This window comes from Oncorhynchus masou, chromosome 3, assembly GCF_036934945.1.
Source record: "Oncorhynchus masou masou isolate Uvic2021 chromosome 3, UVic_Omas_1.1, whole genome shotgun sequence".
NCBI classification, from domain to species: domain Eukaryota; kingdom Metazoa; phylum Chordata; class Actinopteri; order Salmoniformes; family Salmonidae; genus Oncorhynchus; species Oncorhynchus masou.
In genome coordinates this window covers 5,271,722-5,343,810 of record NC_088214.1, presented here as the reverse complement: position 1 = coordinate 5,343,810, position 72,089 = coordinate 5,271,722, and the positions used below count along the sequence as shown (strand labels likewise).

The 72,089-nt window shown below is 42.6% G+C and overlaps 2 protein-coding genes across 2 annotated transcripts in view; one reads left to right on the top strand and one right to left on the bottom strand.

The window, feature by feature from the left end:
* LOC135509103 (crystallin J1A-like) overlaps positions 1 to 6,942 on the top strand; it is a 9,387-nt gene extending 2,445 nt beyond the window's left edge. The window contains exons 7-10 of the mRNA XM_064929451.1: positions 5,027 to 5,142; positions 5,344 to 5,421; positions 5,554 to 5,693; positions 6,585 to 6,942. Of these exons, the coding sequence (XP_064785523.1) occupies positions 5,027 to 5,142; positions 5,344 to 5,421; positions 5,554 to 5,693; positions 6,585 to 6,689 (439 nt within the window). The 3' untranslated portion in view covers positions 6,690 to 6,942. The remainder of the gene's footprint in view (positions 1 to 5,026; positions 5,143 to 5,343; positions 5,422 to 5,553; positions 5,694 to 6,584) is intronic.
* A 17,606-nt stretch (positions 6,943 to 24,548) lies between these two features.
* On the bottom strand, positions 24,549 to 48,684 carry LOC135509099 (myosin heavy chain, fast skeletal muscle-like). The gene is made up of 41 exons (XM_064929437.1): positions 48,625 to 48,684; positions 48,104 to 48,149; positions 47,744 to 47,971; positions 47,272 to 47,418; positions 46,004 to 46,160; positions 43,879 to 43,906; positions 43,564 to 43,672; positions 43,346 to 43,438; positions 43,023 to 43,083; positions 42,820 to 42,918; positions 42,067 to 42,170; positions 41,558 to 41,696; positions 39,641 to 39,759; positions 39,325 to 39,474; positions 39,060 to 39,230; positions 38,555 to 38,858; positions 37,484 to 37,548; positions 37,303 to 37,390; positions 37,074 to 37,191; positions 36,629 to 36,752; positions 36,243 to 36,379; positions 35,283 to 35,538; positions 34,838 to 35,080; positions 33,844 to 34,020; positions 33,604 to 33,749; positions 33,338 to 33,428; positions 32,634 to 33,023; positions 32,386 to 32,512; positions 32,058 to 32,176; positions 31,717 to 31,913; positions 31,437 to 31,620; positions 31,147 to 31,312; positions 30,717 to 30,841; positions 30,237 to 30,545; positions 29,811 to 30,014; positions 29,576 to 29,701; positions 29,257 to 29,427; positions 28,883 to 28,987; positions 28,584 to 28,679; positions 25,261 to 25,392; positions 24,549 to 24,660 (listed from the first exon to the last, which is right to left on the bottom strand). The coding sequence occupies exons 3-41, from the start codon at positions 47,957 to 47,959 to the stop codon at positions 24,640 to 24,642; spliced, it is 5,814 nt and encodes a 1,937-aa protein (XP_064785509.1). The 5' UTR covers positions 47,960 to 47,971; positions 48,104 to 48,149; positions 48,625 to 48,684; the 3' UTR covers positions 24,549 to 24,639.
* Between the last annotated feature and the right edge of the window lie 23,405 nt (positions 48,685 to 72,089).

Here is a 72,089-nt window from a genome sequence, read left to right as displayed (position 1 = left end):
GACTAGGTAGAGGTAGAAAGGAGTTGGGGGTACTCCACACAAACAGCCAAACAGACTAGGTAGAAAGGAGTTGGGAGCACTCCACACAAACAGCCAAACAGACTAGGTAGAGGTAGAAAGGAGTTGGAGCACTCCACACAAACAGCCAAACAGACTAGGTAGAGGTTGAAAGGAGTTGGAGCACTCCACACAAACAGCCAAACAGACTAGGTAGAGGTAGAAAGGAGTTGGGAGCACTCCACACAAACAGCCAAACAGACTAGGTAGAGGTAGAAAGGAGTTGGGAGCACTCCACACAAACAGCCAAACAGACTAGGTAGAAAGGAGTTGGGAGCACTCCACACAAACAGCCAAACAGACTAGGTAGAAAGGAGTTGGGAGTACTCCACACAAACAGCCAAACAGACTAGGTAGAGGTAGAAAGGAGTTGGAGCACTCCACACAAACAGCCAAAAAGACTAGGTAGAAAGGAGTTGGAGCACTCCACACAAACAGCCAAAAAGACTAGGTAGAAAGGAGTTGGAGCACTCCACACAAACAGCCAAACAGACTAGGTAGAGGTAGAAAGGAGTTGGGAGCACTCCACACAAACAGCCAAACAGACTAGGTAGAGGTTGAAAGGAGTTGGGAGCACTCCACACAAACAGCCAAACAGACTAGGTAGAGGTAAAAGGAGTTGGGAGCACTTGCAGCCAAACAGACTAGGTAGATCCAAAGGAGTTGGGAGTACTCCACACAAACAGCCAAACAGACTAGGTAGAAAGGAGTTGGGAGTACTCCACACAAACAGCCAAACAGACTAGGTAGAGGTAGAAAGGAGTTGGAGCACTCCACACAAACAGCCAAACAGACTAGGTAGAGGTAGAAAGGAGTTGGAGCACTCCACACAAACAGCCAAACAGACTAGGTAGAGGTAGAAAGGAGTTGGTTATACACAAACAGCCAAACAGACTAGGTCATTAGCACTAGAAACAGACTAATAACTGGTTATACACAAACAGCCAAACAGACATATCAAAGGAGTTATAGACAAACAGCCAAACAGACTAAGTTATAGCACTCCACACAAACAGCCAAACAGACTAGGTAGAGGTAAAAGGAGTTGGGAGCACTCATAGGTAGAAAGGAGTAGACTCCACACAAACAGCCAAACAGACTAGGTAACTGAAAGGAGTTGGGATACACAAACAGCCAAACAGACTAGGTAGAGGTAGAAAGGAGTTGGGATACTCCACACAAACAGCCAAACAGACTAGGTAGAAAGGAGTTGGGAGTACTCCACACAAACAGCCAAACAGACTAGGTATCATTATAGCCAAACAGACTAGGTAGAGGTAGAAAGGAGTTGGGAGTACTCCACAGAAACAGCCAAACAGACTAGGTATCAAAGGAGTTATAGCCAAACAGACTAACATTTACATTTAAGTCATTTAGCAGACGCTGAGTTACATCCAGTAACACAGAGTGCAAAACATATCATTATAGGTATTCCTAATAACTGGAGCACTACACAAACAGCAAACAGACTAGGTAGTGGTCAAAGGAGTTATAGACAAACAGCCAAACAGACTAGGTAGAGGTAGAAAGGAGTTGGACACACACAAACAGCCAAACAGACTAGGTAGAATTAGTTGGACCTAACAAACAGCCAAACAGACTAGGTAGAAAGGAGTTGGAGCACTCCACACAAACAGCCAAACAGACTAGGTAGAGGTCAAAGGAGTTGGAGCACTCCACACAAACAGCCAAACAGACTAAGTAAGGTGAAAGGAGTTGGGAGCACTCCACACAAACAGCCAAACAGACTAGGTAGAGGTCAAAGGAGTTATAGACAAACAGCCAAACAGACTAGGTAGAAAGGAGTTGGATACACAGAGCCAAACAGACTATATCAAAGGAGTTATAGAAACAGACTAGGTAAGGTAGAAAGGAGTTATACACAAACAGCCAAACAGACTAGGTAGAAAGGAGTTATAAACAAACAGCCAAACAGACTAGGTAGAGGTAGAAAGGAGTTGGAGCACTCCACACAAACAGCCAAACAGACTAGGTAGAGGTCAAAGGAGTTATACTCCACACAAACAGAAACAGACTAATAACTGGTTATACACAAACAGCAAAACAGACTAGGTACATTTAAGTCATTTAGACGCTATCCAGAGCGACTTACAAATTGGTGAATTCACCTTCTGACATCCAGTGGAACAGCCAAAATAGTGCATCTAAATCATTATAGACCTAATAACTGGTTATACACAGAACAGCCAAACATATCATTATAGACCTAAAAACTTGGTTATACACAAACAAAACATATCATTATAGACCTAAACAACTAGGTTATACACAAACAGCAAAACATATCATTATAGACAAACAGCTAAACAACTGGTTATACACAAAGCAAACAGACATATCATTATAGAGTTGGAGCCTAATAACAGCCAAACAGACTGGTAGAAAGGAGTATACACAAACAGCCAAACAAACTATAGAAAGAGTTGACCTACACAAACAGCCAAACAGACTAGGTTATACACAAACAGCAAAACATATCATTATAGACCTAATAACTGGTTATACACAAACAGCAAAAGACTATATCATTATAGACCTAATAACAAACAGCCAAACAGACTGGTTATACACAGAGCCAAACATATCATTATAGAAACAGACTAATAACTCCACACAAACAGCCAAACAGACTAGGTAGAAAGGAGTTGGGAGCACTCCACACAAACAGCAAACAGACTATAGAAAGGAGTTGGGAGCACTATAAACAGCCAAACAGACTAGGTAGAAAGGAGTTGGAGCAAAAAACAGCCAAACATTATAGACCTAATAAACAGCCAAACAGACTAGGTAGAAAGGAGTACTACACAGAGCCAAACATATCATTATAGACCAGCCAATAACTGGTTATACACAAACAGCAAAACATATCATTATAGACAAACTAAACAGACTGGTTATACACAAACAGCAAACAACATATCATTATAGACCTAAAACTGGTAGAGGTAGAAAGGAGTTATACACAAACAGCAAAAGACATATCATTATAGACACACAGCCAAACAGACTAGGTAGAGGTAGAAAGGAGTTGGGAGCACTCCACACAAACAGCCAAACAGACTAGGTAGAAAGGAGTTGGAGCACTCCACACAAACAGCCAAACAGACTAGGTAGAAAGGAGTTGGAGCACTCCACACAAACAGCCAAACAGACTAGGTAGAAAGGAGTTATACACAAACAGCCAAACAGACTAGGTAGAAAGGAGTTGGAGCACTACACAGAGCAAACATATCATTATAGACCTAAACAACTGGTAGAAAGGAGTTGGACACAGAGCAAAACAAAGGATCATTATAGACCTAAACAGCCAAACAACTGGTTATACACTCCAGACAAAAGCCAAACAGACTAGGTAGACCTAAAACTGGTTATACACAAACAGCCAAAAGACATATCATTATAGACCCAATAAACAGCCAAACAGACTAGGTAGAAAGAGTTGGGAGCACTCCACACAAACAAAACAGACTATCATTATAGAGTTGGGAGCTAATAACTCCAAACAGACTAGGTAGAGGTATAGCACACACAAAGCAAAACACAGGTACATTATAGACCAAACAATAAACAGACTGGTTATACACAGAGCAAAAAACACAAACAGACTATAGACCTAATAACTCTGCCAAACAGACTTATACACAGAGCAAAAACACAAACAGACTTAGAGACACTCCACAAAAAAAGGCAGATAAAAACATTTGCTGACTTTAATCTATTGTACAGGATGCGAACAGATGACTGACGCTTCGACATATAACTGGTTATACACAGAGCAAAACATATCATTATAGACCTAATAACTGGTTATACACAGAGCAAAACATATCATTATAGACCTAATAACTGGTTATACACAGAGCAAAACATATCATTATAGACCTAATAACTGGTTATACACAGAGCAAAACATATCATTATAGACCTAATAACTGGTTATACACAGAGCAAAACATATCATTATAGACCTAATAACTGGTTATACACAGAGCAAAACATATCATTATAGACCTAATAACTGGTTATACACAGAGCAAAACATATCATTATAGACCTAATAACTGGTTATACACAGAGCAAAACACAACAATATAGACCTAATAACTGGTTATACACAGAGCAAAACATATCATTATAGACCTAATAACTGGTTATACACAGAGCAAAACATATCATTATAGACCCAATAACTCTGGTTATACACAGAGCAAAACACAACATTACAGACCTAATAACTCTGGTTATACAAAGAGCAAAACACAACAATACAGACCTAATAACTGGTTATACACAGAGCAAAACATCATTATAGACCCAATAACTCTGGTTATACACAGAGCAAAACACAACAATATAGACCTAATAACTCTGGTTATACACAGAGCAAAACACAACAATATAGACCTAATAACTCTGGTTATACACAGAGCAAAACATATCATTATAGACCTAATAACTGGTTATACACAGAGCAAAACATCATTATAGACCCAATAACTCTGGTTATACACAGAGCAAAACACAACAATATAGACCTAATAACTCTGGTTATACACAGAGCAAAACACAACAATATAGACCTAATAACTCTGGTTATACACAGAGCAAAACACAACAATATAGACCTAATAACTCTGGTTATACACAGAGCAAAACACAACAATATAGACCCAATAACTCTGGTTATACACAGAGCAAAACACAACAATATAGACCTAATAACTCTGGTTATACACAGAGCAAAACACAACAATATAGACCTAATAACTGGTTATACACAGAGCAAAACACAACATTACAGACCTAATAACTCTGGTTAGACACAGAGCAAAACACAACAATATAGACCTAATAACTGGTTATACACAGAGCAAAACATCATTATAGACCCAATAACTCTGGTTATTCATTTAAAACCCAAATGGCTTTTTCCTTCTTTCTGTTCCAGGATCCTAGAGCATTTCATCCTGAATGGTCCTGATGAGAAGGTCCTGGATTCTGTGCTTGATCAGCTCACTGACCCGAACAGGAAACAGCCACAGGACTTGGACAAAGCTGTGGTTGGTATGTGACTCACTGACTGGGAGGCCCACCCTGGTCTGTGTCCCAATAATCTGTCCTTTTCTCTTTAAAATGTTGCAGTCGTCCACTACTAACTATTCATGCATCCTGTATGAATAGTTACCATGGAGAAAAAAAAGCAATTATATTAGAATAAATATGTAATGATCTAACACATTTCTTATCAATTCTACTCTGTTTTAGGCCACATTTACCAGGTGAGGGAGAATCTGTCCAAGGCTCACCAGGATCTGATCCCCAGTGTGTTCCCCAACAGCTGTGGTCAGCTATTTCGTTTACTTTTTTGTGGGGATATGAAATATAAACTGAATTAAATTATGGTTGTCCATCCTCGTCTTGGTCTGTCTGTCAGTTGTGTTTGAGTGGGTTTTAAGTATGGTCTCGATCTCTTAGGTTTGCCTGGTTCGTTCCAAGCGGCGCTGCATGGGGTCCTGACGGCTAAGGAGTTTGATCAAGCTATCAGGGACACCATGGTCTGCGGAGGATGCACCTGCAGCAGGAGCTCATTCATCGGTGCCTGTCTAGGGGCTCAGGTACCATGGACACTTAACACTAGTCTTGTCTTATTTACCACTGACTTTGCTAATAGTTACTTACCGAAGAAAATGCTTAGTTTCCCTTTTAAGATGAATGCCCAATGTGTATGTTGCTCTGGGCAACAGCATCTGCTAAATGACTGCAATGTAAAAATGTATCAGGGCTCTGGGATTGAACACTGTATAACTAGGACCTAACTAGGACCTAACTAACTGTGGATCTCTTCTGGATGTTCTGGTGACTTACTGATATGACTCAGGTAACTATGGATACTATCAAACAGGGCTTTACTTGGTCAGGTAACTATGGACACTATCAAACAGGGCTTTACTTGGTCAGGTAACTATGGACACTATCAAACAGGGCTTTACTTGGTCAGGTAACTATGGACACTATCAAACAGGGCTTTAGCTGGTCAGATAAGTATGGACACTATCAAACAGGGCTTTACTTGGTCAGGTAACTATGGACACTATCAAACAGGGCTTTACTTGGTCAGGTAACTATGGACACTATCAAACAGGGCTTTACTTGGTCAGATAAGTATGGACACTATCAAACAGGGCTTTACTTGGTCAGGTAACTATGGACACTATCAAACAGGGCTTTAGCTGGTCAGATAAGTATGGACACTATCAAACAGGGCTTTAGCTGGTCAGGTAACTATGGACACTTTCAAACAGGGCTGTACCTGGTCAACTCGGGGACATACCTGTAATGGATCTCTACTCTACTACTAAGGCTGTTCAAGTCAACGTATGGTCATGAAAAACTCGGGACTCCATATTCAATATACATTTCATTATGGTTAGATGTTTTTTTGTTTTTTTTATGAACTCAAAAAAGAATATTACTAACGTTTTTATTAAATGTTTTTATCCGTACAGATTGGGCTTCAAGGCATCCCTAACTCATGGAAGACCAAGACACTACGGTACAACTCTCTCCTGGAACTCGGCAAAAAAGTGACTGAACGTTATCACCAAATGTAATCCAACTACTTCTGACCGTTTATATTCACATTCTAGATGACCACGTATGTAATGTAACCTTATTACCACCCGTTCCCACTATTTTCACTGACTGGTGCACTTTGACAGAACATTAAATGAAGGTCCCAGCCTAAACTAGTGGGTTGAAACTGGATGCTCTTTATTCTGTTGTCTCGCAGCATGTTGTATGAAGATGTTTCTACTTGTTATTTTCAAAGAAGGCATTTCTATAATAAAGCCATCCTTATAAACACTTCCTCTGTGACTTGATGTTTGTAAAGGCCACCATGGCTAGGAGATATGCTCCTGGAGTAATGTGAAGATGACACAGATGCCTAAAGAAAGATCTGGTGAAAGTGGGTTTAACGTGAGGTGAAATGTAGGTTAAAATGCTCCCTCCATTAGATATGCGCTGGCCTAAAGCCCAGTCTGTTCAGTCAGTCTATGACCACAACTCCTTACCAAAGGATTACACTGTAGTCTGTCTGAGATTAAACCATGTACTTTTTCCTAGAACATTCCCAGAACATTCCTACATTTCTTGAACAAGAACATATTGGCCAGAACCACCCTTCCTGGACACTGTCCATTCCAATCTCTGAACTCATACACACAAGTTGAACTTGCGAGCACGCGTGGTTGCACGCACGCACGCTCACACACACACACACACACACACTCACAGCCAAAGGTTAAATTAAAAAAATATTTAAAATAAAAACACCATTGCAATGACATGAGTTCCCCAATGAACTGCAGAAAGAGTATGGTATGTTCTCATGTCATTTAATGTATTTTATTCAACGTGGGATTATTTTTATCCCGCCTAAGACCCTCTCTCACCACATCTGACACGGAAAAGCTTTTTCATTCATTCATTTTCTCCTGAATCGATTATGGAAATGCAGTATTTGGGGGTCAAATTATAGCTCATCTAAAACCGTGTTCAACAATTCTCCTTGTCTACGAATCCCTAAATGGAATTGAACCTGCCTATCTGTCAGACCTACTGAACCCAACCCCACAACAGCACTGACTTGACTCTGTGGTTCTGAACCCAACCCCACAGCAGCACTGACTTGACTCAGTGGTTCTGAACCCAACCCCACAGCAGCACTGACTTGACTCTGTGGTTCTGAACCCAAAACAACAACAGCACTGACTTGACTCTGTGGTTCTGAACCCAACCCCACAACAGCACTGACTTGACTCTGTGGTTCTGAACCCAACCCCACAACAGCACTGACTTGACTCTGTGGTTCTGAACCCAAAACAACAACAGCACTGACTTGACTCTGTGGTTCTGAACCCAACCCCACAGCAGCACTGACTTGACTCTGTGGTTCTGTACCCAACCCCACAACAGCACTGACTTGACTCTGTGGTTCTGAACCCAACCCCACAACAGCACTGACTTGACTCTGTGGTTCTGAACCCAACCCCACAGCAGCACTGACTTGACTCTGTGGTTCTGAACCCAACCCCACAACAGCACTGACTTGACTCTGTGGTTCTGAACCCAACCCCACAACAGCACTGACTTGACTCTGTGGTTCTGAACCCAACCCCACAGCAGCACTGACTTGACTCTGTGGTTCTGAACCCAACCCCACAACAGCACTGACTTGACTCTGTGGTTCTGAACCCAACCCCACAACAGCACTGACTTGACTCTGTGGTTCTGAACCCAACCCCCACAGCCAACCCCACAGCAGCACTGACTTGACTCTGTGGTTCTGAACCCAACCCCACAACAGCACTGACTTGACTCTGTGGTTCTGAACCCAACCCCACAACAGCACTGACTTGACTCTGTGGTTCTGAACCCAACCCCACAACAGCACTGACTTGACTCTGTGGTTCTGAACCCAACCCCCACAACAGCACTGACTTGACTCTGTGGTTCTGAACCCAACCCCACAACAGCACTGACTTGACTCTGTGGTTCTGAACCCAACCCCACAACAGCACTGACTTGACTCTGTGGTTCTGAACCCAACCCCCACAGCAGCACTGACTTGACTCTGTGGTTCTGAACCCAACCCCCACAACAGCACTGACTTGACTCTGTGGTTCTGAACCCAACCCCACAACAGCACTGACTTGACTCTGTGGTTCTGAACCCAACCCCACAACAGCACTGACTTGACTCTGTGGTTCTGAACCCAACCCCCACAACAGCACTGACTTGACTCTGTGGTTCTGAACCCAACCCCCACAACAGCACTGACTTGACTCTGTGGTTCTGAACCCAAAACAACAACAGCACTGACTCCTTTCAGAGCCCATTTCACACTGCCGGATCCACAGCTGGTCTCAGGATTGTGAAATACAGCGAGTCATTTTACTTACCTTGATGAACAATTTCCTTTATTTATCTATTTAACACAACAGTTGGGGCGGCAGCGTAGCCTAGTGGTAAGAGTGTTAGACTAATAACCACAAGGTTGCAAGAATGAATCCCCGAGCTGACAAGGTACAAATCAGTCGTTCTGCCCCTGAACAGGCAGTTAACCCACTGTTCCTTGGCCGTCATTGAAAAATAAGAATTTGTTCTTAACTGACTTGCCTAGTTAAATAAAAAAATAAAAACAAACAAAATATGTTGCTGTAAAAACATGTATTTTTATAGATCAACAATATGTATATTGTTTAAAAACATTAAAGTTTTGTTGTTGTTTTGTTTTCCTTCTCTCCTGGTCAGTTCTGATGTCATGACCAGTTCTAATCTCTAGTTCTGTCTGTTCAGGACCTGTGATTCTGGACCCAAACAAAGTCAACCCACATCTCATCCTGTCTGACCCAGTGTGGAAGATCTGACCAGCATGCAGTGAAGAGAGACAGCAGCTTCCTGACAACCCAGAGGTTTGATACCTGGGGATTGGTCCTGGGCTCTGAGGGCTTTAACACAGGGACAGACAGCCGGGACGTTGAGGTTGGAGACCTGGGGATTGGTCCTGGGCTCTGAGGGCTTTAACTCAGGGACAGACAGCCGGGACGTTGAGGTTTGATACCTGGGGATTGGTCCTGGGCTCTGAGGGCTTTAACACAGGGACAGACAGCCGGGACGTTGAGGTTTGATACCTGGGGATTGGTCCTGGGCTCTGAGGGCTTTAACTCAGGGACAGACAGCCGGGACGTTGAGGTTTGATACCTGGGGATTGGTCCTGGGCTCTGAGGGCTTTAACTCAGGGACAGACAGCCGGGACGTTGAGGTTGGAGACCTGGGGATTGGTCCTGGGCTCTGAGGGCTTTAACTCAGGGACAGACAGCCGGGACGTTGAGGTTGGAGACCTGGGGATTGGTCCTGGGCTCTGAGGGCTTTAACTCAGGGACAGACAGCCGGGACGTTGAGGTTTGATACCTGGGGATTGGTCCTGGGCTCTGAGGGCTTTAACTCAGGGACAGACAGCCGGGACGTTGAGGTTGGAGACCTGGGGATTGGTCCTGGGCTCTGAGGGCTTTAACTCAGGGACAGACAGCCGGGACGTTGAGGTTGGAGACCTGGGGATTGGTCCTGGGCTCTGAGGGCTTTAACTCAGGGACAGACAGCCGGGACGTTGAGGTTTGATACCTGGGGATTGGTCCTGGGCTCTGAGGGCTTTAACTCAGGGACAGACAGCCGGGACGTTGAGGTTGGAGACCTGGGGATTGGTCCTGGGCTCTGAGGGCTTTAACTCAGGGACAGACAGCCGGGACGTTGAGGTTTGATACCTGGGGATTGGTCCTGGGCTCTGAGGGCTTTAACTCAGGGACAGACAGCCGGGACGTTGAGGTTTGATACCTGGGGATTGGTCCTGGGCTCTGAGGGCTTTAACTCAGGGACAGACAGCCGGGACGTTGAGGTTGGAGACCTGGGGATTGGTCCTGGGCTCTGAGGGCTTTAACTCAGGGACAGACAGCCGGGACGTTGAGGTTGGAGACCTGGGGATTGGTCCTGGGCTCTGAGGGCTTTAACTCAGGGACAGACAGCCGGGACGTTGAGGTTTGATACCTGGGGATTGGTCCTGGGCTCTGAGGGCTTTAACTCAGGGACAGACAGCCGGGATGTTGAGGTTTGATACCTGGGGATTGGTCCTGGGCTCTGAGGGCTTTAACTCAGGGACAGACAGCCGGGACGTTGAGGTTTGATACCTGGGGATTGGTCCTGGGCTCTGAGGGCTTTAACTCAGGGACAGACAGCCGGGACGTTGAGGTTTGATACCTGGGGATTGGTCCTGGGCTCTGAGGGCTTTAACTCAGGGACAGACAGCCGGGACGTTGAGGTTTGATACCTGGGGATTGGTCCTGGGCTCTGAGGGCTTTAACTCAGGGACAGACAGCCGGGACGTTGAGGTTTGATACCTGGGGATTGGTCCTGGGCTCTGAGGGCTTTAACTCAGGGACAGACAGCCGGGACGTTGAGGTTTGATACCTGGGGATTGGTCCTGGGCTCTGAGGGCTTTAACTCAGGGACAGACAGCCGGGACGTTGAGGTTTGATACCTGGGGATTGGTCCTGGGCTCTGAGGGCTTTAACTCAGGGACAGACAGCCGGGACGTTGAGGTTTGATACCTGGGGATTGGTCCTGGGCTCTGAGGGCTTTAACTCAGGGACAGACAGCCGGGACGTTGAGGTTTGATACCTGGGGATTGGTCCTGGGCTCTGAGGGCTTTAACTCAGGGACAGAAAGCCGGGACGTTGAGGTTGGGGACATAATGGTTCATGGGTGTCTGACCAGTCTAGTCAGAGGACGGGAAGGAGGAGCATTAAAAGGTGGAGGGTATATTACAATGAAGGTAAACACAGAGCAATCTCCCCATTAGTGCCAGACTTTCCCATCAGAGTGGACTGGAATAAAGTAAAACTATCATTCTCTGACTCTGATAATAACACATTCCTACACACCCTCTGTCAGGACCCGGTTACAAACCCGGGTCTCCGGAGTGAAACAGTCACTTAACCAACTGAGCCACGAATAGTCAGCAGAACCCAGAAGATGAGGCAGACACAGCAGTACTTGAGACGGTGTATTTAATAAAGTAAAAAGTGAAGTCCTTCAGGAAAACATGTAACTCCACAACCTCAAAAGGAATTCCACAAGAACAAAGGTAATCCTCCAAGACAAAAAGGTAAATCCACAAGGTGGTAGGTATAGCATAAAAAGCCTCAAAAGATACTCAAAAATAAATAAACAAGAACAAAAAACAGAATTCCACAAGAGCGTCCACCGGGATCAACAAGAGTTCACAGAATACTAGGGCTGGGTGCTAACATACAAACACAGAGCAAAGAACTGAGGAAAACTAAGGGCTTAAATACAATCAGGGAAACGAGGCACAGGTGCAAATAATAATGGGGATCAAGGGAAAACAAAAGGTCAAAAAGCACAATGGGGGCATCTAGTGACCAAAAACCGGAACAACCCTGGCCAAATCCTGACACCCTCTCCTCGTCAAATGTCTGCCCTGCTGGAGCAATTGTAAGAGGTGTTATTGTCAAATGGAATTATCTAAGAGCAACAACGGCTCAACTTCAGTAGGCCACAGAAGCTCGCAAAATAGGACCACAGAGAGCTGAAGCGCATAAAAATTGTATCTCCTCGGTTGCAACACTCATTACAGAGTTCCAAACTGCCTCTGGAAGCAACATCAGCACAAGAGTTGTTCATCAGGAGCTTCATGAAATGGGTTTCCATGGCTGAGCAGATGCACAAGAGCCTAAGATCACAACGTTGCAACGCCAAGCATCAGCGGGAGTGGTGTAAAGCTCGCTGCCATTGGACTCTGGAGCAGTGGAAACGTGTTCTCTGGAGTGTTGGACCACCATCTGGTAGTCCGACGGACTAATCTGGGTTTGATGGATGCCAGGAGAACGCTACCTGCCTGAATCCATAGTGCCAACTGTCAAGTTTGGTGGAGGAGGAATAATGGTCTGAGGCTGTTTTTCATGTTCCAGTGAAGGGAAATCTTAACACTACAGCATACAATGAAATTCTAGATGATTCTGTGCTTCCAGATTTTTTGGGCAACAGTTTGGGGAAGACTCTTTTCTGTTTCAGCATGACAATGCCCTGTGCACAAAGCCAGGTCCATAAAGAATGACCACCCAGAAACGTGTGTTGCATATTTTTTGGGCATTCTATTCATGTAAGGAAACTGTGGCAAGACATCGGTAAATGTATAATTAAACACGTTTATGAGGATTTTACACTATTGTGGAGAGATGTACTGCTTGGATTCTTTACCTATGATAGAAATAAGTTGAACATGTTTTATTTACTTAATTTCATTATTATTTTTCATTATTCTTATTCTTCCCTAGACTTTCTAAGCAAACAGCTGGAGGCAGCGCTTTCTCCTATCGAGCTCCGTTTTTATGAAATGGTCTGCCTACCCATGTGAGAAACGCAAACTCGGTCTGAACCTTTAAGTCTTTATTGAAGACTAATCTCTTCAGTAGGTCCTATGATTGAGTGTAGTCTGGCCCAGAAGTGTGAAGGTGAATGGAAAGGCTCTAGAGCAACGAACCGCCCTTGCTGTCTCTGCCTGGCCAGTTCCCCTCTCTCCACTGGGATTCTCTGTCTCTAACCCTATTACGGGGGCTGAGTCACTGGCTTACTGGTGCTCTTCCATGCCGTCCCTAGGAGGGGTGCGTCACTTGAGTGGGTTGAGTCACTGACGTGATCTTCCTGTCCAGGTTGGCGCCCCCCCCTTGGGTTGTGCCGTGGCGGAGATCTTTGTGGGCTATACTCGGCCTTGTCTCAGGATAGTAAGTTGGTGGTTGAAGATATCCCTCTAGTGGTGTGGGGGCTGTGCTTTGGCAAAGTGGGTGGAGTTATATCCTGCCTGTTTGGTCCTGTCCGGGGGTATTGTCGGATGGGTCCACAGTGTCTCCTGACCCTTCCTGCCTCCAGTATTTATGCTGCAGTAGTTTATGTTTCGGGGGGCTAGGGTCAGTCTGTTATTTCTGGAGTATTTCTCCTGTCTTATCCGGTGTCCTGAGTGAATTTAAGTGTGCTCTCTCTCTTTTTCTTTCTTTCTCTCTCTTGGAGGACCTGAGCCCTAGGACCATGCCTCAGGACTACCTGGCCTGATGACTCCTTGCTGTCCCCAGTCCACCTGGCCGTGCTGCTGCTCCAGTTTCAACTGTTCTGCCTGCGGCTATGGAACTCTGACGTGCTACCTGTTCCAGACCTGCAAATTTACCAACAAAACACCACATTTTCTTACCTTACAGCAAGAAATGTAATTATATATATTTTACTCTAACAAAAAAGCTGTTGGAATTATAAGTGTCTGTATGTCCCTTAAGGTCCTTGTTTAATGTGATATTTTACCCCCTAGCCTCGCCCCCAGCTGCCCCGCCCCTAGCCCCGCCCCAAGCCTAATTGTCCTTTGTGTATTATTTATATATACTTGTGTTCCCCCATGTACCTTCTGTATTGATTTGTTGTTAATACAAATTAAAAATAAAATAGATAAAGCACACATAGAACAGTTAGGGTTCATAAGTACCATCTTTATTATGAACAAAACTTTTATATGAGAAATTTATGTGATTCAGTTTAATAAGACATCCTTGACCATTAATGCCATATGTGCAATGATTGATTTGTAAAGTTAAGTTAAGGGATAGTTACGGGGGTGGTGAACTTGACAACATCGCGACAACTTGTTGGGTTCAGAACAACAACGACAACAACTGTCACTGGGCAAAGAAAGGGTGAATATCAGGGGATATCTTTATCTATATATTTCCGGATATCTGACATTTTATTAGATACAAGGAGTAGACATACTCCAGATACGCATGTCCTTAATTTCATATATGGAGCTAGGATATTCTCCGTTTTGAGACAGTTTCTAGAGCCCAGAAATCTCCCTGCTCCCATATGAGACCAGGGAGATATCTGGGGTGAGATACAGTATGTTCAAAACTGTGATGTAGAAGTCCGTCACTGGCCGCGGGCAGCATTTGGTTCTTTAACGCACACACATATTCATCACTCCTCCCTGCGCCATTATAAGATAAGTTAACAATGTGGGTCGACACACAAATTAACTTCTGTCTTGGTGCATACATTTCACACTTGTCAATGTTCATATTTGAGAGATACAATAATTATTATACTTATCAATGTTGTGGATGAGCGCATTGTTTGTTTGTTCTGTTCCTCTCTCTCCATCTCTGTAGCTTCCGGGTATGCTGGAAAAGGACCCGAGCTAAGGGAATTGGGTTGGCTTTATAGTGCCTGTCCCAAATGGCTCATTAATGCATATGGGCATATTGAAAGATATTGTCAGTAGTGATGTAATGTTGTAAATGTTATGTTGTGATATTGTTTAAAACCGTGTTGCAATGTATATCCTTTAGTATGTTTAGTTCATGGAAAATGTAGGTTTGTATTGTTAATTGATTAATTAATTAGGGTTAATTGTTCTGAGGGGAGGGGCTAGCCCTACAAAAGGAGCCTCTCTTTCAGTCATGAAGAGGCAGTTTTGGATTGAGCTGTGGATGGGGCAGCATTGTTTTTAAGCTGTCCCATAAGGTAGACGTTGATGGCAGTACTGTTGTTTTTGTTCTGGAATCACTTGTAAATAAACACCTTTGCACAGAAGAACTTTTGCGGTTCCGCCATCTTTTTATTTTGATAGAGGTTAGGTTATCCAGTTTAGCCTTCTGGCCTACTCTACGTGACAAAAACACACACCTGAAGCGCGTGCACCCATTTACATATATCTAGAATAATCTAATTCCGGAAAAGGTATCTAAACCTTTATACTTCAGAAATGTATCATATCTGCACTAATTACCAAATCATTTATGTATCCATATATAAAACTAAAAATAATTTAAATATGTATTATTGATATGTAATATTCATCCTCATATGTCTGATCGAAAATGGGCTAAATTTGTCCAGCGCCCAAATTATTTGACCTGTACAAGGCTGAAAATCATCTTGCTTCTTCCCAAGAAGGTGACGTATCTGAGTACACATTCACATCATATTCAGTAGTAGGCTACAATGCACAGAAAGGCAAACATTGCCATATTTAATCCAAGTTGCTATTTACAAAGCATAACTCTGCTATTGTTGTTAAAAACAAATACGGCATAGTAAATCTAGAGCTTCAATCACTACACGTTTTTCTCTAAAAATGCAAACACTGGCCAATCTTTGCTAAAAATGTATTTATATTTATTTAACAGAAAATAAAAGTTGCACAGCCTTCATGCCCCTCCGGCCCTGTTTGTTATGGACGATGTTTGCGATGGGCAGATTAGGTCTTCAGAGGAAGTCCCTCGCAGTCCAGACCCAACGTGGTGGCAGTGTTGGTATGTGATCCACTCCAAACTGGCAATGCATAAATCATTAATCAAAATTGTGTCTATTGCAAGAAAATATTGGCCTTTCACATAACCATACCACAAGGTAGCTACTCTAACTGCTTCATTTATGACGAGAAAACTAACTTGAATAAGCTAGCTAGATAACTTAGGTAGCCAAGTTGCTAGTCAGCTAGCTAATTTAGTTAGCTAGCCAGTTTATATTAACCAGTAATACAAAATACGCTTCAACGTTTTAAAACGTTAACTTAGCTGTCACCTTAAGGCGCCGACTTCCGGTGCCGACAGAGATGGCCGCCTCGCTTCGCGTTCCTAGGAAACTATGCAGATTTTTTTTTTTTTTACGTGTTATTTCTTACATTAGTACCCCAGGTCATCTTAGGTTTCATTACATACAGTCGAGAAGAACTACTGAATATAAGATCAGTGTCAACTCACCATCAGTACGACCAAGAATATGACTTTCGCGAAGCGGATCCTGTGTTCTGCCTTTCAACCAGGACAACGGAATGGATCCCAGCCGGCGACCCAAAAAAACGACTTCGTAAAAGAGGGAAACGAGGCGGTCTTCTGGTCAGACTACAGAGACGGGCACATCGTGCCCCACTTCCTAGCATTCTTCTCGCCAATGTCCAGTCTCTTGACAACAAGGTTGATGAAATCCGAGCAAGGGTAGCATTCCAGAGGGACATCAGAGACTGTAACGTTCTTTGCTTCACGGAAACATGGCTCACTGGAGAGACGCTCTCGGATGCGGTTCAGCCAGCGGGTTTCTCCACACATCGCACTGACAGAAAAAAAAACCTTTCTGGTAAGAAGAGTGGCGGGGGCGTATGCCTTATGGCTAACGAGACGTGGTGTGATCACAGAAACATACAGGAACTCAAATCCTTCTGTTCAACTGATTTAGAATTCCTCACAATCAAATGTAGACCGCATTATCTACCAAGAGAATTCTCTTCGATTATAATCACAGCCGTATATATTCCCCCCCAAGCAGACACATCGATGGCTCTGAACGAACTTTATTTGACTCTTTGCAAACTGGAATCCATACATCCTGAGGCTGCATTCATTGTTGCTGGGGATTTTAACAAGGCTAATCTGAAAACAGGACTCCCTAAAATGTATCAGCATATCGATTGCGCCACCAGGGCTGGCAAAACCTTGGATCACTGTTATTCTAACTTCCGCGACGCATATAAGGCCCTGCCCCGCCCCCCTTTCGGAAAAGCTGACCACGACTCCATTTTGCTGATCCCTGCCTACAGACAGAAACTAAAACAAGAAGCTCCCACGCCGACCAAGCTGATTCCACACTCCAAGACTGCTTCCATCACGTGGACTGGGACATGTTTCGTATTGCGTCAGGCAACAACATTGACGAATACGCTGATTCGGTGTGCGAGTTCATTAGAACAGGTCGTTGAAAATGTTGTTCCCATAGCAACGATTAAAACATTCCCTAACCAGAAACCGTGGATTGATGGCAGCATTCGCGTGAAACTGAAAGCGCGAACCACTACTTTTAATCAGAGCAAGGTGACTGGTAACATGACCGAATACAAACAGTGCAGCTATTCCCTCCGTAAGGCTATCAAACAAGCTAAGCGTCAGTATAGAGACAAAGTAGAATCTCAATTCAACGGCTCAGACACAAGAGGTATGTGGCAGGGTCTACAGTCAATCACGGACTACAAGATGAAATCCAGCTCAGTCATGGACCAGGATGTCTTGCTCCCAGGCAGACTAAATAACTTTTTTGCCCGCTTTGAGGACAATACAGTGCCACTGACACGGCCTGCAACGGAAACATGCGGTCTCTCCTTCACTGCAGCCGAGGTGAGTAAAACATTTAAACGTGTTAACCCTCGCAAGGCTGCAGGCCCAGACGGCATCCCCAGCCGCGCCCTCAGAGCATGCGCAGACCAGCTGGCTGGTGTGTTTTCGGACATATTCAATCAATCCCTATACCAGTCTGCTGTTCCCACATGCTTCAAGAGGGCCACCATTGTTCCTGTTCCCAAGAAAGCTAAGGTAACTGAGCTAAACGACTACCGCCCCGTAGCACTCACTTCCGTCATCATGAAGTGCTTTGAGGGACTAGTCAAGGACCATATCACCTCCACCCTACCTGACACCCTAGACCCACTCCAATTTGCTTACCGCCCAAATAGGTCCACAGACGACGCAATCTCAACCACACTGCACACTGCCCTAACCCATCTGGACAAGAGGAATACCTATGTGAGAATGCTGTTCATCAACTACAGCTCGGCATTCAACACCATAGTACCCTCCAAGCTCGTCATCAAGCTCGAGACCCTGGGTCTCGACCCCGCCCTGTGCAACTGGGTACTGGACTTCCTGACGGGCCGCCCCCAGGTGGTGAGGGTAGGCAACAACATCTCCACCCCGCTGATACTCAACACTGGGGCCCCACAAGGGTGCGTTCTGAGCCCTCTCCTGTACTCCCTGTTCACCCACGACTGCGCGGCAACGCACGCCTCCAACTCAATCATCAAGTTTGCGGACGACACAACAGTGGTAGGCTTGATTACCAACAACGACGAGACGGCCTACAGGGAGGAGGTGAGGGCCCTCGGAGTGTGGTGTCAGGACAATAACCTCACACTCAACGTCAACAAAACTAAGGAGATGATTGTGGACTTCAGGAAACAGCAGAGGGAACACCCCCTATCCACATTGATGGAACAGTAGTGGAGAGGGTAGTAAGTTTTACGTTCCTCGGCATACACATCACAGACAAACTGAATTGGTCCACTCACACAGACAGCATCGTGAAGAAGGCGCAGCAGCGCCTCTTCAACCTCAGGAGGCTGAAGAAATTTGGCTTGTCACCAAAAGCACTCACAAACTTCTACAGATGCACAATCGAGAGCATCCTGGCGGGCTGTATCACCGCCTGGTACGGCAACTGCTCCGCCCACAACCGTAAGGCTCTCCAGAGGGTAGTGAGGTCTGCACAACGTATCACCGGGGCAAACTACCTGCCCTCCAGGACACCTACACCACCCCGATGTTACAGGAAGGCCATAAAGATCATCAAGGACAACACCCACCCGAGCCACTGCCTGTTCACCCCGTTATCATCCAGAATGCGAGGTCAGTACAGGTGCATCAAAGCTGGGACCGAGAGACTGAAAAACAGCTTCTATCTCAAGGCCATCAGACTGTTAAACAGCAACCACTAACATTGAGTGGCTGCTGCCAACACACTGACTCAACTCCAGCCACTTCAATAATGGGAATTGATGGGAAAGGATGTAAAATATATCACTAGCCACTTTAAACAATGCTACCTAATATAATGTTTACATACCCTACATTATTCATCTCATATGTATACGTATATACTGTACTCTATCATCTACTGCATCCTTATGTAATACATGTATCACTAGCCACTTTAACTATGCCACTTTGTTTACATACTCATCTCTTATGTATATACTGTACTCGATACCATCTACTGTATCTTGCCTATGCTGCTCTGCACCATCACTCATTCATATCTTTAAGTATATATTCTTTATCCCCTTACACTGTGTATAAGATATTAGTTTTGGAATTGTTAGTTAGATTACTTGTTGGTTATTACTGCATTGTCGGAACTGGAAGCACAAGCATTTCGCTACACTCGCATTAACATCTGCTAACCATGTGTATGTGACAAATAAAATTTGATTTGATTTAAGGCTTGATAGCGGGTAAAAACAAAATTACCCTGAAGGGAAGGCAATTTCGTTATTTATTAGATAGCTTCTTGATTCTACTCTACAATGTAGAAAATAGTAAAAAATAAAGAAAAACCCTTGAATTAGTAGGTGCTTTTGACCGGTAGTGTATATCTAAAAGACAGTATGGATAGGATGTGTAACGGATGTGAAACGGCTAGCTAGTTAGCGGTGGTGCGCGCTAAATAGCGTTTCAATCGGTGACGTCACTTGCTCTGAGACCTTGAAGTAGTGGTTCCCCTTGTGGGGGAATGGTTCATGGGTGACTGTTGTTGATGTGTGCAGGGGGTCCCTGGTTCGCGCCCGGGTATGGGCGAGGGAACGGTCTAAAGTTATACTGTTACAGATGCATATCCACAAAACTCCAACGATGCATTGGAAATGGTGTGTATAGCCTACACACTGGTCGAGAATATCAAACACACAGTCATGTAAAGATATCCCCTGATATGGTCCCTTTTCACCCAGAGTGTAGGCTATACAATTTGTTTTATTTTTATAACACCATCCAAAAGGGCACTAGGGAGTTTTATTTTTTATTTTTATGATGAAACGAAACGGAATAGAGCTGAGCACAGGCAAAATCCCAGAGGAAAACCTGGTTCAGACTGCTTTCCAACACACACTAGGGGAACAATTCACCTTTCAACAAGACAAGGCCAAATACACACTATACACCAAAATATATACTTATCAAGGTGACAACAGGTATGAATACAAATTGAAGGCGCTGTATATTTCTCTAATATGCGTGGGAATACTTTAGAACATATTTCCAAAATTAAAATCACATGGAGCTCATTTGCTGGTGTTTGTACAGTCGTTTATGTCCAACAAATTATTTACTATTGTTTTTTAAATCCTTTGTTGGGGAACCCTGTCATGGTCTGTCCGCAAGATATTATTGTGTGCATAATCTGTAACAAAATGAGCCAGGTTTTCATCCAATTGGCAATACATTTTCATGGTAATATTCATAAAAACATCATGCGCATTTTCCCACCAGAAATGTTTACATCAAATTGAGTTGTTGCGGGAAAAAAATATGTGCGTGATGAGGTAGTGCACATAAAAATACATTTTGCGGTTAAACATGGGTTTCCCTTGCATTTTCAACCCTGCTGGTTGTTCTCTCACAGAAAATGTAGCATTATATAGCGTGTGCCCACTCTGGTGTGGACACCTGCGCTCCAGCCAACAGCTCGCAGATACAGTGCGGGTATAGCCTACATCAGTGGTTCCCCGACCTTTTCGGTTACTGTCCCACCAGTACCCCTGAAGTGCCTCCTTATGTACATTTTACTGTCAGGCCTATGGTCTTACGAGTCTTCCAAAGTACCCCTGCCCCTGGTTGGGAACCACTGGCCTAAATGATGAGACTATTATGGACAAAAGAGCGAGATTCTTTGTATTTGTCAAATGGCAGCCAAGCATCGGAAAGGAGCATCAAGCTTCATCACTTTGCACTTTTACCAGCCTGTGAATTTTGATCATCATTTATATAATCTGTAGCCTAATAAACTGCACGCTTTCCCGACGAGTCATAGCGGAAGGATCGCACCACATGTCATCGAGTGATTCCAAGATTTCTCACATAATTAATTTTACTGACACAAAAAGATCCCACCATGTCTATCATGTTTAGCTTTGTCTACATTTGAAAAATGTTTTGTTACCATCCTGCCTTACATGACATTTTCTTATCCGACATGTACTTTACTCGCATAAAAAAGGTTGGATGAAATCTGGCCATGCGAAATGCAAAAATCCGGTCTGTTGTTTCCTGAGAACTTTGTTCTGAGAATTCTCACATTCTCCAAAGTGTTCCCTTTCAATTTCTATCATGGTTATGCATATGTGTAGTGGGTTATTTGCGGTATAACTCAAAGTAAATGATATTCAGGTGATACCTTTTCTTATTTTGCTGGTCTGAGTATATTCATTCCTTCACGGTCAGGCGTGTTATGCAGTAGATTGAATTACAATAAGGAGTCAGGACACAAGATGGCGCTCTTACTTTTTTGTTGGACTAGCGATCAAGTCACTTGATGTAGTTGAATCATTCTCATGTGCTTACTTTTCCCACTGCGTTTCAGGTAAAGATTCCTTTATTTGTCCAAACCGAGAGTGTTGAGAATTTATAAGCAACATGGTGTGACATTCTTTAAGATGTTTATCGGTAACAAATGAATCAATTTGACCAGAATGCAATGAAGCTAATAAGCTCTGGAGCTAAGATATCTAGCTATCAAGAGGGACTGCTAGCTAGTTTTAGAGGGGTGCCGCCAGTGAATCTCAGGTATGCGTGTCCATATTCAAACAACTATTTTGTAATCAATATTGCAGTCAATGTATCAGACTGTATAATTGTATAAAAGGGAGAATATGTAATCTCATGTTTTAAAGGGAGATGCAGAAGGTAGTTGTGCTGGTTTTACTGTAAATCACTGTCATGGTTCTATTATAAACCTTTTGAACTGGTGTCTTGCTGATTCTGTCGTCATGAAATGAAGGGGCTTTCTATACTAGACTGGAACATGATGTGAATGTTCTTAGTGTGTTCATGGATGATATTGAAATACTACATTTAGTTGTATTTGGCAGTGCTTCTGTTATTTTGTGAATATCATTCAGAGTTTAATTTCCTATTTGTGTAAAGTTATTTCATATATGGGTTGGGGCGATGTCAACCTTTGTCCTATCATGATTATGAACCAATTAAACATTGTGATATGATGGCATCGCCCCCTATTGGCCAATAATAATAAAAAATAAAAACAGCGAATGAGAATGCTACAGCTGGAGGAATCATGACGAAATGTGATGTTGTTGAAAGCCTGGGCAGAGGCTAGGTTCAGGCAAATATTTTCTACTACTCCTTTGGAGTGGAGGGTGGAGGGGCTTTATGGAACAGGGTTGTTTGTTTGTTTGTGTGTGTGTTTGTGTCTGGGAGAATCTCAATTGCCTTCTCCTCGCGCCCTCTCACATCGGCCTCCTTCTCAAAACCCATTGGATGAGAAAGCCAGCGGAGGTCCCTCTACTCTGACCTCCTCCAATGGGTTTTGAGAAGGAAGCCGAAGTGAGAGGACGCGTGGAGAAGGCAATTGAGATTCTCCCAGACACACACACACACAAACAAACAAACAAACAAACAACCCGAAGTGAGAGGACGTGAGAAGTATGCCATTGAGATTCTCCCAATGCCTGTGTGGCGTACACATGATGGATCAGTGACAGTGATGAGAAACGGTCTGACAGTAGTGAATAAAAGGGCCGCTGCATGGTCAATCTGACGTCTGCATTGGCCCGTGCAGCATTTATGGTGATACGGCCTCTGCAGAAGTCAGAACATTCATACTTCTTGTGCTTCGCGGAGCAGCGCAGAGCTGTTTTGAAGGAAGTTGTCAAGGAAGTGTGTTTGTGTTTATACAGGACCTGTCGTCCCAGCGACCGTCAACCAATCACGTCAATGCGGAGCTTTACAGAGCCCTTCTGCATTGTTAAACGATTTGGGAGTCGCGAGGTGATGCGGTATGGAGCTCATTTTGACCTCTGCATACATCCGGAGGCTCTGCAATTGCATCACACCCTCCATATAAGAGCCTCCAACCCCATTTTCTGATCAAGCATAATTTGGCTTTTAGGTTATACAACATGGGCTGGATAGAAGCAGTCTACCGTCCTCAGAGATGGATAATAGCACTTTAGGATAGCACCTTCTTATGCTAGAACATTTGGGAAGTAAGCTACTGTTCATAACTTTAAAGGTTCACTTTACCTTTAAAGGTAGTACATGGAACAATTCAAATTGACTGGGACCAGCAAATCTGTTGTTGTCAAATTGACTGGGGCCAGCAAATCTGTTGTTGTCAAATTGACTGGGGCCAGCAAATCTGTTGTTGTCAAATTGACTGGGGCCAGCAAATCTGTTGTTGTCAAATTGACTGGGGCCAGCAAATCTGTTGTTGTCAAATTGACTGGGGCCAGCAAATCTGTTGTTGTCAAATTGACTGGGGCAGAGCGGTTTTTACATGTTTGATGCTTACCCTTTGCTCACCCCAGTCAATTTGAGAAGTATTGTTGTTGACCAATAAGAAGACTGCATCATTAGAATGCAATTTTGTGTGGAAACAAATATTGTGAACCTATCATTCCACTATTACTGTAGATATATTAAGGAACATTTCTGAAATTTTCAATGCAAAAATATTACATATAACTCCTTTAACTTTTCTTAAAGCTTTTATGATTGGCCGTGTAGGAAGACAGGTTATTGGTTCTCTATCGAATAGACAGAGAAGGGAATATAGATAGATATACAAGATAGTTAAGGAGTGTTCTTATGAAAAATATAGTTTTAGGCCCATGTATCCGACAGAGAAACCATGGTTACTAACTGGACATTTAGCTTTGCTTTGGTGGAATTCTCCGGCTCCGTCTGGCCCACATTCCTCTTGCGTTCTGTATTTAACATATTTATTGAAGTAAGGCTATAGCAAATAGGAATAGGCAAATTACTCTCACTGTCAAACAATGATTTAGATTTATGGATAGTGAGTCCTTGAATCCATAGCTGTCTATGAATTTGAAAGTGGTTACGTTTCTCCAGCCTCATCCCACAGCTGTACCCCCCCAAAAATGACCCCTTTGTTGGGGTGCCCGCTTTGTTGTTGTTGGAATACCAGATTGCTCCTTTAATTTAAGTACAGTATTTTTATGGTATGAAAAAACTGTGCTGAGTAATAAGTCCACCGTCACAAGGGGTATATAGGCCTACATGTTTTTAATCAACGATCATTTTCACCATGAAAATCATATTTTATGCAACACAGGAAAATGATATAAGACTTTGGTCTTGTTTATTCAGCAATTTCTTTTCCCTGTAAGAAGAAAGAAAGAATGGATCAGTATTAACAATGAACATGCAATATATACTCTATATATTCAAAAGTATGTGGACACTCTATTTCATGAAGCTCACGACGAACAGTTCTTGTTCTGACATTTCTTCCAGAGGCAGTTTGGAACTTGGTAGTGAGTGTTGCAACCCGAAGACAGAATATTTTTTACACGCTACGTGTGAGCTTGTGGCCTACCACTTCGCGGCTGAGCCGTTGTTGCTCTTAGACGTTTCCACTTCACAATAACAGCACTTACAGTTGGCCGGGCAGCTCTAGCAGGGCAGACATTTTAGAAATGACTTGATGGAAAAGTTGAAAGTCACTGAGCTCCTCAGTTTTGCCAATGTTTGTCTATGGAGATTGCATGGCTTTGTGCACGGATTCTATACACCTGGCAGGATAAACAAATCCACTATTTTGAAGGGGTGTCCACATACTTTTGTTTATATAGTGTATCTTAAATATGTTTCATTGAGTGTAAGAGGATTTATTGATTTCTGTGAAGACCGAATCATAGGTGGTGTTGATGTGGTCATATCTGAGCACGAGTCAGATGTAGAATTAGTAGCAGCTCTGTACCTTTCCAGTGTCACGGGTCTTGGCTCTGAGCTTGTTGACTTGAGTCTCAGCGATGTCAGCACGCTCTTCAGCCTCTTCCAGTTCATGCTGAACCTTCCGGAACTTAGACATGTGGCCGTTGGCTTGTTCCTCCTGTGTGAGGAACAGAGAGGGAGAGCACAACATCAGCATTCAAAATTTGAAGCTTCAGGTAGCAAATTAATATATTTTTTTATTAAGGTATTTTAATTTTATTTTTATTGACAGATTTAGGATTGCACTGTATATAGGGAGATAGATGATACAGTAGAGAAAGTGGGTGTCGTAAATGTGCACCCAACCACTGCCTCCAGTGCCTATTGTAAGTATTCACCCCTCTTCACATTTTGTGTTACACAAAGTGGTATCAAAATGGTTAAAACATTTTTTTCAATTGTCAACGATCTACACATAATTGTCTGGAACATATGCAAAACCATATGGAGTATGTTTTTTTTCCGTTGAACTGGTAACATTTTGATTTGTTTTCATTATGTGGTATAATTTCTCATTACATTATTTATGGAGAAATATTCTTCAAACTGTCTTGGAAGGGATCATCACGCAAAGTGTTAATCAATTGTACATAAAACTGGCAAATATATGAATTATTGTTGATGATGAACTAAGCAATGTTATCCATTCCAAATGAATGACACAATTGCATTTTGGGGTATATTTTGTAAATTAACTCGTGATTATATATTTGATTATATATGTGATGGAACATCTTTTAAGAATTATTGAAAAATAAAACACTATATCTTGACTGGATAAGTATTCACTCCCCTGAGTCAACACATGCTATAAACAAATTAATTTAGCAACAATTACAATTAGTCTTTTTTGGCTATCCTAAGTCTAAAGGAGCTTTGCACATCTGAATTGTGCAATACTTGCCTATTATTCTTCAAAAAATATTCAAGCTCAGTCAATTTGGTTGTTGATCATCGCTAGACAGCCATTTTCTAGTCTCACAATATGTGTCTAAGCAATTATATGTCAAAACTGTAACTAGGCCACTCAGGAATGTTCACTGTCTTCTTGGTAAGCGACTGCAATGTAGATTTGACCTTGTGTTTTAGGTTGTCTTGCTGAAAGGTAAATTCATCTCCCAGTGCTTAGCTCCATTCCATTCCCCCCCCTGAAAAACTCCCTCGCACTTGTCGATGACAAGCATACCAGTAACATGATGCAGCCACCATCATGCTTGAAAATATGGAGAGTGGTGCTCAGTGGTGTGTTGGGTTTGATTTGCCACATTGTTTGCAGTTTTACTTTAGTGCCTTTGTTGCAAACAGGATGCAGGTTTAGTAATATTCTGTACAGGCTTCCTTCTTTTCACTCTGTCAATTAGATTAGTATTGTGGATTAAATACAATGTTGTTTATCCATCCTCAGTTTTCTCCTATCACAGCCATTATACTCTGAAACTGTTTTAAAATCACCATTGGCCTCATGGTGATATCCCTGAGTGGTTTCCTTTCTCTTCGGCAACTGAGTTAAGAAGGACGCCTTTATCTTTGTATTGACTGGGTGTATTGATACACCATACAAATTCTATAATAGTTTGTAAGCTTTCCAATGATATCAAACTCAACCGTTTATCTTTTCCAATGAGGAAAATATGGCTGTCTCATGGTAGTGAGGTCAAAATAGGTCAACTTTTAATACCCCATAATGTTTTGACATTCAGTTCCAAAAAGTAACTTTCTGACCACTTCTACCATGGGCAAATATGTATGGCAAGTTATGTTCAAATCAAAAGGTGATTCAAATCAAGTGGAACAACCCAGGAAGAACTGTGCAGATATGAAATTTAACGGATTAAAACATTTTGGACATTTTACCGTAATTCTCTTACCAAACTTTGCATCTGCACAGTTTTTCCAGTAAATGTGTAATTAAATATATATATATTGTGTAAATTGTTAAAAATAGTAATTGTGCATAGAGTTGGTTGCTACGTTAAAATGTATAAATCAATGGTTTTTGTTTGGCATTTTAAAGTTAAAAAAAAATCGGGCTCAGCTCAATTACATCTTTTCTTTTCACTTTGACATTATGTAGAGTTTGTGACCTCCCCTAAAAAAAATAACTATTTAAATCCCACTTTGTAACACAACAAAATGTGAAAAAAATCCAATGGGGGTGAATACTTATAGAAGGCTGTATGTGATCCAGCTCGACCACTAGACTAGTCCCCCTCCTTCAAGTTGGTCAAATGTAGACATGGGAGTAACTAAAAAAATGTATGTGATCCAGCTCGACCACTAGACGAGTCCCCCTCCTTCAAGTTGGTAAAATGTAGACATAGGAGTAACTCAAAAAATGTATGTGATCCAGCTCGAACACTAGACGAGTCCCCCTCCTTCAAGTTGGTCAAATGTAGACATGGGAGTAACTCAAAAAATGTATGTGATCCAGCTTGACCACTAGACTAGTCCCCCTCCTTCAAGTTGGTCAAATGTAGACATGGGAGTAACTCAAAAAATGTATGTGATCCAGCTCGAACACTAGACGAGTCCCCCTCCTTCAAGTTGGTCAAATGTAGACATGGGAGTAACTCAAAAAATGTATGTGATCCAGCTTGACCACTAGACTAGTCCCCCTCCTTCAAGTTGGTCAAATGTAGACATGGGAGTAACTCAAAAAATGTATGTGATCCAGCTTGACCACTAGACTAGTCCCCCTCCTTCAAGTTGGTCAAATGTAGACATGGGAGTAACTCAAAAAATGTGCATAATTTCTTCAGCAATTACTTGCACTATCAATTGAGTCATTGGTGGCTGATGTGCAGTAGCAACACTTACTTCAACTTGTAATGTAAGAAATGTCTCTGCCCTGTGGGTTTATGCAAAAAGGATACATGTTTTGGGATATTTTTATACTGGACAGGCTTCCTTTTCACTCTGTCATTTAGATTAGTAAAGTAACTACAATGTTGCTGATCCTTCCTCAGTTTTCTCCTACCACAGCCATTCAATTTGGTAACCGTTTTAAACTCGCCAATGCCCTCAGGATAAAATGACTGATCGGTTTCCTTCCTCTTCGGCAACTCTGTTAGGAAGGATATCTGTATCTTTGTAGTGACTGGGTATATTGATACAACATTGAAAGCCTTGTTAAAAACTTCACCATGCTCAAAAGGACACTCAGTGTCAGCTTTCTTCAGCTTACCAATCAGTGCCCTTCTTTGCGAAGCATTTGAAAAGCATAAACTAAAATGTTGTAATGTCTCCTAGGGAAGAAATATGTTTTTGAATGTATGCTTTCAGAGTATTTGACTAATGAAGGCTGCTCACCGCTTCCTCAGCCTGTCTCTTGTAGGCCTTCACTTTCATCTGCAGCTTATCTACCAGGTCCTGAAGTCTGACAACGTTCTTCTTGTCCTCCTCAGTCTGTGGGAGAAGATCAAAGAATCAAAGCCAAGTAGATTCATACACAAACCTGTCTGTGTTTGTGTCTACCCACTGGGCAAAGGCATCAATTCAACATCTATTTCACATTGGTTCAACGTATTTTCAATGAAATGACGTGGAAACGATGTTGATTTAACCAGTGTGCTCAGTGGGAAGTCTTTGAAGAAGGTGCTTTCTCTTACCTGGTAAGTGAGCTCCTTGACTCTGCGCTCATACTTGCGGACTCCCTTGACTGCGTCTGCACCTCTTCTCTGCTCGGCCTCCACCTCAGTCTCGAGCTCACGAACCTTGTTTGGAAGAAATTAACGTAGGCATTTGTTTGAGGGGGTGAAATCAGACGTAACAAATCTTTGTAAAACAGAGGTATATTGTTCTACTCAGTCAAGGAGGCAAAATTGTTGTCTAATTGAAGGGTCTGTAATGATAACAGCTGTTCATTATCTAGGTGGGTTATTGAGAGAAAAAGTCATTACACAATGGTCCTGAGTATGTTATCAAATACATTTCCAGAAATCAGTCTTTCAATATGTCCTAATCCACCCTGCTGGTAACTCACCCTGGACTCCAGTTTCTGGAGCTGCTTCTTGCCTCCCTTCATGGCCAGATTCTCAGCCTCATCCAGTCGGTGCTGCAGGTCCTTGACTGTGATCTCCAGGTTCTTCTTCATCCTCTCCAGGTGAGAGCTGGTGTCCTGCTCCTTCTTCAGCTCCTCAGCCATCATGGCCGCCTGGAATGGTAGTTTGTTTAATTTATGCACCAATTGGCACCAATCATAACGTCCCTCTGAGATCTTTGTTGTTTTAAACCAGCTCAGCTACCATTGGCCCTTGGTGACAAATCATGTGGATGTAATTCAAAAGATCATAAGGACTCACGTCAGTGATGGCCTTCTTGGCCTTCTCCTCTGCGTTTCTGGCCTCCTGGACAATGTCCTCCACCTCTCCCTGCACCTGCACCAGGTCAGTCTCCAGCTTCTTCTTGGTGTTCAGAAGGCTGGTGTTCTGGAGGATGAAACAAGACCATTGGTTTGAATCTCAAGAGAACTTACAGGTCACAAGGCAGGAAAGGTATGCTTGGTTGAGTTGAATGAGAAATGGCTTGGAGCCGTACCTGGGAGTGCAGCAGTCCAACGCGCTCGCTGGCATCTACCAGCTCAGTCTCAGCCACTTTGCGGCCTCTCTCAGTCTGCTCCAGAGCAACTCTCAGCTCCTCAATTTCAGCCACCATCAGACCGTTCCTGCGCTCCACCATGGCTACCTGCTCCTTCATGTCCTCTGAGGCACGGACAGCGTCATCAAGGTGCAATTGGGCATCCTGGGGTTCAAAATGGCATAGGTTCATTAGGACTTGTGGAAGAAGAGGCGATAGGATTTGTGATAGAACTGTTCATTGGTAAGAATTTCCCCAATATCCCTACCTTTCTACTGTATATTAGTCAACACTATTCAATTTCTCTGTTCTATTCTTTTCTACAGATTCACAAACAAATCCCTCCCCATGTTCAGATGTTTGAGCCTGATATCCCGGTCCCTTTACCTTGAGCAGTCCCTGGACGTTCCTCAGCTGTTTCTGGGCCTCAGCGGCCTGCCTGTTGGAGTGGCTCAGCTGGATCTCCATCTCGTTCAGGTCTCCCTCCATCTTCTTCTTCACCCTCAGGGCGTCATTCCTGCTCCTGATCTCAGAGTCCAGGGTGCTCTGCATGGAGTCAACCATCCTCTGGCTGCTCCTCTTGATCTGCTCCATCTCCTCGTCCTTCTCAGCCAGCTTCCTGTCCACCTCACCCTTGATCTGGTTCAGCTCCAGCTGAACACGCAGAATCTTGGATTCCTCGTGCTCCAGTGTTCCCTGGACAAGGAGAAGCAGTCGGGTAAATTGTGTTCAACGCATTTGGATGTGAATAACACAAGGAATTAAATATATATAACTACAATAAAAACAAATACAGGGAGCATTGAACTGTAGCTGGCATTGGCTATTGTTACACTGCTTTTCCCATCAAACAGCTGCAGTTTGTACCTCCGCCTCTTCCAGAGCGGTCTGAATCTCAGACTTCTCTGTCTCCACGGTCTTCTTGGCCTTCTCCAACTCATGGATGCTCTTGCCAGTCTCTCCAATCTGCTCAGTCAGATCAGAGATCTCCTCTGCACACACAAGCACAGGAGCAGTTTAGACTTGGTGGAGATTTTCAGTGGATATCTCCAATGCACTCAAGTTGACATTGAATCATAATGATTAATTCATTATTACTCAGTAGTTCATATGGTCTTGCAAATCTAATTGCTCCTGCTTCCTTGGGTTTTTCAAAGGAATACCGATAACAAGTTCAACAAAGGATATTTTATACCGTTCTAAAATGGTGTTATCAAAATGTTAATGGTTACAGTTTTCTCCATCTTCAATACCCCAGTCAAACATGAGCCAAATAAAACTGCTGTCAAATGCTCACGTTGCAGGTTCTTGTTCTCTCTCTTCAGAGTCTCCAGATGATCCAGAGCCTCCTCGTAGGAGTTCTTCATCTTGAAGAGTTCAGTGCTCATAGAGCGAGCCTCCTTCTGAGCTCCTTCCAGCTCAGCCTGACCCTCCTCATACTTCTGCTTCCACTCTGCCAGGACCTAGGGCGAATCCATGGGATTTTCATTAGAAGGGATTGATGAAGAGTTTTGAATCAGAAATATGCTACAATTACACTACAATTAATCATATAGCAGAACCTAGGGTAAGTTTATTTATTTTCACCTTGTCAAAGTTCCGCTGCTTCTTGTCTAGGTTGGCGGCCATTGCGTTGGCTCTCTCAACGTCAATCATGAGGTCCTCCACCTCTCCCTGCAGCCTCTGCTTGGTCTTCTCCAGGGAGGCGCACTTGGAGTTGGTCGCCTCAATGGTCTCCTCCGCATCCTGCAGACGCTGGGCCAGCTTCTTCCTGTTTGACGACAGAAGGTGTAGGAATGTTACAATACATATGGACCCTCACCATCCACACCCTATATTTGAGTTGTTGCTGTTGCGTGTGACTCACTTGGCCTCCTCCAGCTCCTCTGTGCGCTGGATGGCATCAGTTTCATACTTAGTCCTCCACTGAGCCACCTCACTGTTCGCTTTGGACATGCCGCGCTGCAGCTCTGCCTTGGCCTCCTGCTCCTCCTCAAACTGCTCTCTCAGGAGATCACAGTCATGGCGGGCAGACTGGACACCGTGGGCCAGGGCGTTTTTAGCCTGTGAAAAGGAACGACAAAGAGATATTAGAGAGATAGTACAGCATATGACAGTAGAAGTCTCTGAGGGTGGCGTAGTCACCTTCTATATGACGATATGGCTATTATCTCTGTGGTCGGTAGTGTCCGTTTTTTTGTCCCTTACCTTGACCTCCTCCTCAATCTGCCTCTTCAGCTCCTCCACCTGCTGGGTGAAGGCCTGTTTTCCTCTGGTCAGCTGAGACACCAGGGCTTCCTTCTCCTCCAGCTGGCGTCCAAACTCACCTGCAGGGATAGAGGGATACCTTTTTAATGGGGTCTCTGACCTCCTAAGATTGAAAATATATTTTTAGGTATCATAGGGCATTGTGATGTGGTGAATAGTACACTAGAAACTATTGTGGACTGGACTATCAGGATATAGCCCCCAATACATGTTATTGTGTTTTACTGAAGGAAACCATTTGCTTGTTGTTCATTGTTGATGATGGTACCATTTTCTGTCAGGAGTCTGGCCCTCTGTCCACTGATGTCGTTGATCTGGCGAGAATTCTCATCATTCTTAGTCTTGAGCTCACTCAGCTGGTCCTCAAGAGTACGGCACATCTTCTCCAGATTGCCCTGTTAGTGAAATATGTTCCACCATGACTTTATATATGGGACTCCAGTCAGCTGCAGTTCTCTTGAATGGTAATGTATTTGACCCTCCTCAACGCTGCTTGATCAAAATATCACTACTCACCTTCGCCTTGGCGACGGCCTCCATGTTGCTGGAGAGGTCATCAATCTCCATCTTGTACTCGCTCTTCTCCTTCTCTAGCTTCTGCTTGACGCGCTGCAGGTTGTCGATCTGCTCCCCGAGCTCAGCCACACTGTCGGCCTGCTTCTTGCGCAGAGCGGCGGCTGTGGCCTCATGCTGCAAAGTGGACTCTTCAAGATCACGACGCAGCTTCTGGAACTCAGCCTCACGCTTTTTGTTCATCTCAATCTGAGCAGCAGTGGCGCCACCGGCCTCCTCCAGCCTCTCGCTGATCTCCTCAAGTTCCCTGGAGAGATCGGCCCTCTGCTTCTCAACCTTAGCCCTGGCAGCACGCTCAGCCTCAATTTCCTCCTCCAGCTCCTCAATACGGGCCTAGAACAGGGGGCAGGAGCAGGAGGAATGAACACTACAATGCAGTTGAAACAATTGAATGAGTTCACACAAAGCCAGTTCCACTAATATATTCAGTAGAAACTTGCCCACGCAGGAACCAAAACCACAATGGTAAAAAAGCACCATCTTTACAATGGTAAGAAGGACCAGTAAGAAGCACCATCTTACATCCTACTGAGCCATCAGAAGCCACCAGGAAAAATGTGTGCTACCAGATTAATTGTTTTCAGGAAATGAAGGAAATGATTCAGGTGTTGGCTTTCCTGTACTGGAGCTGAGATCCTGTACTGTACCTGGAGTTCCTTGATCTTCTTCTGCAACTGAGCTCCCAGAGACTGTTCATCCTCAACCTTGCTGAGGAGCTGGCTGGTCTCAAACTCCTTTCTAAGAAACACAAACACGTAGATTGCAGAGTTTTGGTTCGATATTGTAAAGAGAGAGTATCATACCATTCAGTTTTCTTTCAAGAATCACGTGCAAATGGTCATTCATAATTACAAGAATTAGTCAAGAACAACTATTGTTTTGATCAATATGTCAGGTAGTACTGTGTGTTTACTTCTTGATTTTCTCATCGGCTTGCTGCTTGTCATTCTCCAGGTCCATTATGGACTCCTGGGCCAGTTTCAGATCTCCCTCCAGCTTTCTCTTGGCTCTCTCAAGGTCCATACGGAGCTTCTTCTCTTGCTCCAGAGAACCCTCAAGCTATAAGAAGGAAACACATATTGTTCAAATCTTAACAACTGAAGATAATATCATCTCACATACTATCACGGCCAAAATGTCAAACTTCTCTCACGTCGTCCACTTGCTGTTCCAGCTTTGTCTTGGCCTTGGTCAGAGTGTTGACTTTGTCCTCCTCTGACTGCAGGTCGTCCAGTGTCTGCTGGTGGGCCTCTTGGAGGGCTTTCTTCTCCTTGGTCAGCTTGGCAACACTCTCATCCATAGACGCCATCTCCTCTGTCAGGTTTTTAACCTGAAAACCGCCACAACAAAATTTGTCTTTGGTCTCTTCACCATGAAGGGGACATTTACAGTGTTTTGATGTACAGGTTACTGCCCAAAAAATAAAACACCAACATAGTGTGTTTGGCCACCACGAGCTGCCAAATCAGCTTCAGTGCTCTTTGACAGATTCTACAAGTGTCTATAACTCTATTGGAGGGATGTAACAACATTCTTCCACAAGAAATGTCCTAATTTGGTGTTTTGTTGATGGTTGTGGAAAATGTCTCAGGCACCACACCAGAATCTCCTATAAGTGTTCAATCCGGATGAGATCTGGGCACTGAGATATTCAAACACATACACACCCTTTAAAACCCCTGTACTCCTCTTTCAAAGTTACTGAGATATCCTCTAACCGTGGTAGACAAAATAATTGACTCCTGGGCATTTTTATACATGACACTAGGCATGATGGAATGTTAATTGCTTCATTTTTTTTCATGAACCAACTGTGTTGAAGCACCTGCTTTCAACATACTTTTGTATCCCTCATTCACTCAAGTTTTTTAAATTTGTATTACCTGCATAAGTTTCATTCAGATTAGAAATGTCAACAAGTACTGTACTTATATATTCAACTGGTGTACATCATGCCAGTGTACTGAATGGAATTCATAAACGAGGGGGGAACGTGCAATGAGTGTGGGGATTACTCCGCAACTGAAAATCAACAATTTTTCATTTTTCCTGCACCCACAATACGTCTTGAATTCCATTTCTGTTAAGCTATGTTTTGAGTTGATTATCGTTTAGTGGTTAGACTGTCACTGGTAAAAACATGAGACCTTGTTTTCAGTGGCGTGCTTCTCCTTCTCCACTTTGGCTAGGGTGAGCTCCAGGTCATCAATGTCCTTCTTCAGCTCAGAGCACTCATCCTCAAGCTTCCTCTTCTTGGCAGTCAACTCAGCATTCATCTCCTCCTCATCCTCCAGCCTCTCAGTCGTCTCTTTGAGTTTGGCCTCCAGCTGGATCTTGCTCTTGATGAGCCCCTCGCACCTTTCCTCAGCATCGTTCAGATTCTCTGATTCCTGGTTTCAGAACAGGAGAAAAAAATCAGAGGCCTCACTTTGTATATTAAAATATAGACATAATTTAGTTATAGATCAGAGCAAATCAATATAAATGGATTAAATATATTAATGGGCTATTAAAATGTGTGAGTTAGCCATATACTTATTTCACAGTGTGTGTGTTTGTAAATGTTCCTTTTGAGGGTTGTTGCTCACTCACAGATGTGACTTGGAGTGCCAGGTCGTTTTTCTCTTGCAGAAGGGATACCATCTTCTCCTCCAACTCCTTCTTCTTGGCCAGAGCCTTGGCCAGGTCTGTCTTCATCTTCTCATAGTTCTCCTTCATGTTGGCCAGCTCCTTCTCAGTCTCAGCACTCTTCAGCAGGGGCTTGATCTTGAAGTACAACTTCATCCATGGCCAGGTTTTCACATTCATGAATGAGCGGATGTTGTACTGGATGGAGAAGATGGCCTCTCTGGTCGACAGAAAGGATAGAGTGGCATGTTGAGTGACATGCTTAATAAACCTACATTCTGGGAGTCAAAGAATAACAATTTGGAGCCCTGTCCCACTTTTGGTATACAGTTGTAACCAGGCATGATAATGAAAGGTTTTTCACTTTAAAATATTTACTTAACAAAAACCAAAGTTGAACAAACCATACAACTCTATGCACAAGGACACATTTTACAAAAACACTTTCACAGGAAGAACTGTGCAAATACAAAGTTAGTTGACAGAATCAATCGAAAGGAGATTTTACCATAATTCTATTACCGAAATTTGCAAAGGCACAGTTTTTCCAGCACATTTTACATTTTTATAGTTGCTGTATTTACATTCTTGAAAGCATTATGACATCATTGTGCTTAGATTTGTATGGCTTGTTAAATTTGGAGAATGTTTCTTTGTTTGGCATACATTTTAAAGTGAAATGTCGGGAGTTTCCATTTCCATGGAATTGCCCATCCCCCATCCTAAATTCATAGACAGCGTTCTTGATGCAAGGACTGACAGGTTATGCTAAGTTCATGAGGCACAAATTTAAAGGAAAACTGAACAGCTTTCCAAACTTACTTTCTCATTATGATCAACTCACATCATATACAGTATATAATCATGATGGATTACATACAGGTGGTTCACGAAAGCTTTGCCAAGATGTCTACTCTTCCTCACCTCCTCTCCATCATCTTGGTGAACTCTTTCCTCATGAGGAATCCACGGCTGAGAGCCTGGACCATGCCGACCAGAGCTGCTAGCTTCTCATCTCTCATCTCCTCCAGGACACCCAGCAGACCGGCTTTGAAGAACACCTGACACAGGTTAACATGGTCAATGGAAGCACAGTGGTAACACATAGAAAGGGTTGAATCAAAAGAGGGGAACAACACCAGTAGACTGATTTAGTTTATGTTCTATATTATTAGTAATGTTTGACTTTGAAAAACAAAACAAAAACAGTACAATGTTTTTCCACCTTTATACTCCATTAGTTACATTGTGGTTAACATTTTTGTAGTTGTGTTTTGTTGTCAGCCATGGCTGGGTTGTATTTGACTGACCTTGGTGTGTCCAAACTTATAATCCTCGTGATTTATATCAATGGACCCAAGCAGCTTCTCAGAAGCCTTCTTGTTGTCCATGAACTGGCCCTCGGGGATGACACTGGCATTCAGTACTTTATACCTGAATGAGGAGACATTTTTAACATATGCCAAGTTGCAATAGCTTGGTTAAATGACGTAAAAGGTAAGCCTCAGGGCACTTGTCCGGGGCAAGTACATTTTTGGGGGGACAAGCAGATTATAGATTTAAGTTGTCAGAGTGGAGAATTAAAAAAGATCACAATATCAAGCATTTAGACTACTCAGAAGAATTAGATTGAAGTGTCCTCCGGGGTGTGGATAAGTTGCTAAAAAAGTTATGTCAATCCCTGAGCCTATTCTGATGCCGGCAAACCCTTGGAGCAGAAATTCTGTGTGTACATTAGTGTTTATATGCATGTACCTCTGCTTGAAGTCAGCATAGATGATTCTGCTGGGGAAGCCCTTCCTGCAGATCCTGATACCCTCCAGAACACCATTACACCTGAGCTGGTGGATAACCAGGAAGTTCTCCATCAGACCTGATAAAACAAACCGAGTCTCTTTTAATACTCATAAACAGGTTAAAGATTCAGATGGTTAAGGTTAGTGATACTGTACTGATAAGATGTCCTATTTAACACAATATACACCTGGAGTCTTTGACTCGTTGGGGATCAGGCAGCGAACAAAGTGAGGATGAGTGCTCCTCAAGTTGGTCATCAGCTTGCCCAAGTTCTCCTGTAAGAGGGTTACAAACCATTTTCTCAGAAATAATTTATCATCGTCAAGGCTCCTTTTGAAGGACTGAATAGACACATTTCAGAAGCTCACCCTGAACTGGGATGACACAGTCTGCATGGAGCCACCCTTCTTCTTGCCTCCTTTCTTGGTTGTATCTGTTCAAATGAGGGGAAAGTAAAACATAACTATAAACTTGATAAGCACTCTTATCTGAATAACCCTGAGAAATAGTGATACAGTCAAATCAAATTGTATTTGTCACATGCTTCTTAAACAACAGTTGTAGACCAACAGTGAACCCTTCCCAACAATGCAGAGAGAAAAATATAGAAGAAATAGTGTTTAAAAATACACAATGAGTAACAATAACTTGGCTATATGCACGGGGTTCCAGTACTGAGTCCATGTGCAGGGGTACAAGGTCATTGAGGTAGATATGCACATATAGTCAGTCAATATAAACGTAGTAATACTGAATTCCCCCTCGACCACACCCACAAATTGTGGAGAAAAAAAAATCCCATTGATCCCCGGTGTAAAATCTTTTGTTATACAGAAATAACAAAACATCCCAAAAAGCTTCCCGTGTTGTAACCAGGTCAAAAATCCAGACCCGGTTCACAATGCTCCCACAAGGAAATAGATGTGGCTGCTAGCAACGTCATGAAAAGGGGCATGAGGGAAGCCCTACAATATTACATTATTTTAAGTAGTGAGACTCTGGAGTAGGCAATGTTGGAAATAAATCTTTACACATGTTGTACTTTGCATAAATGTCATTTTGTAATGGACTAAAACAAGCGGAAAAAAAGTACATTTTGTTTGAAAAAGGCCAAGTATTTACTGTGAGCCAATGGGGTAACCTAGGTAACCATATGTTGTTTTCCCCACAGGCGGGTAGGATGGTGACGTTCTATCTAATACCGTCTGGGTCTATAGTTATGGTAAAGTGGCTAAGCAGCAGGATAGATAATAAACATAACTAGCTTCCTTCTTACTGGACACAGAGACATAGAAATGGCATCCACAAGTTCATCTGACTTTGGGGAAGTATATAAAGGGTATCATTGCCAAAATCCTGAAATGTTCCTTTAAGGAAAATGTGGGTCTGAGCTTTTAACTGGTGCTTAGTTAAATCTTTTGACGCGATGCTAGTCTTACCCTCAGGTGGGGCAGCAGGGTACAGGGCAGCCAACAGTTTGACTGAGGCCTTCCCGTACATCAGAAGAACTGATTCGTTCAGGGGGTCCTTGTTCTTCTCCAGCCAGCCAGTGATGTTGTAGTCCACAGTGCCGGCGTAGTGCACCAGAGAGAAGTGGGCCTCGGCCTTGCCTTTGGCAGGTTTGGGCTTCTCATATGCCTTGGTTTTGCCAAGATGCTGGTCGTTCAACTTGTTCTTGAAGGTAGTGTCTGAAGCCTTGGGGAACATGCACTCCTCTTCAAGGATGGAGAAGATGCCCAATGGCTTTAAGAAAAGAGATTTAAGAAACATTTATTCCTTTAGTAAACATGCTATTATAGGATTCTATTCCTTTAGGGTCACATATATGGAGACATACTGAGTTCTCAACCGTCAAAGACATTGTACCTCTGTGATAATATATCACACATCACTCGCTATGAGCTTTGCTGTTGTGGTCCAGTATAATCCTCACAGACAGTTTACCTTCTCAATAAGCTCAATGCAGGCAGCCAAGTCCATGCCGAAGTCAATGAAGGCCCAGACAATTCCCTCCTTCTTGTACTCCTCTTGCTCCAGGACGAACATGGTGTGGTTGAAAAACTGTTGCAGTTTCTCATTGGTGAAGTTGATGCACAGTTGCTCCATACTGTTGTACTGTTGAAGCAATTTCAAAAGGGATCATTTCATTGTACAAGGCTGTAATCCCTCTCAATCACAACTAATTGTCTTGTTCTGGTCTCATACTCACATCAAAGATCTCAAATCCGGCAATGTCGAGCACACCGATATAGAACTGCCTTGGATTCTTGGTGTCCAACATCTCGTTGATACGGATGACCATCCACAAGAACATCCTCTCATAGATGGACTTGGCCAGAGCCATGACTGCATTATAAACCTGCAAAGATAATACCTCAAATTAATACAGGAGATATTGACCATGTCTAGTGATTAAGTGATAAGCGTTTGGACAAACAAAAGTACTGTAAAACAAAAAAGCTATACACTCGTCCCCAACGGAATTACGGTGCTCAGAAAATGGTAGATGCTGTGTTTCACTTTACCTGAGGCACAGTCTGTCCCTTGGTCACATACTCGTTGCCGACCTTCACTCTGGGGTAGCACAGACATTTCAGCAACTCCGCTGAGTTCAGGCCCAGGAGGTAGCCGATTTTATCAGCCACTGGAGAGAGAACCAACATCAACAGACTCAGGCACTCAAGATCGCTTGTTTCTGATGTTACACTGACAACATAGTTTATCAAACTCTTTTGTGAGTTTTGAATTTCATCCTCAACCATTGCATCAAATCATTTGTGGAGGTTGGAATTGAATCTCCGTTTATCTCCTATCAGACTTTCATGTGGTACTGTCTGTCTCACCGTTTCTATTTCCAAATACATTTAAACTCTGTTTTTCACTTTTCCTGACATTTAATCCACGGAAAAAATCCCTGTTTAAGGTTAGTTAGGATCACCACTTTATTTTCAGAATGTGAAATGTCAGAATAATAGTAGAGAGAATGATTTATTTCAGCTCTTAATTCCATCACATTCCCAGTGGGTCAGAAGTTTACATACACTCAATTAGTATGTGGTAGCATTGCCTTTAAATTGTTTAACTTGGGTCAAATGTTTCGGGTAACCTTCCAAATGCTTCCCACAATATGTTGGGTGAATTTTGGCCCATTCATCCTGACAGAGCTGGTGTAACTGGGTCAGATTTGTTGGCTTCCTTGCTCGAACATGCTTTTTCAGTTCTGCCCATACATTTTCTATTGGATTGAGGTCAGGGCTTTGTGATGGCCACTCCAATACCTTGACTTCATTGCCCTTGAGCCATTTTGCCACAACTTTAAGTATGCTTGGGGTCATTGTCCATTTAGAAGAACTATTTGCGACCAAGCTTTAACTTCCTGACTGATGTCTTGAGATGTTGCTTCAATATATCCACATAATTTTCCTTCCTCACGATGCTATCTATTTTGTGAAGTGCACCAGTCCCTCCTGCAGCAAAGCACCCCCACAACATGATGCTGCCACCCCCATGCTTCACAGCTGGGATGGTGTTCTTCGGCTTGCAAGCCTCCCCCTTTTCCTCAAAACATAACAATGGTCATTATGGCCAAACAGTTTTATTTCTGTTTCATCAGACCAGAGGACATTTCTCTAAAAAGTTTGATCTTTGTCCCTATGTGCAGTTGCAAACCGTAGTCTGGCTTTTTTATGGCGGTTTTGGAGCAGTGGCTTCTTCCTTGCTGAGCGGCCTTTCAGGTTATGTCGATATACGACTTGTTTTACTGTGGATATAGATACTTTTGTACCTGTTTCCTTCAGCATTTTCACAAGGTAATTTGTTATTGTTCTGGGATTGATTTGCACTTTTCGCACCAAAGTACATTCATCTCTAGGAAACAGAAAGCGTCTCCTTGCTGAGCGGTATGACGGCTGGGTGGTCCCATGTTGTTAATACCTACTATTGTTTGTTCAGATGAACGTGGTACCTTCAGGCATTTGGAAATTGCTCCCAAGGATAAACCAAACTTGTGGAGGTCTACATTTTTTTCCGAGGCTTTGGCTGATTTGTTTTGATTTTCCTATGATGTCAAGCAAAGAGGCACTGAGTTTGAAGGTAGGCCTTGAAATAGATCCACAAGTACAACTACAATTGACTCAAATTATGTCAATTTGCCAATCAGAAGCTTCTAAAGCCATGACATTATGTTCTGGAATTTTCCAAGCTGTTGAAAGGCACAGTCAACTTAGTGTATGTAAACTTCTGACCCACTGCAATTGTGATACAGTCTTGTGTCATGCACAAAGTAGATGTCCTAACCGACTTGCCAAATCTATAATTTGTTAACAAGAAATGTGTGGAGTGGTTGAAAAACAGGTTTTAATGACTCCATCCTAAGTGTATGTACACTTCCGACTTAAACTCATAAAATCAAATCAAACTGTATATCTATGAGTGCGACTCACCCTCTGTGCCCTCTGGCTCGGCCTGCTCCTCACGCTGCTTCTGCTTGAATTTCAAGTTGCCGTGATGCATTACAGCACCTGTCAACTTGTAGATGGCCATCTTCTCATCATTAGTGAAGCCCAGGATTGTAATGGCATCCTGGAATTAGACAGGAAGTACAACAGTGATGAACTCAACAGTAGGTTGCTCTGTTACAGTACACTACAGTTCTGTGCTCACTCCAGAACAAACGGGATGGATTGAATTGACTGGCTTCTCTGTTTCACATGATTACCTTTGGCCAACACTATTATGTGGCAGCACAAGAGCAGTTTTACACAGTTCTGCAGGACATTTAGTAGCACTCTCTTGTCTTACATGTACTTAAAGGTGAAGTGTGGAGGCATGACAAGTGGTTTGAGACACATGTCAACTAACACAAAGGTGCCTATCTGTCACCAAGTTGGTATTGCACAATGTTCCTACCCGTTCCATGTCTAGAGTTTGGTTAGCCCTTTGTATAACTCACGTCTGTGGCATCCAGCTCTTCCTTGTCGTTGATGCTGGCCACAGTGATCTGACCCTGGCTGATCATGGGATAGTCGTAGGGGTTAGTAGTGATGAGCGTCATTTCTGTGGACAACGGAAAATGGCTTCTCAGTTAAATCTCGTAGAATTCCACTGTCCTACATTTACAGTATCTCACCCTCCTTTAGTCAGTAGATGGACTCAAATATATTTTTTGTATATAATAAATAGCATCAAAAAACTGGACTGAGGCTCCTAGAGTAGTGCATCACAGTGCATTACTTGATAGGTCTTTCCAATTAAAGATCTATAAAGACCTGAAACATGTCTAGATGCCTTGTTATCTTGGATGTACTCATTGTAATAGTATTAATAATAGATGGACTATGATTATTTTAATACAAAAAAAATCAAATCTAAAAATATTATCTAAAATATTCATCATCTCAGTATCTTCCTTCCTCATCATCTCAACATAAAATAAAGCACCACCCCAACATCAACAAAAATGAAATTGGCATGTTTGTTTTGTAGTTAAAAATGAGGAAGACAAGTATCTCCAATGACATCATCAATGTGCATCAAGTCATTTGAATCTACTAGTTGTCTACTAATTGGTTGATGATGTCATTGGAAACACTTCCTCTATATTTTTTACTACAAAACCATTTTCTCAAAATGTTGATGTTGGGGTGATGCTGGAGAAGATTTCCCAGATGGGGATAGTTTCCCCCTAACCTCTACTTTTCCTTACCAACTAGCTCAGGTTTGTGGCCTGTCATCATCTGGTAGAAGATGTGGTAGCCTCTCTCATCGGGCAGCTGGAAGGACACTCTGGACTTCTCCAGCAGGTCTGAGAGACAGAGAACATGAGAACATTACATACGATGACATGATCTCCCAAAATATTCTGTGTGAATTAAAGAAAGCATTGAGAAACAATCAAAACCAACTCACAGGTCTCAATATCAGCTTTAGCCAGTTTGCCTGCTTGGAAGTGAATCCTAATGAATTTACCCTGTAGTAGAGCATGGGGGTTAGAAATAGTTTTTAACCTTTATTTAACTAGGCAAGTCAGTTAAGAACAAATTCTTTGGGATTTGAACTTGCAACCTTCCAGTTACTAGTCCAACACTCTAACCACTAGGCTACCCTGCCATCCCTTGATAGAACCCCTTGACATGTTAGTTTGTTGGACTGTTATAACTATAAGGAACTACTGAAATGTTGTTGTTTTTCCAATTATAATGTCACTTCCACAGTATGTCCTTCAAACTTACAAAGCGAGACGAGTTGTCGTTCCTCACTGTCTTGGCATTACCGTAAGACTCCAGCAGAGGGTTAGCTGCAATGATCTGATCCTCAAGAGACCCCTGATTGAGACAAACACAAGTTGCTTAGGAACTGGTAAACCCTTTCTTGAAACAAGATTCACCGCTGGGAAAAAAACGTTTACACAGCCCACCAAACTGAAATGTGTTAAAAAGGCACAACCTACCTGCATTTTGCTGGGGTCTACTTCCTTCTTGGCACCAGATACTGCAATGGTGGCGAAGTACTGGATGACACGCTTGGTGTTGACAGTCTTTCCTGCACCGGATTCTCCACTGGTTAATATGACAGAGAAAGAGGGGTTTTAGTCACAGATTGTGTCAGATTGGCTTTCACTAAGAAATAGCATTGAAAAATACACTGTTGACCTGTTTTCTAACAAAAGTAAATAATTAACAAATATTCCCACTCATTGATGTATTATTGCACATAGTCATATCCAGGGGTCATTCTTAATGTCATGTATTTTATAAAAACTTACGTAATCAGGACAGACTGGTTCTCCTTATCTGTAACAAAAAAAAACATTTTGCTTATCATACTCCTGCAACATTATGGGTACATTATTGCATTCATAGTAGAGGTCGACCGAATAATCGGAATGGCCGATTTTTCGACACCGATTGTGGCCAATTTTTATTTATTTATCATTATTTACCTTTATTTAACAAGGCAAGTCAGTTAAGAACAAATTCTTATTTTCAATGTCAGCCTAGGAACAGTGGGTTAACTGCCTTGTTCAGCGGCAGAACGACAGATTGTTACCTTGTCAGCTCGGGGATTTGAACTTGCAACCTTCCGGCTACTAGTCCAACGCTCTAACCACCTGCCTTACATTACACTCCACGATGAGACTGCGTGGCAGGCTGACTACCTGTTACGCGAGTGCAGCAAGAAGCCAAGGTAAGTTGCTTGCGAGCATAAAACTTATCTTCTAAAAAAACAATCAACCTTAACATAATCACTAGTAAACAACACATGGTTGATGATAATACTAGTTTATCTAGCGTGACCTGCGTTGCATATAATCGATGGGGAGCTTGTTGATTTCTCATCAAATCACAGCCTACTTCTCGAAAACGGGTGATGATTTAACAAGCACGTTCGCGAATTGCACCAATGTGTACCTAACCATAAACATCAATGCCTTTCTTTAAAATCAATACAGAAGTATATATTTTTAAACCTGTATATTTAGTTAATATTTCCTGCTAACATGACTTTCTTTTAACTAGTGAAATTGTGGCACTTGCGTTCCGTGCAGTCAGTCAGGGTATATGCAGCAGTTTGGGCCACCTGGCTCGTTGCGAACTGTGTGAAGACCATTTCTTCCTAACAAAGACCGTAATTCATTTGCCAGAATTGTGCATAATTATGACATAACATTGAAGGTTGTACAATGTAACAGCAATATTTACACTTAGGGATGCCACCCATTAGATAAAAAAAAATTAACTGAAATAATAAACGTTTTTTTTTTCGAAATGATAGTTTCCGGATTTAACCATATGACCTAAAGCTCGTATTTCTGTGTGTTATTATGTTATAATTAAGTCTATGATTTGATATTTGATAGAGCAGTCTGACTGAGCGGTGGTAGGCAGCAGCAGGCTCTTAAGCATTCTCAGCACTTTTGTACGTTTGCCAGCAGCTCTTCATTGTGCTTCAAGAATTGAGCTGTTTATGACTTCAAGCCTATCAACTCCTGGGAATTGGGTTGTAAAATGGCTAGCTAGTTAGCGGTGTGCGAGCTAATAGTGTTTCAATCGGTGACTGCACTCGCTCTGAGACCTTGAAGTAGTTGTTCCCTTTGCTCTGCAAAGGCCGCGGCAATGGATAATGATGCTTCGAGGGGGACTCTTTTCGATGTGTTCCTGGTTCGAGTCCAGGTAGGGACGAGGAGAGGGAGGGAAGCTCGACTGTTACACTGGCACACTACTAATGTGTTACACTACTAACGTGCCTTGAAGAACATCCAATAGTCAAAGGTATATGAAATACAGTACAAATGGTATAGAGAGAAATAGTCCTATAATTCCTACAATAACTACAACCTAAAACTTCTTACGTGGGAATATTGAAGACTCATGTTAAAAGAAACCACCTGCTTTCATATGTTCTCATGTTCCGAGCAAGGAACTTAAACGTTAGCTTTTTTTACATGGCACATATTGCACTTTTGCTTTCTTCTCCAACACTTTGTTTTTTTGCATTATTTCAACCAAATTGAACATGTTTCATTATTTATTTGAGGCCAAATTGATTTGATTGATGTATTATATTAAGTTAAAATAAAAGTGTTCATTCAGTATTGTTGTAATTGTCATTATTACAAATAAATAAAAATCGGCAGATTAATCGGCAGTGGCTTTTTTTGGGGGGTCCTCCAATAATCGGTATCGGTATCATTGTTGAAAAATCATAGTCGGTCTAATTCGTAGCATCATCATGGTTTTCATTTTGGAACATTTTACAATTGGAGACTAATGAAATTCCCAGCAAACATGAGAAAACAGTAGATTCCCTCCCTACCTCCATCTGTCCATCCATCCATCTATTCATCCATCCATCCATCCATCCATCCATCCATCCATGAGAGCTCATACCAATCATCATGAACTGAAAGGCATTGTCAGAGACAGAGAAGATATGGGGTGGAGCCTCCATCCTCTTCTTCCCTCTGTAGGCGTTGACAACCTCTTCGTCGTACACGGGGAGCCACTTGTAGGGGTTCACCGTGGCACAGAAGAGCCCAGAGTAGGTCTGGATGAAAGGGATTGAATTGAATTTGGCGATTAGTAAATCAGAATGACTTTTACCTGGAATTATGTGAGGATGTGGGTGTACTTTGGTATACTTATGTTGGTCTACTGTATTGGCATGTATTCTACCATTTAATTTACAGTTCCAAAAGTATTGGGACAGTGACAAATATTTTGTTTTGTCTCTGTACTCCAGCACTTTGGATTTGAAATAATACAATGACAATGAGGTTAAAGAGCAGACTGTCAATTTATCATACCCCCAAGACATGCTAACCGATCACCATTACAATCACAGGGGAGGTTAGCATACCCCCAAGACATGCTAACCGATCACCATTACAATAACAGGGGAGGTTAGCATACCCCCAAGACATGCTAACCCCTCACCATTACAATAACAGGGGAGGTTAGCATACCCCCAAGACATGCTAACCCCTCACCATTACAATAACAGGGGAGGTTAGCATACCCCCCCCAAGACATGCTAGGCGAGGTTAGCATTTTTTTTTGGGGGGGGGGTGATATTTGTGCATCTGTAACTTTCTCACTCATCATTATTCACGATTTATTCACGATTATCCGTAATTATAGTAGGAGCCACGTTAATGTAGAAGTATTTAGAAACATATTCAAATCTTATTTACAGTAGGTGACTCCAAAATGATGCAATAGATTATTTACCATTCATTTTGTTGGGCCACAAAATACTCTGAAACATAACCAAAACAAACAGCAAATGCACCCAACAACAATGTTGATTTAATCATAGCACGCTAAGAATATGGGACCAAATACTTAACTTTTTACTACTTTAATATACATAAGTGTCCCAATACTAAAATGGGGGGACTATGTACATAAAGTGCTATAATTTCCAAACCCGATATTCATGAAAATACCCCCAAAAAAGCGGACAGTCTGCACTTTAACGTCATAGTCATTGTATCATTTCAAATCCCCAAAATGTGTCACTCCCAATACTTTTGGAGCTCACTGTATGTGTAGTACTGTATGTGTGTATTTCTTATGTTGATGTATGTGTAGTCCTGGATGTGTGTATTTCTTATGTTGACGTATGTGTGTGTGTGTGTTTTATGCAGGTTTCTTACATAAATCATCCATGCTGCATAACGCTCTTTGAGGTTATACAACACAGAGGCTTCATTCAGGTAGGTCATCATGGCCATGTCCTCAATCTTGTCGTACTTAGGGGGGTTCATCTGATAGATGTCTGCTTCTTTGAACTCTTTCCCTTCCTGAAACAGTCAGAAATCTACATTACACACAGATCAAACTGGACATGACTGAATGCTTTTTTAAACTGCCATTTAATCCAACTACTCTGTTATTACCCATTGACACATACATGGTTATTCTTGACTAATCAATATCAATAATTCTTAGCAGTAAGAAAAATGGTGTGCTTGAAGGTTATATTCTGTTTATACAAAAACAATACTAATCTGTATTTTGTTACTGATTTTCATATCATTTGTTTTTTTATCATTTTTATGATTTTTTTTTCAAGAAATAGAGTAATGTCACAAACTTGAACTTGAATACTTTTCAGATCAGACTTACCTCCTTGCTGCCGTCAGGCTTGGTGACTGTCACAGTACACTTGCCATCGGCCCTGGCAGTGACCAAACCCTTTAGGTACAGCTCCTTGACATCTGTCACATAGCAGGCGTTCTTTGAATCAAAAGGTGCTGCTTGTGCCTCCATCCTCTCCCTCTCAGGCTTACGAAGGTACAAGGCAGCCTTGCCGTAGATTTGCATCTCCGCGTCCGTACTCATGGTGACGGATTACTAGGAAAGAGATGAAACAAGGAACTAGAGTGACTCTGTGGTGCTTCCTCCACAGTCAACAGAGTTAGATGAGCAGTATCTCTTACACAATATTTTCATTGTTTTTATATGAAGACTCAAACAATGTCTCACCTTCGTTTTCCCCTCCTACAGATGAAGTTGTACTTCTTGGATGAGCCTGTGAAATATTAGGGTGTTGTGAATTCTGAAGCCTTATCATTTAGCCCCCGAAGGTCTAGAAAACATTTTGAATGCCAACATTCAACCCAAATCATTACAGCCATGTCCAATTCAACTACAGGTTCAACCGGTAACTTTTTCATTTATTATTATTTATTTTTTTAGCAACTAACGTTACTAGACATTCTGTCAAGAATTTAAACAAATACCTCTGAAAACCCAGTTACATTCTAGAACACCCCCTCAATATACAAACAAGTGCCGAAGCACACACCACTTTTGACTGTGAATTAAAGTGCCAGATTTTAAGTAAAACAAATATTTTTTTACATTTTGTCAATATTACAAGAGACAGGCAAAACATTTCTTTATGTAAAACTCAATTCAGACAATGCAGTTAGCTACTACCTCAGACGCTGAGCGCAAAGATGAGACAAATAAACAAATCTTAGTAGGTAGAGAGAGAGTCTTACCACAGAAGAAAGAAGGTATCTGACTTATGGATGCTGGGGCCTCAGCCTCCTTATATCTGGTTGAAAGTGCCAACCAAGCAGAAGTTAATTATGGACCACCCTGGTGCAGGAAATGGATTGGATGAGAGATCTCTGTGTGTCTGTGTTTCACTAGCCCCTCCCACGTCAAGGAGCATCACACTCCTTATTCTTTTACCGTTGATATGTTCTAGGCTATTCTGAGACATACATTAAGGAGCGTCAGGTAGCCTACTGCAGGAATATCCACAAATGGCATGTCTTTTTGCACGCAATTACACTGGTCATTCGAAACGTTTGTAAAGTATAAATAGCCCTCACTTTAGGTTATGCAAAAAATACTTAACTAATGATTAGTAAATGGTTTTATAAGGACCTATATTAAACATCTTACAAATCATTATGACATACTGTAAAAGTTAAGTGTTTATAAATGCGTGAATAAGTAGCTTATTAACATGTAATGATTAATAAATGATAGGTCAACTATTTACAATCCATTATAAGTGCTTTATTATAAGGTGTTATTGTAAAATGATACCCAATAATGTTATCCACTCATATTGCTGACCTCAAACTTTTATTACACTCATAGCAGCTGAGCTGGCTTCAATAAAAAACTGATGTAACAATTATACGGAATAGTTCAAATAAAGTCATTTATTCCTATTCATTTACATTTCATGTCAATTCATCCTTTACGAAAGCCTATATCCATAGGGTTGTGGCAGTAATGCTAGTCTCCGATAAGTTTAATTAGCATGTTACAATAGCATCAAATTGCTCAGGTGCCTTCCACACCTGGGTTCAAATCGAATTTGCTTGAACCTGCCTTGAGTGTCAGACGGGTTGGGTTTGCACTTTTGAGACTATTTCATTGGTTTCATTGCGTCTGGAAAGTGAAATCAAGCTAATCTAGCTCAAAAATGTGAAATGTACAATTTAAACCTAGGTCGACCTTGAGCAAGGGATTTAACCCCTAACGTGCTACAAGAGTAAAGCGCTGTGACTGACCCTCTGCTGCTGTACATACTAAACTTCTACACATTTTAATTTCCATGAATAGAATACAGAGATTAAGTTTAGAACATGGCCTACCGCTTGTATGTAAATATTAGACTGGGAAGAATTGACATTCGATCTCCCGCTATCAACAAGCGTGGCCAACGGCAATACATCTTATTGGCATGCAAATTCAACCAACCGATCATAAACATTAGATTACTGAATTGGCATAAACACCCCTGTTACACTGCCCACTAGCCTTTTGAGTGAACAGTGTGTCAGGGTGCTTAGGGATTGCGACAGTAAAAATACACATTTTCATTGTGAAATTGATAAATATGAATAATGTTGAACATGTGTTTTTGAATGCTGCTGTGAATGGTGCCAACAACATTTGTTTAAATCGTTTCAACAAAGTGTTGTCGAACCTTCATGTGTAAACCTTTCAAATGATACCAAAAGAAACCACCAATCCTGTGGCCAAAACAATTGGAGATCTGAGATTTATCCTTAAAATTTGATATACTACTGCGGTATGTAGTTGTTAACTTCTTGACGCTACCCATCCCTTAAGCGGGATAATTGTCATCAGCAACCGCTGAATAGCATAGCGCCACAGTCAAATAATATGACTAAAAATATTTAAATTCTTGAAATTCTGTTTATGTTAGATGTCTCATCCTATCCCCTACTAGTAAACTGATGTTGTAACAACGTTCTCCAAACCTGTGCAACAATGTGACAATGTGACAATGTTAATAAAGTTGGAAACTCCATTGGGGGCGTTGCAGGAGACATATGTTGAGTAGGCAAGGCAAACAATCTTTAAATTTCTTGGACTATGCTATTCTCATCTCTGCATTCAAGGCTTATTGTTTAACACCTTCGAAGTGATTATCAGCCAACACTTGCACACAGCTAAGTTTGGCCATTGATGCCACACAGAGACACAACATATTTTCTGGACTCGTTTGTGGATAGAGAAAGCCTTCGCACGTGAAGATTATTTCAATGGAGTTCATGACATTAAAGATATTTGAATGGGAAGAGATGTAGCATACTTGATATTTGACACCTGAGGGGCATGTTTCTCTAAGATATACAGTTGGTTAGAAGCTTCCCTTAACATCAGTTTACCAAATCTTCAATTTAACTTTTACAGGTGGAGGGGGATTTACAAAACAAATCTTAGATCAATGTGAAAGTATTTATATACCTTTCACTTCAAGTCAGAGGGCACACCTGTACAGTAGGCCACAAAGGTCAAAACGGACTTCACAGCCAAGGGAGGACTCTCATAATGGAATGAGCAGTGTAAAGGAGTGTTAAAACGGTACCTGGACAGGAAGGGGTAAAGGTGTGCTGACGATGAATGCTGTGGACCAAAGCCCTGGACAGGAAGGGGTAAAGGTGTGCTGACGATGAATGCTGTGGACCAAAGCCCTGGACAGGAAGGGGTAAAGGTGTGCTGACGATGAATGCTGTGGACCAAAGCCCTGGACAGGAAGGGGTAAAGGTGTGCTGACGATGAATGCTGTGGACCAAAGCCCTGGACAGGAAGGGGTAAAGGTGTGCTGACGATGAATGCTGTGGACCAAAGCCCTGGACAGGAAGGGGTAAAGGTGTGCTGACGATGAATGCTGTGGACCAAAGCCCTGGACAGGAAGGGGTAAAGGTGTGCTGACGATGAATGCTGTGGACCAAAGCCCTGGACAGGAAGGGGTAAAGGTGTGCTGACGATGAATGCTGTGGACCAAAGCCCTGGACAGGAAAGGGAAAGGTGGATACCTAGTCAGCTGTACAACTGAATGCATTCAACTGAAATGTGTCTTCCACATAAAAAAAAGAAAGAAGAATTAAATCAGAGAGATGCGGGAGGGGGGCCTGCCTTAATCGACATCCACGTCATTGACGCCCGGGGAAACAGTGGGTTAACTGCCTTGCTCAGGGGAAGAACAACAGATTTTGACCTTGTCAGCTCAGGATTCAATCCACCTGACTGGAGAGCTGCTGTGAAAATGCTTTAATAAACCAGTCCCAGCATTAACACACCTGGCTCATCTAAATTAAAACTATGAGCTGTGATCAACCCACTATCACAGATTATTGTGAAAAACATCCAAATTATTTATTGGAAATTTGTTTTTTGTGTGTGTGTGTACAGTACACTAATATACAGTGCATTTCAATCAGATAAAGACAGTAGGTTACTTAAGACAGAAACAATAGGAGGGTGGTGGTCAGGACGGAGAACGCAAAGGTCTAGCAAACCAAATGTTGCGTGCTCGAATCACATCATTGACAACTTTAGCTAATTAGCAACTGTGCAACTACTTACTACTTAGCTAGCATTTTAACTAAACCCTAACCTTAACATGCTAGCAAATGGTTATTTTACCCTAGCTAACGTTAGCCACTTAGTTGACCTAGCTTACTTTAGCCTAGCTAACGTTAGCCACAGAGTTGACCTAGCTTATTTTAGCAACAACAAATTGGAATTCGTAAGAAAATGGTGTAATGTACACGATTATGTTATGAAGAAAATGGTGTATAATACACAGCGAACAATGAATTTCGAATAAGTAGGCTAATTTGTCTATTTCGCAATAAGCTGTGATAGGGTGTTGCTGGGATGGAATATAAGTCTGCACACCTTGCAGCTGTCAGAACCATTGCCAAACCCCGATGGTATTGTTGACCGTCAGCTGTCGATAAGTATGCTAAACTGTCATTACTGTCATTCTAAAAGTCTGATCTTTTTTGACTGCGGAGCCTTTGTGGTTGCTAAGTAAACTCTTGATCCAGTACACTTTAATGGTGTTTCAAAACTACATCTACACTCACAAAGTAGTTTTCATTACAACAGGCATGAGCCGTTGGCTCACAACAGCGGAATTTTGTTTTTAACATGATTTAATCCATAACAATGTCCCCACGGTAAAAGGTCTATTTTGGGATGTGTAATGTCACATGTGGTGGCAGGGATCCACATAACACTCCTGGTCCCCTTTGAAAGACTTGGAGAGGCCAGTGCAAGGCTCAGCTCATTCAGAGCTTGTTTTTTTCCAGGCCATATCTCCGTGGTAAAATCTATTACAGTACCCAATGTCAGCAATGTGAAGACAGGGTCTACTAATATGGTCAAAATATTGTGCTGTCCTGCACCGGATCCCTCTGCTCTACAGTGTAGGTTGTCCTTGGCTTTACTTTTACAGCAAGTCTGAAATGTATAATTAAACATATTTCTTAAAAGTATAAATAAATGAATCCAAAGGTGAGTTATCGTGTCTTTTAGCAAGATTTACATCCCCCATAACCACCCAATCAAACAGATCTGTTAAACCTTTGGACTTAATAAGTTTCAATGTTAGGAAGTCAAAGACAGAGGTACAGTAGACCAAAACAGGATTATTTACAAGCCTTATCAATGACCTTGTCTTCAATATGTTCACAAACTGGGTGTTAGAAGTAAATGCAGCCACCATAGCACGATGGCTTTATTACCCCCGCCGCCATAGTAATAAGTATCAAACCACATCTGCTGCAATTTGAGCTGCGCTCCAGCGTGATATGGCCAAATACAGACCAGACAAAGCCAAATACAGACCAGTGTGAAATACAAAAGAGAACATTGATGAAAGCGGTAATCCCATCCCCTCCCTTCCTTCAAGGTCGCTTGTCCTGCAGCTGTTGGCAGAACAAGCATCTTGGGTAGCAGGGGCGACTCATCCAGACCAGCCTTAGGAAAGAGTGACATCACAGTCCTCTAGAGTATAGTCTCTTGTGACAGACCGTTAACATAAATGTTAATGTCTGTAGTCTATCTCTGCTTTGCTGTGTTGCAGATGGGAGAAATATACAGTCAGTCGGGTCCAAAATTATTGGCACCCTTTGAGAAAGATGAGCAGAAAAGACTGTATAAAATAAATTATACAAATACTGAGCTACATTTTCAGCCACGCACACCAGTAGAGGTTTTGGCGTCCAAAAATGGATGCATATGCAGAAACGAACCTTGTACCGACTGTAAAATACGGTGGAGGATCTTTAATGTTATGGGACTATTTTGCTTCCACTGGTCCTGGGGCCCTTGTTAAGCTCAACGGCATCATGAACATTTTTGCAATGGCCATCTCAGTCTCCGGACTTGAATCCCAATGAAATCATGTGGTTTGAATTGATGAGAGTAGTCCACAAGCGCAGACAAAGGATATCAAGGATCTGGGAAAGATTCTGCATGGAGGAATTGTCTAAGATCCTTACCAATGTGTTCTCCCATCTCAGAAAACATTTTATAAAAAGGCTCAGCGCCGTTATCCTCGCAAGGGAAGGGTGCTGGATCATTGAATCTAGGGCTGGGTGGTATAGCGTATTTTACAATATACCGGTATTGATGCACAGACCAGTTTGGGTTTTACTTTACCTTCCTTAACGGGTATTTGAATGTTTGGTTTGTTGAATGTGATATGCCGTTTGTAAAGTGGACCAGGGACTAGAGAGCAGGGGTCCAGTCAGCTCTGAGGGTTAGGGTTTAGAGGACCAGGAACTAGAGTAGCTGGTGTCCAGTATCCTCTTAAGTGTTAGGGTTAGGGTTTAGAGGAACAGGGACTAGAGGAGCAGGGGTCCAGTCAGCTCTAAGGGTTAGGGTTTAGAAGAACAGGGACCGGATGAGCAGGGGTCCAGGAGCTCTAAGGGTTAGGGTTTAGAAGAACAGGGACTAGAGAGCAGGGGTCCAGTCAGCTCTAAGGGTTAGGGTTTAGAGGGCCAGGGACTAGAGGAGCAGGGGTCCAGTCAGCTCTAAGGGTTAGGGTTTGGAGGAACAGGGACTAGAGAGCAGGGGTCCAGTCAGCTCTAAGGGTTAGGGTTTAGAGGGCAAGGGACTAGAGGAGCAGGGGTCCAGTCAGCTCTAAGGGTTAGGGTTTGGAGGAACAGGGACTAGAGGAGCAGGGGTCCAGTATCCTCTAAGTGTTAGGGTTTAGAGGGCAAGGGACTAGAGGAGCAGGGGTCCAGTCAGCTCTAAGGGTTAGGGTTTGGAGGAACAGGGACTAGAGGAGCAGGGGTCCAGTATCCTCTAAGTGTTAGGGTTAGGGTTTAGAAGAACAGGGACTGGAGGAGCAAGGGTCCAGTCTGATATAAGGGTTAGGGTTTAGAGGGCAAAGGACTAGAGGAGCAAGATTCCAGTCAGCTCTAAGGGTTAGGGTTTAGAGGTCCAGGGACTAGAGGAGCAGGGTCCAGTCAGCTCTAAAGGTTAGGGTTTAGAGGAACAGGGGACCAGTAGGTTCTAAGTGTTAGGGTTTGGAGTGCCAGGGACTAGAGGAGCAGGGGTCCAGTCAGCTCTAACAGTTAGGGTTTAGAGGAACAGGGGACCAGTAGGTTCTAAGTGTTAGGGTTTGGAGGGCCAGGGACTAGAGGAGCAGGGGTCCAGTCTGATCTAAGGGTTAGGGTTTAGAGGACCAGGAAGTAGAGGTGCAGGGGTCCAGTCAGCTCTAAGGGTTAGGGTTATGGTTTGGAGTAACAAGGACAAGAGGAGCAGGGGTCCAGTCAGCTCCAATGGTTAGGGTTTAGAGGACCAGTAACTAGAGGAGCAGGGGTCCAGTCTGATCTAAGTAAGAGTAAGGTACAGCACAGTCCATTCATTTGCAGTTTCCCCACCAGTCGCACACTTGACTGATTGTGTTCCTGTCTGTGCATGAATGAGCAAATAAAGTTGTCCCTGACTGTTTAGTGTCTGTAGCACTTGCTTCCTAGCCTTGACCTCTATGGCAGCTGTTGTTTCTGTTGGACACTGAGGATAGCAGTCTGCCTGAAGACGTGATGAAAGGATCTATCTGGCCCTGACATCCACCCCCATGAACAGAGACATATTCTGAGGGACTCAGCTGTAATAGCTGTCAAAACTGTCATAATAACCGTCAATGTAATTTAGTGATCATCTTAATAATGCTGTATGGAATTGACTGTGAAATTGAAGTAATGTTCATTTTGTTGGGTTGGAATCAGATTTGCTGCATTATTTGGCTTGGCATCACTGTAAGGTTGTCATAGTGTAGTGGCTATAATACTGTGGGTTACAATGCACTCTGATTATCTACATCCTTTGTTAAGCAGTTCAAGTTATCGATTATATACTTCCTTTTTTTTAAAGGGTGGACAGGGTGCACCGAAAATTGTGCAGTGTGCAGTGCACATTTCAAGTGAAGTTGCTTTGTCAATTAGGGAGAACATTCGATGGGTGTTGCCAGGAAGCTAATCCTGAATAAGGATGATGTACCATCATTGACAGTGGGTTAGTGGATCTTGTAAGCGCTGACCATAGGAGGTCAGAGACCTAGCAGTGTAGTGCAAGGACAACAACCTCTCCCTCAACATGATCAAGACAAAGGAGCTAATCATGGACTACAGGAAAAGGAGGGCCGAGCACACCACCATTCACATCAACAGGGCTGTAGTGGAGCAATTTGAGAGCTTCAAGTTCCTTGGTGTCCACACCACCAACAAACTATCATGGTCCAAGCCCACCACGATAACGCCTAACGCCCACATATTGACTCGGTACTGGTACCCCCTGTATGAATCCTTGTTATTTTAATTTAATTGTTTTACTTTTTTTTCTTTTTTTAAACTTTAGTTTATTTTGTCAATATTTTCTTAACTCTTATTTTTGTTAAAACTGCATTGTTGGTTAAGGGCTTGTAAGTAAGCATTTCACTGTAAGGCACATGTGACAAATACAATTTGATTTGATTCGATTTGACTGAAGCCAAGTGGGTGACTGAAGCCAAGTGGGTGACTGAGGCCAAGTGGGTGACTAAAGCCAAGTGGGTGACTGAAGTCTGCTTGATTGAAGTGGGGTACATGGGCCCCCTTTTCATTCCTGCTCCCCTCCCCATCAATCACTGTAGCCTAAATAATTCACTTTAATGTGATGTTATATCATATTTTGTTACCTTGTGGTATTGTTTTTTTTTTCAAGCATTCGGACGGGAGATGAGTGTTACAAACTGTACAAATTAGTGGGGTCCTGCGGCCGGGTGCCAATATTAGGCAGTGGTGGGAAAAGCAGAGACACCTTACTAGAAAATCACTCAAGTAAAAGTGAAAGTCACCCAGTTAAATACTACTTGAGTAAATGTCTAAAAGGTATTTGGTTTTAAATATCAAACGTAAATGGAATTGCTAAAATGTACTTAAGTATCAAAAGTAAAAGTACAAATATTAATAATAAAAAAAACTTGTATTATTCAAGTCCTCCAGATCAGAGGCTAGAAGGGATGACCAGGGATGTTCTCTGTTTAGTGAGCCCTCCAGATCAGAGGCAGTAGGGATGACCAGGGATGTTCTCTGTTTAGTGAGTCCTCCAGATCAGAGGCAGTAGGGATGACCAGGGATATTCTCTGTTCAGTGAGTCCTCCAGATCAGAGGCTAGAAGGGATGACCAGGGATGTTGTCTGTTTAGTGAGTCCTCCAGATCAGAGGCTAGAAGGGATGACCAGGGATGTTCTCTGATGAGTGAGTCCTCCAGATCAGAGGCTAGAAGGGATGACCAGGGATGTTCTCTGTTTAGTGAGCCCTCCAGATCAGAGGCTAGAAGGGATGACCAGAGATGTTCTCTGTTTAGTGAGTCCTCCAGATCAGATGCAGTAGGGATGACCAGGGATGTTCTCTGTTTAGTGAGTCCTCCAGATCAGATGCAGTATTGATGACCAGGGATGTTCTCTGTTTAGTGAGTCCTCCAGATCAGATGCTAGAAGGGATGACCAGGGGTGTTCTCTGTTTTGTGAGCCCTCCAGATCAGAGGCTAGAAGGGATGACCAGGGATGTTCTCTGTTCAGTGAGCCCTCCAGATCAGAGGCTAGAAGGGATGACCAGGGATGTTCTCTGTTTCATGAGCCCTCCAGATCAGAGGCTAGAAGGGATGACCAGGGGTGTTCTCTGTTTCGTGAGCCCTCCAGATCAGAGGCAGTAGGGATGACCAGGGATGTTCTCTGTTTAGTGAGTCTGCCAGATGAGAGGCAGTAGGGCTGACCAGGGATGTTCTCTGTTTAGTGAGCCCTCCAGATCAGAGGCTCGAAGGGATGACCAGGGATGTTCTCTGTTTAGTGAGTCCTCCAGATCAGAGGCAGTAGGGATGACCAGGGATGTTCTCTGTTTAGTGAGTCCTCCAGATCAGAGGCTAGAAGGGATGACCAGGGATGTTCTCTGTTTAGTGAGCCCTCCAGATCAGAGGCTAGAAGGGATGACCAGGGATGTTCTCTGTTTAGTGAGTCCTCCAGATCAGAGGCTCGAGGGATGACCAGGGATGTTCTCTGTTTAGTGAGTCCTCCAGATCAGAGGCAGTAGGGATGACCAGGGATGTTCTCTGTTTAGTGAGTCCTCCAGATCAGAGGCAGTAGGGATGACCAGGGATGTTCTCTGTTTAGTGAGCCCTCCAGATCAGAGGCAGTAGGGATGACCAGGGATGTTCTCTGTTTAGTGAGTCTGCCAGATGAGAGGCAGTAGGGCTGACCAGGGATGTTCTCTGTTCATTGAGTCCTCCAGATCAGAGGCAGTAGGGACGACCAGGGATGTTCTCTGTTTAGTGAATCCTCCAGATCAGAGGCTAGAAGGGCTGACCAGGGATGTTCTCTGTTCATTGAGTCCTCCAGATCAGAGGCAGTAGGGGTGACCAGGGATGTTCTCTGTTTAGTGAGTCCTCCAGATCAGAGGCAGTAGGGACGACCAGGGATGTTCTCTGTTTAGTGAATCCTCCAGATCAGAGGCAGTAGGGATGACCAGGGATGTTCTCTTGATAAGAGCGTGAATTTGACCATTTTCCTGTCAAAATGTAACAAGTACTTTTGGGTGTCAGAGAAATTGTATGGAATAAAAAGTATATTATTTTCTTTAGGAATGTAGTAAAGTAAAAGTAGTCATGAATATAAATAGTAAAGTAAAGTACAGAGACCCCCAAAAAACTACTTAAGTAATACTTTAAAGTATTTTTACTTTAGTACTTTACGTCACTGATATTAGGCATGATGTCTCATCATTATTTCTCACCTTTATGTCTCTTGAGTGTTCATGCTGATAACTATTTTGGTTATGCTGGCCTATTGTAAATTATCAAATAAATTCTGAACATATTGTCATTCATTATGTTAATGTAGCGACACCAATCAATTCTCCAGTAGACTTATTGTATGCTGTTTACATGTACAGTCCCTTACGTCTAAGCTTCTAAGGTGACTAATTATTGTGAAGAAGAAGTGTATCAGCAAACTGTATTCTATCATTATACTGAACAAAAATAAAAACACAACATGTAAAGTTTTGGTCCCATGTTTCATGATATGAAATAAAAGATCCCAGAAATGTTCCATGTGCACAAAAATCTTATTTCACTCAAATGTTGTGCACACATTTGTTTACATCCCTGTTAGTAAACATTTGTTCTTTGCCAAGATAGTCCATCTGACAGGTGTGGCATATCAAGAAGCTGATAAAACAGCATGATCATTACACAGGTGCACCTTGTGCTGTGGACAATAAAGGCCACTCTAAAATGTGCAGTTTTGTCACAAAACACAATGCCACGGATGTCTCAGGTTTTGATGGAGCATGCAATTGGCATGCTGACTGCAGGAATGTCCACCAGAGCTGTTGCCAGATAACTGCATGTTAATTTCTCTACCATAAGCCGCCTCCAACGTCGTTTTAGAGAATTTGACAGTACTTGCAACTAGCCTCAACCGCAGACCACGTGTATGGCGTCATGTGGCGTGTGGGTGGGTGGTTTGCTGATGTCAACGTTGTGAACAGAGTGCCCCATGGTGGCGGTGGGCTATAGTATGGCCAGGCATAAACAAACACAATTGCATTTTATAGATGGCAATTTGAATGCATAGAGATTCATCCGCCGCCATTACCTCATGTTTCAGCATGATAATGCGCGGCCCCATGTCGTATTGATCTGTACACCATTCCTGGAAGCTGAAAATGTCCCAGTTCTTCCATGGCCTGCATACCTACCAGACATTTTACCCATTGTTTGGGATGCTCTGGATTGACATGTACGACAGCGTGTTCCAGTTCCAACCAAAATATCCAGCAACTTCACACAGCCATTGAAGAGGTGTGAGACAACATTCCACAGGCCACAAGCAACAGACCAATCAACTCTATGCAAAGGAGATGTGTCGCGCTGCATGAGGCAATTGGTGGTCACACCAGATACTGACTAGTTTTCTGATCCACGCCCACCTTACCTTTTTTTAAAAAAAAAGGTATCTGTGACCATCCCAGTCGTGATATCCATAGATTAGGAACTAATTTATTTATTTAAATCGACTGATTTCCTTATGAACTGTAACTCAGTAAACTCTTTGAAATGGTTGCATGTTGCATTTATATTTTTGTTCAGTATAGTTACAAAACAACAGAAAATTAAGTTGTGTATTGCAGCTGTTTGTCTGATATCCAACAGTTCATGATCAGCTCTGTTGACCATCAAATCAAATCAAATGTATTTATATAGCCCTTCGTACATCAGCTGATATCTCAAAGTGCTGTACAGAAACCCAGCCTAAAACCCCAAACAGCAAGCAATGCAGGTGTAGAAGCACGGTGGCTAGGAAAAACTCCCTAGAAAGGCCAAAACCTAGGAAGAAACCTAGAGAGGAACCAGGCTATGAGGGGTGGCCAGTCCTCTTCTGGCTGTGCCGGGTGGAGATTATAACAGAACATAGCCAAGATGTTCAAATGTTCATAAATGACCAGCATGGTCGAATAATAATAAGACAGAACAGTTGAAACTGGAGCAGCAGCACGGCCAGGTGGACTGGGGACAGCAAGGAGTCATCATGTCAGGTAGTTCTGGGGCATGGTCCTAGGGCTCAGGTCCTCTGTGAGAGAGAAAGAAAGAGAGAAGGAGAGAATTAGAGAACGCACACTTAGATTCACACAGGACACCGAATAGGACAGGAGAAGTACTCCAGATATAACAAACTGACCCTAGCCCCCCGACACATAAACTACTGCAGCATAAATACTGGAGGCTGAGACAGGAGGGGTCAGGAGACACTGTGGCCCCATCGGAGGACACCCCAAGACAGGGCCAAACAGGAAGGATATAACCCCATCCACTTTACCAAAGCACAGCCCCCACACCACTAGAGGGATATCTTCAACCACCAACTTACCATCCTGAGACAAGGCTGAGTATAGCCCACAAAGATCTCCGCCACGGCACAACCCAAGGGGGGGCGCCAACCCAGACAGAATGACCACATCAGTGAATCAACCCACTCAGGTGACGCACCCCTTCCAGGTACGGCATGAGAGAGCCCCAGTAAGCCATGACTCAGCCCCTGTAATAGGGTTAGAGGCAGAGAATCCCAGTGGAAAGAGGGGAACCGGCCAGGCAGAGACAGCAAGGGCGGTTCGTTGCTCCAGAGCCTTTCCGTTTACCTTCCCACTCCTGGGCCAGACTACACTCAATCATATGACCCACTGAAGAGATGAGTCTTCATTAAAGACTTAAAGGTTGAAAGGAGAGGAGAAAGCCCTGCCTCCAGCTGTTTGCTTAGAAATTATAGGGACAATTAGGAGGCCTGCATCTTGTGACCATAGCGTACGTGTAGGTATGTACGGCAGGACCAAATCAGAGAGATAGGTAGGAGCAAGCCCATGTAATGCTTTGTAGGTTAGCAGCAAAACCTTGAAATCAGCCCTTGCTTTGACAGGAAGCCAGTGTAGAGAGGCTAGCACTGGAGTGATATGATCAAATTTTTGGGTTCTAGTCAGGATTCTAGCAGCCGTATTTAGCACTAACTGAAGTTTATTTAGTGCTTTATCCGGGTAGCTGGAAAGTAGAGCATTGCAGTAGTCTAACCTAGAAGTGACAAAAGCATGGATTAATTTTTCTGCATCATTTGCTTGCTTTTATCTTGGTCTGCATCACCATGCAGACAAAATGGCTCGAGGCATAATATTTAGGCTCAGAATAACATGTGGCCCATTGTTTACCTTGTCATCAATGACAAGTGGCCAATTGTTTACCTTGTTACCTGGCAAAGGCCACAAGGACGTTTCAAAGAAGTGTTAATTAATGAATATAAGCTCCCCGCCCACACAGCGTATTCTTTCAAGCTTTCTGATAGATAGAGATGAGAGACAAAGGTACAATTTCTTAATTAAACTCTGAGCATTTTAAATTAACAGTGTAAAAATATTATGAGTGATGTTTTGGTCTTTCAAAGGCTATTTTTACTTAGGGATTAGGATGAATGTGCGGGACCGTTAAGTAATGTCTTACTGACTACACTTCTAATTCATATTAGACCAATTCCTTTTCAACATGACTTTTTTTTTTAAATTTTATTTAACCATTTAACTAGACAAGTCAGTTAAGAACAAATTCTAGGAAGTAGGAACAGTGCGTTAACTGCCTTGTTCAGGTGCAGAACGATAGATTGTATACCTTGCCAGCTTGGGGATTCGATCTCGCAACCTTTCGGTTACTGGTCCCTTAATCAGGACCTTCTCGAATCCTCTTTGATCTCCAGGATCATTATTTGTGGAGTTTACATGTGTATCTAAGAACCATTGTTCTCACACAAACAATCTAAACTGTGGTTAACTATAAAACAACAACCTTCAAACACCAGAGCTGTGTTATTTTAAATGTAACTGTCTGCTTGGCCTTGAAGCCAACCTTTCCCGCCAAACTGGATTCTATTTTTAGCTGTCCCATAAATGCCTGAGGCCTGCACTATGTATGTGGCATGATAGATATCGTGGAGATCTAAGATCAGACAATTTTGATGTAATACCTGCTTACAAAGATCTACAAGACTCGGCTCATTGCAACTTGAAGCCCCTGGTATGTGGATAAGTGTAACATTACTGAATACATTACTTGCTTTTATCTTGGTCTTAAACAGGTTGGTTCAGCTTTGTTCAAGTGAACCCTGACAGCATTAACCATCATTTTATCATTTACAATATCGAGGAGAGTGGAAGGCAAGTTGATGAATGCATTTGATGGGATAATTGAGAGTAAAATGTATTGTAGTATCACAAACCAATTGTGTTGATACTAGATTGCATTGGTCATGCTGTTCCTAAAGAGTGCATCCACACAGGCACATTCTCTCTCACACAGACAGGCACACACACTGGTAGACCAAGAATGCAAAGTACCAGGCAAAGCCATGCCAGCATGCTGACTATTTCAGTGATCCCTTGTTTCCTAAAGAGCGCACACACACTCTGGCTGAAAAAGATGCTGGCAGGTCTGGTGAGGGAGCCACCTGGGACTCTGTCTAAAGTGTTTGCTTGGGCCTCAGGTCCAGGTCAAGCATGCCTGTGAGGGAAGCAATGTTGGGACCTGTTCCGGCCTTGGCGTGTGAAGAGATGCATCGGTTTTGGTGGCAGCGCTGGCTCCAACTCTGCTGGCTTTTGTGCGGGCTGGCGCTCTAGGGGGGCAGATTAAGTACTCTATTATTAAGTGCTTGTTAAATTGTGAATGAGAGACTGATGAAGTGTGTGCAGCCTGCCCAAGATAGCATAGTACATGCCTTTCATGCAACTTTTTTCATATCATCATTAGAGACACATCATGCAGCCTTTGTAAGGATCGACACTGGAGACAAAAAGCAGGTAGTGAGTGAACATTTAATGAAACACAGACATTAAACAGCGTCTGGACAGGGGAAAATTAACAAAATTAATGCTGACACAGGGAACAAAGTGAGGAGCAGACAGAAATAGGGAAGTCAATCAACAAAGTGAAGGAGTCCAGGTGAGTCCCATATTGCACAGCTGCACATAATGATGGTGACAGGTTTGCTTAATAAAGGGTAGCCTGGCGCCCTCGCGTGCCAGAGTGCGGGAGCAGGTGTGACAGCCTTAGAATGTATTAGAAATCAGAACACAGTGCCTTCAGATAGTATTCAGACACCTTGACGTTTTTCACATGTTACGTTACAGCCTTACTTTTTCCCCTCATCAATCTACACACAATACCCCATAATGACAAGACAAAAACAGGTTTTTAGAAATGTTTGCAAATGTATAAAAATAAAAATAAATGGAAATATCACATTTACATAAGTATTCAGACTCTTTACTCTGTACTTTGTTGAAGAACCTTAAGCAGCGATTACAACCTTGAGTCTTCTTGGGTATGACGCTACAAGCTCGGCACACCTTTATTTGGGGAGATTCTCCCATTCTTCTCTGCAGATCCTCTCAAGCTCTGTCAGGTTGGATGGGGAGCGTCGCTGCACAGCTATTTTCAGGTCTGTCCAGAGATGTTCGATTGTGTTCAAGTCCGGGCTCTGCCTGGGCCACTCCAGGTCATTCAGAGACTTGTCCCGAAGCCATTCCTGCGTTGTCTTGGCTGTGTGCTTAGGGTTGTTGTCCTGTTGGAAGGTGAACTTTAGCCCCAGTCTGAGGTTCTGAGCGCTCTGGAGCAGGCTTTCATCAAGGATCTCTCTGTACTTTGCTCTGTTCATCTTTCCCTTGATCCTGACTAGTCTCCCAGTCCCTCCTGCTGAAAAACATCCCCACAGCATGATGCTGCCACCACCAGGCTTCACCGTAGGGATGGTGCCAGGTTTCCTCCACACGTGACGCTTGGCATTCAGGCCATAGAGTACAATCTTGGTTTCATCAGACCAGAGAATCTTGTTTTCTCATGGTCTGAGAGTCTTTTTGGTGCCTCTTGGCAAACTCCAAGTGGACTTTCATGTGCTTTTTACTTAGAAGTTGCTTCCCTCTGGCCACTCTACCATAAAGGCCTGATTGGTGGACTGCTTCAGAGAACTCTGGAGGTCTGCCAGTGACCATCGGGTTCTTGGTGACCTCACTGACCAAGGCCCTTACTCTAGGAAGAGTCTTGGTGGTTCCAAACTTCTTCTATTTTTTAGAATGATGGAGACCACTGTATTCTTGTGGACCTCCAATGCTGCAGATATCTTTTGGTAACCTTCTCTTCACTTGTGCCTTGACACAATCCTGTCTCAGAGCTCTAGTGACAATTCCTTCAACCTTATGGCTTAGATTTTGCTCTGACATGCACTGTCAACTGTGGGAACTAATTTAGACAGGAATGTCCCTTTCCAAATCATGTCAAATCAATTTAATTTACAACAGGTGGACTCCAATCAAGTTGTAGAAACGTCTCAAGGATGATCAATGGAAACAGGGTGCACCTGAGCTCAATTTCAAGTCTCATAGCAAAGGGACTGATTACTTATGTAAATAATGTATGTCTGTTTTTTATGTTTAATAAATTAGCTAAAATTTATAGAAACCTGTTTTCTGTTATCATTGTGAGGTATTGTGATGTCATTATGGGGTATTGTGATGTCATTGTGGGGTATTGTGTGTAAATTGATGAAGAAAATGTTTTAATTCAACCATTTTAGAATAAGGCGTTAACTTAACAAAATGTGGAAAAATGGAAGGGGTCGGAATACTTTCCGAATGCTCTGTATAGCCTAAGATTTGTATCACAACTAAAGTTGCATAAATAACTCTAAATTAAGCATATGGGATATGTTTCAATCATCACTTTGCTAACCCCTCAACACAGAATAGCGAACTCCCTTGGAAATCATTTGGGAAAAATGATCCTTTCTATTTTATTCAGCTGTATTTTATTGTTTATTCTTCTTCTTCGTACTATAAAATAATATAAAATAATGGCAAATATAAGCAAATCTTATCTGCTAAATGATCTAGTTTAGCCACAGCCATAAGCATTAGATGATCAGGGCCTGACTTGTTGACGACTCTTTAATACCTTGTAAGTGAATTTGTCAAAATACTTATGAGTTTTACACATCTAATATCAGTGGCATCAGTGCCAGAATAAGGCTGTTAGGAAAATGTTGGCAGATATACCAAACAATAAACCTTGGCTGCCTTGAACACGAGAGCAACAGTCCAAGAAATGCAAAGGCCTTGATGGGGTGCTTCCAGATGGTCAGCCCAGCATCCTTCCAGATGGTCAGCCCAGCATCCTTCCAGATGGTTAGCCCAGCATCCTTCCAGATGGTCAGCCCAGCATCCTTCCAGATGGTCAGCCCAGCATCCTTCCAGATGGTCAGCCCAGCATCCTTCCAGATGGTCAGCCCAGCATCCTTCCAGATGGTCAGCCCAGCATCCTTCCAGATGGTCAGCCCAGCATCCTTCCAGATGGTCAGCCCAGCCTCCTGCTCAACTCGTGCATCCAGCAGCAAGTAGTGCATCCAATTACATGCGTCAACATTTCAACAAATGTCTCTACTGATGGTGGCTCCTATACAAGTTGCTAGAGCTGTCTTTTAGAAAGACATAACACCTGTAATGTAAAAGATTAAATGACATGTAAAGTAAAAGGAACATGTACTTTTATTGTAACTATTCAATATTCATTTTATATGTTTTAAAGCCAGCTCAGCTGAAAAGCGATTTACTTCAGAGTGTAATAAATAGCTATATCGTGGTAAGCAATACAGGGCGGCAGGGAGGCTAGTGTTTTAGAGCGTTGGGCCATTAACCAAAAGGTTGCTGGATCGAATCCCCGAGCTAACGAGGTAAAATCTGTCGTTCTGCCCCTGAACAAGGCAGTTAACCCATTGTCCCCCGGTAGGACGTCATTGTAAATAAGAATTTGTTCTTAACTGGCTTGCCAAGTTAAAAAAAATATGAATGGATATGATTATTGGCTAGCATTTTATAATAACACATTGTAATAAAGCACTTAGAATGAAGTGGTAAAAACATATATATATATTTATCAATCGTGACTCCCGCATTTGTACATTTATTATATATTTATCAATCGTGACTCCCGCATTTGTACATTTATTATCACATTTATAAATCATATCAAATTAAATGTTATTGGTCACATGGTTAGCAGATGTTATTGGTCACATGGTTAGCAGATGTTAATGGTCACATGGTTAGGAGATGTTAATGCGAGTGTAGCGAAATGCTTGTGCTTCTAGTTCCGACAGTGCAGCGATATCTAACAAATAATCTAACAACTCCACAACAACTAACTATTACACACAAATCTAAGTAAAGGGATGGAATAAGAATATATACATATAAATATATGGTTGAGAAGTAGGTAATAATGATGTGTAAGACATATGTAGGGCTCTGGCGGGCATTACATTTTTGTCAGCCAGTAACATGCTAATAACTGCTGGTTGCACGCTAATTAACCATTCATTAATTTGGCATCTCCGGGCTTCCATAGCCTACAAGCTACACATGCGAACCTTTTGAACTTCTACATTTTAAAAGGTCTAATAAATCAATTCAATACAGCCTACACCATCACAATAAATCCATTATTTATTTTAGGCAAGTCTAAAGAAACATGATATCAATAAAAATGTAGCCTATTTCAGACGAACAGAATAGCATATTTTCACTACACTCGCAATAACATCTGCTAACCATGTGACCATTATCATCTGCTAACCATGTGATCAATAACATCTGCTAACCATGTGACCAATAACATCTGCTAACCATGTGACCAATAACATCTGCTAACCATGTGCCCAATAATATCTGCTAACCATGTGACCAATAACATCTGCTAACCATGTGACCAATAACATCTGCTAACCATGTGACCAATAACATCTGCTAACCATGTGACCAATAACATCTGCTAACCATGTGACCAATAACATCTGCTAACCATGTGACCAATAACATCTGCTAACCATGTGACCAATAACATCTGCTAACCATGTGTATATGACTAATAACATTTGATTTGATTTGAAAGTTGTCAAAGCTTTAGTATTTGGTCCCGTGTACAGAATATGCTGTCTCATCTCTTGAATGTACTGGCTAAACTATTTGAGCTACTACCACTCCTAAGCCTCTTGTGCACTGCTATGCTAGTGTTTGGTGATTACAACATACATGTCGACTTCCCTGACTGCTGTCTCTCTACTGGCCTTGCTGATGTACTGGACAACTTTGGACTCCAACAGCACATGGACTTTGCCATCCACAACAAAGGTCATATCACTGGATGTGGTCTATATCACGGGTGTGGATCTGGACAAACTGAATGGTAATGTGTCAGGGCTGTCTGACCATGTCAACCTAGCTATTCCTCTTCTCACTTTGCCCAAGATAAGCTCCATTAATTTTAAGAGTCTGAAAACTATAAACACTGCCGAGCTTACTGAATCCATCTCCAAACTGCTAGTTACTGAATCTGTGGCTCAATACAACACTACTTCAATACAACACCACCTCAATACACTACCTCAATACAACACTACCTCAATACAACACTGCATCAATACAACGCTACCTCAATACAACACTACAACACTACCTCAATACACTACCTCAATACAACACTACAACACTACCTCAATACACTACCTCAATACAACACTACCTCAATACAACTACCTCAATACAACACTACAACATTACCTCAATACAACACTGCCTCAATACAACACTACCTCAATACAACACACCACTGCCTCAATACAACACTACCTCAATACAACACTGCCTCAAAAGAACACTACCTCAATACAACACAACACTGCCTCAATATAATAGAACACGACCTCAATACAGCACTACCTCAATACAACACTACCTCAATACAACACTGCCTCAATACAACACTACCTCAATACAACACTACCTCAAAACAATGCTGCCTCAATACAATGCTGCCTCAATACAACGCTACCTCAATACAACACTACCTCAATATAATGCTGCCTCAATACAACACTACCTCAATATAATGCTGCCTCAATACAACACGTACTGAATGAAGCTGCTCCTTTGAAAGCCCGCCTGGTGTCTTTCTCCAAATCTTCTACCTGGTACACTGAGGCGCTACGCTCTCTCAGAGAAAGTGGCCGTCGTCTAGAACAACAGCATAGGTGTTAACCGTTAGTATCTCCACCAAGCAATCTGTCTTAGCCTTACTTCTGATTCTGTGTGTTGTTGCGGTAGTGGTGCTGATTATGGACAAACAGAGCATTGAGTAGGAGAAGGATTCTGATGAGGACTAGGCAGCATCTATCTCCCTGTGGTGAGGTGTTGGTGGGGGTCAGACATCACTATGATCTCAGACAGGCTATAACAGAGACGTGGTTGGGATACCTCAGGGAATACACACCCTAACTACACTGGGTGCAGGTGAAGTTTATTATTGGGAAACATGGCTGTTACATTCCAGAGAGGATCCCTAATCATGTTCCCTCCTGAACCTCACAGACCCACATCCCGCAGCTCAGTTGCTGTGAACGCTACTATCTGTCCTGGGATCCTGCCAGATTCCATGTAAAGAGAGAGACACGGAAACTCAGCTAGCCTAGCTGGGTCGCCAGTCTCAAATGGGGGTCGCTATTGAACGTTTTCAATGCTGCAGGAGCTGTGTATATTTTGCTTTATTCCGGGGACAATGTGGACCACCCGGACTTTCAATGTAGCAATTGTTTGCTTGCAGAGGACGACATGGGTGAAGCGGCTACTCTTAGCAAACAAGTGGCGAACCTACACAAGCTACTGGGGAATCCACGCCCACCTACTTTTTCGTTTTCTTCTACCCCAGCAGTCAGACGCCACTCTGGTCTGCTGGAAGTGTTGCCGCCGTGTCAGCTCACCACAGCCAACTGGCCGGCACTCTGCAGGGATTCTTCCCGAAGGGATCTCCTCCTTCCCTGGAGAACGGAGCTAGTAGGATACTCCTGGATGACTTAGGGGATGTTCCTGTTCTCGACCCAACCAACCAGCCATGGAGATATGACATTCACCGTGGAAGTCAAAGAAAGCGTCCTCTGGCAACGGGGACCTCCTTGGGGTCGTTAAGCCCGGACCGGACACAGACCAGAAACGGCTTTGCCGCCCTGGATCCAGAAATTCTGGCGCCTTCTTCCCTAGGGGCTTCCGATTTGAGATCGGATCCGGAGTACATTACAAAGCTGCTTCTGACTGTTCTACGACAGATGCCGGTAGCTGACACTGTCGTAGTCCATGTGGGGTCAAACGACATCAGGAGGGCTAGCTCGGAACTTCTGAAAATGTATTTTAAAGAACTGATTCTATCACTGAAAGATTACAAAAAAAATTGGCCAATGATTTTAGGTCCGGTACCATCGTTGGGCTGCGGATGTGAAAGATTCAGCTACTATAGCCCTGTTGGAATCACTTTTATAGGTAACTTGGCAACCTTCTGGAAACAGACAATACTCTACAGGAATGATGGAGTCCATCCAAATCATCTTGGCTCCTGAATTTCAAGGCTGCGTTGAGACAATGACTTATCAAGGACCCAAGATCAGTTAATCCCTACCATTATGACGCTGAGTTGTCATAATACTGAATCAAATGTACATTATCCCCGGGGCGTTGGCAGACGTAAGTCACTTAATTTATGTCTCCCTAACTGCCCTGAAAACCTCCGTTGATCCTGCAGCTATTCTATGCAGTCATCATGTGCCTATGAACCAGTGTTACACTGTGCCCTAGATGGAAGTTGGAATGCCACTGTGTGCAACTCAACATGCACTATTAGCTCCAATATAAATAACATGAGCAAGTCTACTTATGATAAGCTTCCCAGTAAAGCATTAGAAACAACCCATGTTAACATATGTAGCCTAAGAATCAAGGTTCATGAAGTCAATAACTTCCATTCATATGCTGACTATCTCTGAAACTCACTTTGAATAATACCTTTGATGATATGTTGGTAGCAATACGTGATTATAAAATCTACCAAAAATACAGAAATGCCAATGGGGGTGGTGTTGCGGCCTATATTCAGAACCACGTTCCTGTAAAGCTTAGAGAAGATTGAGTTAAGTATTGCTGAAGCAATATGGCTACAGGTTAATCTGCCTCACCTAAAGCCCATTCTTGTGGGAAGCTGCTCTAGGCCACCAAGTGCTAACAGTCAGTATTTGGATAATATGTTTGAATTGTTTGATAATGTATGTGATATCAATAGAGAGGTATCTTTTCTGGGTGATTTAAACATTGACTGGCTTTCAACCTGTACAAAATGCTACCTGTAACCAGTGTCTGCAACCTGGTTGAGATCATCTGTCAGAGTAGTTACATACAGCATAGGAATGAAATTATCAAACACCTATTGGTCACATCTTTACTAATGCTGCAGAAATTTGCTTTAAAGCATTATCCAAATCCATAGGATGAAGTGATCACAAAATAGTAGCCATATCTAGGAAAGCCAAAGTTCCAAAGACTGGGCCTAATACAGTGTATAAGAGGTCATACAATAAGTTTTGAGGTGATTCTTATGTTGATGATGTAAAGAACATTTGCTGGTCTGTGGTGTGTAATGAGGAGCAACCAGACACTGCACTTGACACATTTATGAAGTTGCTTATTCCAGTTACTAATAAACACGCACCCATTAAGAAAATGACTGTAAAAATTGTTAAATCCCCTTGATTTGATGAGGAATTGAAAAATTATATGGTTGAGATGTATTAGGCAAAAGGTATGGCAAATCTGGCAGCAAGTCTGGCAGCAAACGTACTGCAAATTTAGAAATCGTGACTAAACTATATAAAAATAAAGTATACTATGAAACAAAAATAAATGATTTAAAGAATGACAGTAAAAAGTGGTGGAGCACCTTAAAACCTGTTAGAGATCGGGCTACTTTTGTCAACATTCTGTTAAAAATCACGCAACATTTCAACGTCCTGCTACTCATGCCAGGAATATAGTATATGCATATGATTAGTATGTGTGCATAGAAAACAAACACTCGGAAGTTTCTAAAACTGGTCAATGATGTCTGTGACCAAAATCGCAAGGAAACCTGATCACAAAATCGACGAAGAAAAAATCAATCCGCCAGTCTCTGTATTGTCTATTGCAAGGCATAATAGATAAGGATGGGCTTACAGTTCCTGCAGCTTCCACACGATGTCGCCAGTGTTGTGATTTCTATGCAACTAAATACTTGGTCAGATGAGTAATAGGCACATCCTGTCTTCGGGTACACAGCTGGAAAAAATGGAAGGGGAAAAGTGGACTACGTTTTCCAAACTTGTTGCTATTGAATACAGATCGCTCCATGATCAATTTGATCGTTTATTAACGTTTACTAATACCTAAAGTTGGATTACAGAAGTAGTTTGAAGTGTTTTGTCAAAGTTTATAGGCAACTTTTTTAATTTAAAAAAATAACGTTGCGTTTAAAAACAGTGTTTTTCCTGGATCTGACGGTCTTCATAAATTGACATTTTGGGTATACAAGGACCGATTTAATCGAAAAAAAAGACCTAATTGTGATGTTTATGGGACATATAGGAGTGCCAACAAAGAAGCTCGTCAAAGGTAATGAATGTTTTATATTTTATTTCTGCGTTTTGTGTAGCGCCGGCTACGCTAATTATTTTGTTTGCGTCCCCTTCTGTTATTTCGGG

What these genes read in the sequence shown, in the direction of transcription:
- LOC135509099 (XM_064929437.1), bottom strand. Translation starts at nt 47,959, where the DNA reads ATGAGTACGGACGCGGAGATGCAAATCTACGGCAAGGCTGCCTTGTAC. An exon ending in CAACGAGTCAAAGACTCCAG is followed by an intron (nt 37,192 to 37,302) that starts GTGTATATTGTG and finishes TTGTTTTATCAG; the next exon opens with GTCTGATGGAGAACTTCCTG. An exon ending in ATAAGTTTGGACACACCAAG is followed by an intron (nt 36,380 to 36,628) that starts GTCAGTCAAATA and finishes AACCTGTGTCAG; the next exon opens with GTGTTCTTCAAAGCCGGTCT.